This window comes from Solanum dulcamara, chromosome 8, assembly GCF_947179165.1.
Source record: "Solanum dulcamara chromosome 8, daSolDulc1.2, whole genome shotgun sequence".
Classification (NCBI taxonomy): domain Eukaryota; kingdom Viridiplantae; phylum Streptophyta; class Magnoliopsida; order Solanales; family Solanaceae; genus Solanum; species Solanum dulcamara.
This window is the reverse complement of record NC_077244.1, coordinates 75632739-75704169: the sequence shown is the minus strand read 5'-3', so window position 1 is coordinate 75704169 and position 71431 is coordinate 75632739. Positions and strand designations below refer to the sequence as shown.

Below are 71431 nucleotides of genomic sequence, written 5' to 3'. Positions count from 1 at the left end.
GATAAGGGCAATTAAAACTTGGTAAAATTTATTACAACAGCATGTTTTTTGGTCTACAAACCTGCGGTGAGAGGTTACCATTGTGATAAAAGTTGCTCAACTCAAAGGTCATGCACTAGGCGGAAACCAATACCTCGAGCAACCCCAGAAATGAATATTGCATCATCCACTTTCAAAAGAGCAAACTTGACATGCCTGAAAGGATAAAGAAATATTACTCTAGGCGGTTTATACGAGCCATACCTGCATACTACACAAAAAAATTTATCCCACTAAATGGTTTGATAAACTGTCCGTAATTTTCACTGTGAAAGTTGATTATCAAGTGCAGAAATGCAGAAAGTCAAAAATTTACTGAAAAGCTTCTAAGAGAGACCAATTCAACAGTTCTTAAACTTGTATTTCAGTTTAAGAACTGTTATAACTTCAACTTATGAATCTTACTAATTTCTGAGAAAATGGGCAAACCAATCTTACTTGAGCTATTGATCTTGGCCGTTTCAGATCCTTCAATTAATCAAGAATATTTTAAACTTGGGAGTAGAACATCAAAAATGCTGCTGGAATCAATGTGAAAACTCAATACCCACATAAAAAGCCCAAATTTTGGAAAAAAATAATATTAAAATGTAGTTCCTTTTTAGGAAGTAAAACAAGAGATCAAATACCAAATATAATGCCCTAAAATTCATCAACAATTTCTACCAAAGTAAGTGTGTTTTAATGCAAAACGCAGCATGAAAAAGATCATAATTCACGAGAAACTGGGTTTTGAGAATCTTACAGGTTTTCCCCGACGGTTTCACAGAGCGAAAATAGAGAGAGATTTGCTTCCTGAGAGATCGGTATCAAATTTCAATGTTTGGTTTTATTTGGGGACGAAATGTCAAATATTGAAAAATATGTTCCCCACAAAGAAGATTTGTATAATCACTCCGTACTATACTGTCCCTTCCCATACTTATAATTAAAATTTGAACATTGTTTGGATCGTTTTCATTATCTACTTATTTACTCTAATATTCTTATCTAACCTTGTTCTATACTTTTATTGAGCCGAGGGTCTTTCGGAAACAGCCGTCCTACATTGGTAGGAGTCAGGTCTGCGTACACTCTACCCTCCCCAGACCCCACGATGTGGGATTTCACTGCTTTGGAGAGCTACATCAGACTTAAACTCCCCACAAATGACAGAATAGTAGCATTTGGACATGCTCCTGCAGCATGCTCCTGTTGTTATAGAGCAGGTCTTGATGATATAGAGCATATCTTTGTATCAGGTTACTTTGCACAACACATATGGAAGCACTTCTCAGGGTACTCGGGTCTGCAACACAGCAACATTCATCTAAAAAACCTATTGATGAGGTGGTGGCTAATCAAAACTAACAATGAGCTACATAAGTTAGTAATGCAGGCCACTCCCATTTTTGTGTGTTGGAATCTATGGAAGAATAGATGTGCCTGCAAGTATGGGGGCAAGAAGTCTAATGCAACTAGAGTAATATTCTCAATATCCAAAGATCTATATATGCTTATCTCCACTGTGTATCCATATATTGATTTGCCAAGTAATTGGGCAGATTTGGTTACCATGGTTGAAAAAAGCCAACATGAATTGAGAATAACCAAAGTATGCTGGACTAAACCACAGCCTACAATGATCAAGCTAAACACAGATGGGAGTGCCCTTAACAATCCAGGGAAGATAGGGGCAGGGGGCATTCTAAGGGACCATAATGGAGTTTTAATATATGCCTTTGCATCTCCATTAGGCTGTGGTTCTAATAACCAAGCTGAAGTGCAGGCAGCAATTATTGGTATTCAGTGGTGCCTACAACATGGATACAGCAGGGTAGCCCTTGAAGTTGATTCTGAACTTCTAATCAAGTGGCTCAAACAAGAGGCTAAACCTCCATGGAACATTGTTGCTTATACTACTGAACTGCAGGTATTGGTTAGCAAACTGGAGACTTTCCAGTTCAGGCATATCTTTAGGGAAGCTAATTACACTGCAGATTCACTCTCAAAGGAAAGCCACATGAAAAGCTATACACAACACTACTACAGCTTTCAGCAGCTTCCAAGAGAGACCAAGGGACACTACAAAATGGACAAAGCTGGCATGGCTAGCTTCAGGAGAACCAAGATGAAGAAGATCAATCAACCACATTGAAGGAACTTCTTCATACCTTGAAATATTTACTGATATTAATAATGATAATCAGGTCCATTGAAAAAGGGAGAGTCTCCCTAATTTACTGCTTTAATAGGATAATCTCCTTACCAATAGATTTAGGATTTAGAGTACCTCTCTCCTCCTTTCTTTTCCACTTGCATATGCAGGTAGTTGCAGGTCTGGAAAATTTCAAGGTGAGCAGCAGCATGTGGATCCTTGGAGAAACAAACTTAGGTGCCCCATGGTGCAGCAGTAGCAGGATGAAACAAACTACAAGTGGAAGTTTGCCTAATCCAACTGCTGCAACTCATCTTTGGATGGCTGCTAAAGGATGCAATACCACAGGACCATGCATAAGAAGCCCTTTGTATTGCAATTCAGCCTGCCTCATAACTTACTCAGCAACAACATCCTGCAGCAACAAAGTCACAAAACTGCAACCTTCAGGGAACACATACAAGACAATAATAGTAGCTATTATAATCTGCAGAATTATTTGCCTTTGTGCTTTTCTATTTGTTGGTGCAGGGTGATTTGTACCAAGTGGACATGTCCAAACACCTCCAAACTTTGCAGGATTGCATCATATACTAATTTGGAAAGGTTCAACAAGTTTCAGCTCAAAAGGATAATTGGAGACGTTAGGCGAGCGACTTTGGAAAAATCAGAAGTCTTAAGCCTAAAGAGAGAGAAACTTGGTAATTGGAAGCTACAGCTTGGGAGTCAAGCCTTCAAAATTTGCAGGGATAAAGAAAAGGCCATATATGCAAACATCATGAAGTTTCAGGTCAAACGGATAATTGGAGACGTTAGTCGAGCGACTTGGAAAAAGTTAATAGTTTCCAAAGCCCTTAATGAGGTCCCCTCCTGTTTGCTAGTTTGTGCATGCCTTGTTTTGTTTGTTTTTGGTTGTTGTATTATTTCAGGATCCTGGAGTGATGTATCAACATTCATTAACCACAAATACATAGAGAAAATCAACAACACAAATTCCAATCACCCTGCAGCACTTAAGCTTCAGCAGGTCAGCATGTGCAGGGTGAGGTGCAGCTGGTGGACTTATCCAAAGGCCCCCAAATTTTGCAGGATTGCAGAATATATTATTTTGATAAGGCCCAAGAAATTTCAGCCCAAACGGATAATTGGAGGCATTAGGCGAGCGACATTGAAGATTTCAGCTGTCTTAAGCCTAAAAAGGAAGAATTTTGCTAATTGGAAGCTCCAACTTGGGAAACAAGCCTTCAAAATTTGCATGTCTAAAGTAAAGGATATATATGCAAACTCCAGAAAGTTTCAGCTCAAACGGATAAGTGGAGACATTAGTCGAGCGACATGGAAAATGCTAACAGGCTCCAAAATTCTCTGTGAGATCCATTCTTTTCTATTAACCTTTACAGGTCTTTGCTTGTCCTTGGTTATTTGTTGTGTATTTGCAGGTTGTTGGAGATATATACCAACATGCTTTAATAACAAATACATAGAGGACAACACCTGCAGCAGCTCAACACCTGCAGCAGCTCAACACATGCAACACCTGCAGCAGCTCAACACCTGTTTGCCTTGTTGCTTGTCTTTGGTTGACTGTTTTTGTTTAGAACCTCTTTGGCACTGCTATGAGGGCTGCAGTAACCTGGGGCTTCTATGGAGCAACACACTCAGCTGGCTAACCACACTCTCTATTATCAACACACCCCACCAACAACTATACCAACCTGCAGCAGACAAGGAACAAATACACTCCATCTATGCCATCTCTAATAGCTCAACACCTGCAGCAGTTCCTTTCTTGCTGGTTCTTGCTTGGTGTGTAGATGCAGATGTCAGGATGGACTCATCAACTTGTGCTCCCAACACCTACATAGAGCACAACACAGATACAACCAACAAAACAAATACCTTCACTAAGAGGCCTACAAAAGAATTGTGCAGCATGGCAATTAGCTTCTGGTTTTGGTGTTTGTTTGTTTGTTTGTATTTGCTTGATTGTCTTTGTTTAGACCCTCTTTGGAACTACTATGAGGGCTGCAAGGTCCTGGGGCTCTCATGGAGCAGCACACTCAGCTTTCCATCCACACTCTCTAACATAAACACACCACAGCAAACACTCCACCAACTGGCAGCACACAAGGAACATGGGTATAGCAGCCTGCAGATCTCCTTGGCAGTGAGGTTTGGTGGTTTTGTTTTATGCAGGTACCCCAGCTGCAGCTCACTCCCAGAATCTGCATTGATCCCCATCAGTCATCCTCAGCTTCATCAATGTAGCTGGCAGACCCCCTTTAGAAATGCTACAAAGGCTGCAGCAACCTGGGGCTACTATGAAGCAGAACAATCAGATTGCCAACCACATTCTCCATTATCAACACACCTCAGCAACAAGTCCATCAACCTGCATCAGACAAGAAACAAATACAAGTTTGTTGGTGTTGTTTTTCTGTGCAGGTACTCCAAGAAGGTTAACCATCTCAAAACAAAGACCAATAAGCAGCCTAACTACAATGGAAGCAACAAGGAGTTGCACAAAAACATGCATCAGCCTTTTCTCTTCCCACAATTGCTTGCCCCTCTGTTAATTGCTAATGCAGGTTCACTGATGCACACCTGCTACAACTTCAAAGTTGAGAATACTTGGCATCACAAGGATACTGCAGCCATCATCATCAACCACCATTTGTACCTACCATATGCAGCACAGCAGCAGAATACAGCATATGCAGCACACAATAGTTTGTTTGTGTGTTTTTCTGGTGTTGTTTGCCTGTGCAGGTACCAAAATAGGTATCTACTACTGAACCTAACCTGCAACAACAATCATGCTACCACTGCAACTATAGAGGCAGCAAGGAATTGGGTACAAGACTGCAACAACCATGTTTGTTTGCTTCCTTGGCTAATTCAGGCTATCAATTTTCTCCACAACAACTCCAAGGCTGTTGGAAACTATAGCTCCATATATTTCAACTCTTTTCAGCCCCCATAGTTGATAATCATGATACTGATGCAATGGCATATTTCATCTGGATTTACTTGGTACGACAAGACTAAAAAGAGCAAAGATGAAAAGAATTTTCCCATCCCATGCGAGATAGAAGTTTCGTATACTTGTTCTTCTTCAATGTAGCTATGTCTGGTACGTAGCATAGTTGGAATAGGACTAGTGTACTTTTCTTTTCTTTTTTCTCATGGAAGGGGAGAGTCTCCCTCATTTATGCTTTCATAGTTGAATTGTACCGGGAGGAGTCCTCTCACAGGTTTAATGCTTTCTAGTTATAGTTAGTATCTTCTCTGTATCGGGGATGAGTTAGCCGACCTTTAATAGGTTAGCCGACTTATGAACCACCATAGGATCGGAGGTAAGGTTTATGTCCCCCTCCTTGTATTTTTACTTTGATTATTTATGTTAAGGCTTGGGGGTGTTGCTTAACCCCTGACTGTGCACGAGAGGTGGGAGCCTCGTGTAGGGTCTGTTCCCATAAAAAAAAAAAAAAAAAAAAAGAAAAAAAAAAAAGAATAATGGATTAATTAAGTGCTCGACATGGATGAGAATCATAATTGTTTCATAAACTTTTAACTTTGTCTTCTTTGTAAAAATGATTTGTCTTACATTTGTTAGTAATATGTTCCCAATGTGAGGTGTCTTGATATAAACATAAGACTTAATATATAGATAGCTCTTTAAACATTTTAGTAATTTTTATTTAGATATTTAAATTATATTTTAATTTAGTTTAATTAAATAGTTAAATATATAATATAATATTTTTATTAGACATTTAATTTTTGAAAAAAGTTTTGTGTGCATGTATTCTCAAATGTTTATTAGAAAGTTAAGTTAACTACAATAAATTATACACATCAACCATGCGTGAAGTTTTACATCCTCTTTTTTTTTGGCAATTAAACTAACATTTTATTACCAAATAGCGAATCTGTATCTAGTTTTAAAAAGTTGTGATGATATGACTGAAGTTTTACATCTTAGGATAATTCGTATAATTAAAGAAAGTGACATATTTTAAGAGATTAACTTGTTTGCTTAACAGACACTTGAATATACACGCATAATTTTTTTCAAAATTTGAATCAAAAGTGTCTAATAGAAATATGACCTTGATGTCTTCGGCCTCAGCGCATGCCAGAAAATTAAACTCATTCCTCTCATGAATCTTACTTTATCATGTGTTCAATCGAAATAAGCTATATTTTGCTTGCCTAAATAATTTTTCTGATAAATTTAAGAAGTTGCTTTATGTATTAAGCCTAAACATAAAGTTCAAAGGTTAAGTAGATACGACTAGAAGTGTACAACAACTACCTGTCCAATCTTGTGAGCATAAATTGATTGAAATCAATATTTCAAGAACTCACGCAACATATATAGATTAAATAAATAAACTAAACCATGCCATTCTTGATCCTACAAAAATTACAGTAGTATTTCATAAATCAATATATAAATACTTAACATTCTATTAGTGTCACACGACCTGTTCATTGTCTAGCACTTGACTTATTATCCTTGCTTATTATTTTCATTTTAATATTAATGTAACAAGTCAAATAAAACAAGCTGTTTAGTTTGGTGGTCGGGGTCATTTGATTCAATTGGGGTGACAGTTGCATGAATTGATTCTTGGACTTGCAAAGTGAACAAATGTTTACTATGTTACTTTCTTTATTAAATAAAATTGAAATAATAATAAAAAAATCGAAATAATAACTATTAATAGAGTGATCATGAGAAATCAACTCAGATTTCGACCGTTATGATGTTTTTGTTACTAAGTTGAGAGTCTCATAAATTCTAGCATTGCTTTTGAAGTTGAATTTGAGGATTAAGGAAGAATGAAAACAAGAAGAGGAGGATAGGATACATACAAATAGCCACTTTTGGCTGCTACAATATTAACTATAAAAGTCCTAGTCCTTCCTTAAATGTGGAATAATAAGGGAGAAAAACTTATCAAACAAACCTTCTATCAATGAAAGAATTTTTTTTAGAATCTTGTACAATGTGAAGGTATTCCTGTCTCATGGTTAACAGTTACTATCTCTGTTTGGTTGCATTTAAGAATATCCTGTCCCAGTTTTGCACCAGCTGCCTTTAATCCCTTCAGAGAAACAGGCTGGTTGAAGAGGTTTAATGAAGGCAATCTTGAAGCTGCAGGCATTTTCCCATTAGGCAGAAAGTTTCTGAAGTCTTCTTTTAGCAATGGCACCTCAAAATCAGCTTTGTTATGTTTGATCACATTCTCTTTAGCAGCAATATGTGTTCCTGGTTCCATATGATTCGTCGAAAAGCTTGTTTGATTTGGGAAATTCGGATAAAGTGTAACGTATCCTCTTAAGTACATCATGTCTATCAAGAACTTCTTCCAAGATGCTTGCCAACCATTGGTTCTTGATCTTGGTATTTGAACGGGGTTTTGCTTCGCGTCTTCTATGAATCTCATGTTCATGTAAACGTAGAATTCCCTCCATTGCTTTGGGAAAAAAACTGCACCCCAACTGCAAGGTAATTGATGGAGATAAGGTGTGTTTGGATGGATGTGTTTGAAGAAATCTGTAGCATTCCATTTAGGCCTTTCTTTTACAACTTCCACTAACCGTGGAGTGTAAAGAGAGATAGAAGAGAGCTCAGGGAGAGATATTTCAGGGTCATAGTGATAGGACAAGAGAGCATATTTGATCCAAAGGTAATAGTATGGGGAGACTTCAATGTCATCTTCAAGTAAGAGACCAAAATCATCGTCTGATGAGGGGTACCAACTCTCACTAACTGCTCGAATTAGGCCTCCTTGGATGATTCTCCTTCGAAGAATTTTGGGTCCATGAGGCCAATTAAATGAGTTGACAAGCTTTAGAGTTGCCTCATCCACCTTGCTATCCATGTTGAAAGTTATAGGAACTTCTTCACCAATGTAGTATGCATCACTGAGTGATTTGAGAAGCCTTGCAAGTGAATTAGCTCTGGTCTGTGTGATGATATTCACATATATCTTCATACGGTTCCAATCTGAAGTAAAAAAAATGCACAGTTCAGATATTTTGACAAAACAGGAGGGAAATGTTTAGCTTAAATCACATTAAGTTTTTACTTGGCAACGCTGTTGAACGAATATCAGCCATCCAAAGAACCTTTGGCACTGATGACCTTGGTAGAAGAACAAGCGTTGAACTGTTTGTGTTAGCTTCAGTAGCCATCTTTAGAGCTTTCCTCACGTTAGAGTCTGCATCGGCTACTGTGATCACTAGGCTAGGATTGTGAATTTTGATTAGTCCTTTCATGCTAGCATACACTGCTTGAACAACAGGCACTTCTGAATTTGAATTCCCTGATAAAGCACCAACTCCTAGATCCATAATCTTGAATCTTTTTTCTTTGCATACTGCCTTAGGCCACTTCAAAGCTGCTGCAGCATCTTCACAAGGGCAAAAATTGCCTCCTGAGACAACGATATAGGCCTTCTTTCCAACAGTTGAACTGAACTTAAGCAAAAGAGGCGCAAGAACTTTAACTTCATCGACAGAGTGGGCATAGAAGAGTGCATCGACTTTTTGAGGATACATCTCTGCCCATTGTGTCACATAACCAGTAGAAAGCGCCCTCCACCATTGATCATCTCGTACTTGAACGATGCCCTTGAAAATTACAGTTGTTTCGGATACATAGGCAAACCTATGCTCACTGTCACCCCAAGTGTCTTTATCATTTGGATCAACTGGTAGGACAAATGAACCAGCATTTCTGTACTTTTGAAGCTGATAGCTGCAATTTTTTAAGAAAAATGTAAACATATTAGAGGTTATAAAGATGGTCTCTATTCATAAGTTTAAGGCCTTTGCATAACCATTAATCAGTTGATCCATTCTTACATTGGATTTTCTTCTCATGCACAAATATTTAATTTGGATTCCCAAGTGACTAATTGTAGTACCTTTTCAATATTAGAAATTGTTCTAAATTTCCTTTACTCTCATTAAGCATATTAAAAGCTAAAAAGAGGACTACTTAAGGTTCAAATAAGAGAGACACAGAATATGCAGGAGTCCAATAGTATAGTTCTTTTTGCAGAAAAGTTGATTATTAAGAAATCAAATATTGTTAGGTGAAGAATATTAGTTTCTAAAGTGCCTAGAAAAGAATAGACATTCTAATGATTAACTTGTAAAATGCTAATCTGAATCAGACAACAATCTAGTGGTACACTTATTATCAAGTGGAGCAGTCAGTCTCCTATAATATTGACTTCTTCTATATTCAGATAAACAAAGTTACATAACTTTATGTAATATACTCATTAACATATGACTAACTCACAAATTTTACTATTCTTTCTTAAATGAACAGATCGATGAACTTTCTGAAAGTTGTACATATGATTTACTGTATGAAATATTTTGGCACAAAAAAGTAGAATCTGTTAAAAATACATACCTTAAGTGCAAGTCTTCCCCTGTCATGAAAGTGAACGGTGTCTCGATAAAGAGTGTCTTGACAAGTTCAGCAGACATAAACCAAGAACTAGAGAGGAAATCCACCTGAACAATTTTGTTCACTGTGATGTTATAGGCAGGATCAGGCAAATAAAGCCCTGCTTCCTTGGATCGAAACTTCCTGTAGCTTGGAAAACTAGAATCCTTCTGTCTAAAAGGCAAAATCCTACCAATGCTGCCCAAAACAGAATTCTTGTACTTGTCTGTTCCTGCAACATGTGCTAACATTTGCAGCATCTTTTTCCCCGGGATCATGTCATCATCGACTATATATACAAGGTCAGCTTCTGTTTGTAAGGCCAATTGGAACCTTCCATAGTACTTGAAATCATAGCTTGAACTGATAAAGCTTATTCTTGAATCATTATATCTATGCACAATTCTTTTTAAGGAAAGCTCATTTGGACTTCCAAATGAGAGCACCCAAACATGATGAAATGGGAGGGTCTGGCCAAGCAAAGAGTCAAGCTGAGCACAAAGTGTTTTCCTCTTGAAATGATTCAAGATCACTGTGATTTTTGGCTTGTTTGGACCGCGCAAATCCCATTTGGACCTCATTGCCATTAGCTGAGAAAGAGTCTCAGCATCAAAGGACTTGCTTTGAAAATCTAGCACTTCTTGATAAAGCTCTGTCTTCAACCTGATCATGACAGCATCGTTCGACTTCTTCTGTACAAAATCAATCTTCTCATGCTCACAAACTTCAGAGGGACTAATTGGTTTACTTTTAGCTCTAACAACTGAATTAGCTTCCTGATTATAACGACTAACGACATGGGGAGGGATTATGAATTGCTTCCATTGCTGAGCAATTCTTGTAGTCCAACTGAAATCTGGTTTAGACCTTAAATCTATGGAGGGGCTCATGTAATACAGAAGAAATGTAGCATAAACAGCAAATATGAATTGTAGACAAGTTAACATAGTTACAAGCCTTGAAGAGCCACCCTTTTGTTGTCTCATCTTATTTTTGTCACTCAACAAGCCTTCTAAGGAATCTCCACTTCTCATATCAAGATTCCTAACTAACCCCATCCAAAGTCCAGCCAAATGAACTATCCACCTACAATATATGAAGTGAAAAACAATTCTTGGAAAAAAGAAAACTCACAATTCAATAAAATTGTTATGCTTACTACAAAACAGAATACAAGTAGTCTTAAATAAGTGAATAAATGAGCTTGTTCATTGAATCTTGGGCAAGAATAGCAGAGACAAGTGTGTGTTCTAAGAATAAAGAGGAGTTGAAGAATGCCATAGGAAATGAAGCAAAGGTCACATGGGATTAACTCATAAACAAATAATATATGGTTAGTGTTCTTATAATTTCCCACTAAGGACACTAATTAAAGGCCGGCTTAGCTGCCAGAAAAGAAGGCTTTCCCTGCATTTTTGGTATTCTAATCTTTGTGGTAAGACTAAACTAATTTACAGATCAATTATAGTACTTCACTATTAATATAGACATAATTTATTGTAACATAAATAGCATAATATTTTTTTAAAGATACATATATAAAATTTTGAATACCCTTAACTTAAAGATATGGTACTTTTTCGATTTTCTTGAATTCCTTTGTCAAAATTCCTGACATCACCTCTCGTAACCTAACAAAAGGAATACATACTATAGGACACAAATATGAAAAAGAGTACTAGGTAGAAATATGCATTTACCTTGAGAGTAAAGAAAAAAGAAAGAAAAATTAGAAATGAATGGGGACAAAGAAGATGGGTCTTTAATTTCTTCTTCAGCAAATTAAGATAAAGCAAAGCCTCAAATGTACAGTAAAAAAAGTTTTTAAGTATAAATGAAGAGATTTATATGGGGAAAATTAAAAAAGGGTTGGCAAGGATTGACTTTATTGGTTTAGTACATAAACATATTGCAGCACATATCTACATATTGCCTACTTGCCAAACTTTGCCAATGTTGAACACAAGAAACCTTTGGCCAAGGACTGAATTTTGCTTTCATGAGGGACAATTTCAGTAAATTCTTAATTTTTTATTTATTAAGAAATTCCTTTGAATAATAATCTTCTTTTATACGTTAGGTGCATGGAAAATTGGTAATAGATACTGGAGCCTTGAAGAATTTGATTTGGAGTACGTGATTAACGACATTCCTTGATTAGAGAAAAAAATACTTCAACTACCTTGTTTAATTCTTTAATTTAACTCACATAATTATATATTAATGTAAGAACAAAAAAGGGGGACATTTCATTCAGAGGATGATTCATCGAATGTGCAACTATTTAACACGGTATAATGGATGAGATGATCATTCCACCCTTGAATATATATTTCGGAATTCAAGATCATTCCAACACGTAGAAAGCGTTTTCCCTCTAATGGGTCCTAATAAGGGTCACAAATCTTGATTAGTCAGGCTAGTTGATACCAAATAACACATGAATCAGGAGCGAATCTAGGAAAAAGTTAGTGTGTTCACCCGATCGCGATAAAAAAATTATACTTTATATAAGATATTTTTATTTCAATTTTTTGTGTATACATGTATATATAGATTTCGATCCCTCGTGCATAAGATTAGAAATTAGTTTACTGATTTTGAAGTTCAAAAATTCACCCCTAAGGTGCTAAGTCCAAATCTGATATACTATTTGTATTTTAAAAATGATAAAGCACCTGAAGCAAACACTTTAGAACGTACGGTCGAAGAGAAGAGCTGACTTCAGCGCATGCGTAGCTTGATAAGTTGAAAGTCAACGTAGATAACTTAACTAACACTAAATAAGAAAAAAGCTTCCTTAGTTTAATTTGTCTAATTCAATAAAGTTATACTTATTTGGTCAACGCTCAATGTTTTCATGCTACAACAAAATCTATTAAAGGAATAAGGAATCCTTTGGTATTTAAGCATACAGAAAAAAATGCAATATGGTAATTAGTTCAATCTAATGACTTCCCTCAGAAATAATAAGTCAACCGCAATTAATTTTTTTTTCTATAAACATAATTTATAGTTTGTAATCGACCTAATGAAGTTTTTCCCGATATCAAATCTCACTCACGTGTGCTTCACAACCACCCATCATTAAGGAATTATGAAATCCTTTGATTATCAAAAGCTAAACTTTAATTAAATAACTGCTCATTCCATTTTATTTTACTTAATTCTTATACTATAAATATATATTTTTTGTTTTACTAGTCAATTTTAGAAAATCAAGATAGATTTATTATTTGTTTTCAATACTATATCCTTATCATTAAATAACTACATAAAATATTAGTAGTCAGATTTAGATTTTCAAAGTATAATTAATAAAATCAATTTAGTAAAATAAATCTCTAATAAATATTTTTTAAAGGAGAATGTCAAGTTAACTGTTAACATGGATCAAGTAAAATGAAATGGTCCATTTCAAAATAAACGAATTTTTAGGGTGTGACACCCCTTAAGAAAGTTAGTTGATTACATTAATTAAAAGGTGATTTATCAATATTATAGATCTTTTGTTTCTTTCCAAACTTTTCTTAAAACTAGAGATAATTGAAAAACTCATTAAAGATAAGGACAAATTAGAATTTTTTTTTAGCCAATACTACATTTTTGAATTACAAAAGAAAAATCATTCATTTTAGATCATAAAAAAAGTGCGAAACATTTATTTATTTTGGAATAGAGTATAACGTAACTTTCTTCTTCTTTTACCTCTTCTAAAAATGGTCAAAGTCAAATTTCTAAATCTGTTTGGATTGATTTATTTTAAGTATCTTAAAAGAATTTTATAATATTTAGATAAAATTTTAAAAAATGTTTTAAGGCTTAAATATTTATTTTAAATTAAAATAATAAAAAATAAACTAAAACTATAAATTAAAAATACGAACTTATAACTTTTAACTTATAAAGTATAAGTGATATGCCAATCCAAAAAAACACAACTTTTTCTAAAACTCATCCATCTGAATAAACATCAAACAAAAGCATTATTTTTAGGCAGAGTAGGAGAATGGAAAACTAATTAATTATATTTCATAGGCAACCCGAATTTGACCATGCCATTACATATAATGCACATTTGGTGTTGTCCACCTCATCAAAAAGGGGATTTTTTTTTTCCTTCAAAATTTCACTAGGAATTCTCTTGAGAGTCTGTAATTGACCAATGGGGTACGTGTGATTAAGATTTCGGATCAAATATATATATATATATATATATATATATATATATATATATATATATATATATATATATATATATATTTTAGTTGGTCAATATGGTAATGACTAATTCAAAATAAATAGTATATGACAAGTTTTTAAACAATGAAAATTATAGGTTCAGTTTGGAGAAGGATTCAATTAAATAGAAGTGATGATTAAACAAATTATTACTCAGTTTAATCGATCTCAGACAAGTGAAGTTTGGAGAGGGTGGTGTTATTTGGGGGCGAAGCTTGGTAGGGCCAATAGGGCTTATCTGAACCCCCTTCAGCGGAAAATTATACTATTTATATATGATTATAATTATTTTTTATGTATATTTAACAAATATTGAATCCTATTCAACTTTTTTTTGTGTTTGCTTCTTTATATATTAAACCCTTTAATAAAAATTCTGATTTTTTCTTTATGTATATTCAGTCTTACCCCTACCTTATGATGCTAAAGAAACTAATTCTTATAAATTCAAGGCTCATTAATGTACCTAATTTCTTTAATATATATGGTACAAATGTCACGATCCAAAATGGGTTGTGAGTGGCACCCGCACTTAACCTCCTGGGTGGAAGAACCAACGATACAAACCCCAACTAATAACAATAGCGCGGAAGCTCAAATAAATACGTTTTTCCCAAAATCTGAAAGTCATCACATGAAGGACATCTAAATTCTAAAACTAAGTCTCGAATTATCAAATACCAAATAAATAACATAACGTATCCGAAAACTAAGGACATCATGCCATGACAAGAGATCCCATCGCCAGCTAGAAGGATAGCTCACCCTAAAATCTTATGAACTGGAGACTGACTAGAGCTGAGGTCGAGTCAAAGTCGGTGGAACACTCGCTGCACCCCACAAAATAAAACAAGAAAAGATACAAGTAGGGGTCAGTACAGGACAACATGTACTGAGTAGGTATCATCGGCCGACTCAAAATAAGAATCAATATACAATAAGTAATAGCGGAAAATCAACTGTAACACTTAACAGGTGGCAACCAACAAGATCAAGATCAAGTGACAACACAATGAACAATTTCATAACCAATCAACAATATTAAGATCACACAGGAGGACTCAAGCCTCCATATCACACCCTTTTGGAAAATGAGTTATTGGAGGTTGGGTAGTATTAAGTCATTTTATTTTATTTTCCTTTAATATTACCATGCCGGAACATGACACCCGATCCAAATATACCGTGTCGGAGCGTGACACCCGATCTAAATATACCGTGTCGGAACGTGACACCCGATCCAAATATACGATGTCGGAACGTGACACCCGATCCAAATATAATTAATTTATCATTCTTCATGATTACATTCCACTTCATTAACAATATTTCATCAAGCCTTCTTTATTCAAGACACCTTTTTTTTGATAGGGCAAGTTCAAGATTATGGATTTCATGACCTCGGGATTTCAGACCAATCACAACAACATATCAACCATCCAAACCACAACAATTAAATGCGTAGTAAACTTCACGCATTACTCAATGAATATCAATCACTATTAAGAGTCTATCTATGATATAGAATAAAAATCATAACCTACCTCCACCGAAGAACCGAAGTAAAGCAAGCTAATCCACCAATGTCTTTCCTTTCTTCAATGTCTCAGACCAATTTCAATCTATCAAATATATAATATTTATAAGTAAACTAATCCGTAAACACCAATATTATATATATATTTAACCTAGACCCAATAACTCACTCAATTTTATAAATACGTTCCTAATCTTGATGCCATTTAACATGTCAACTCTCATATTTTTTGAATTTCAAAACTAGGGTTAAATCTCAATTAAATTAAATAATCACTTTAAAACTTGAGTTTTTCATAATTCTTCCGAACGATCAAAATCTGTTCAAATACATAATCTTCATAAAAATACGAATCCAATGACACCGATATAGCTATATTTATTTTCGGATTAAAAATTGGGTCAAAAAGTCATCCTGAGTCATTGAAGTCAAATCTGAAATTTTCTTTCCGATTATGTTCACTCATGATACAATAAACTCACATGTCAAATTTTAGCTTAAACGGATCGTTATTCGACCCCCAAATCAAGATTTTATGTGAAGAACCCTAGGGTCATATTTTCTTATTTCAACATTATTTCTCCACCAATATACTCTAAAATTATGTTCATAATCACATAAAAATTTAATGAAAAGGATGAAAATAATTACCTTGACGCTTTGGAATGAAAATTCCTATTTTTCTCTTCTCCTTTATTTTTCTTTTCCCCTTTCTTTTCTTTCTTCCTCCGTATTTTTTCCCCAACTTCTGCTCCTGTTCGTCGTCGCTGCTCTCTTCTTCTTTTTTCTTTTTCTTTTTTTTTTCTTTCTTTTTGCTCCAACTAATTAGGTATAAAAATTTTTATAAACCCTATCCTTTTCCTTTAATAATTGGTATAGAGTATTAATTAAATTAACACTTTAACCCACTAATTAAATTAGTTATTTAAATTTACCCCTCAACTAAATAAATATAGTTATCGAATAGTCTAAAGTACTTATAAAAATATACGGAATGCGTCTTTTATGAAATAAAAAGCTCTATTTCTCAAAACGACATAATGGGTCGTTACAACAAATGTATTAGAACAGGTCAATCACTTGGTCAAGCCATCAAGGTGAAGAACCTGGTCCTTAATGGGTTTTTAAGTGGAGTGATACCAACCTCGAGGCATTTCCACATGGTTGCGTACTTCTTTGCTCTCTGAATTTTGAAAGAAATATAATTGTACTATTACAATAACATATCCAATATGTTTTTATATATCTCAAACGAATGATGTGTATACAAATTTTACGAGGCAAAGAAGCTGACATACTCTTAGCTCAAGAAAAATATATTTCACAACAATTTGGAAAAAATGCCCGAGTAGAAAGCATTCCACCTGGTTTGCATATTTTTCTTTTGATTTCTATATATAATAGTAGTGTAACTTTTTAATTGAAGTGTATTTTTTAATTTAATCATCTGACACATATACTCAGGCACTATAACAAAAATAACTTTTAACGATAATAAATATATATCAATGAATATTAATAAAGAGTGTTAAAACCTTTACCGGCATAGTTAATTGTCATTGGATCTAATGTCGCTATAAACTTTAGAGACATTTACAAAAAATGTTAATTGCCTCTAAACATACTTAGCGATAATATTAAGCTATTATCGTTAATTAATTGCCACTAAAGATTAATTTTGGCCTAGTGAGGGGTGAAAAGAGATGAGAACATTTATATGAGGACTATAAAAAATCGGTGTTCTCCCTTATATATAGTAGTAAAAGTAAATTAACCAATTTTAGAATAACTTTAAGCTTTATTTTTTATATTTAATAAGATAATTAATTTATAATCATACAAATATTATGACTTATTTTAGATTAAAAATTTTAGTTTATTTTTGTTAATTATTTTTAAAATTTATGCTCAGCCAAATTTAACATAATAAGATAAAATACAAATATGCACCGAGAAAGTTGTAGTTAGTAGTTTCTAGATTAAAACAAATATAAAAACCATGATAATCATTATTAACATTTGGCGATAAAGCATTCCTCACTTTCTAAGATCGTGAGTTCGAGTCACCAAAGAAGTAAAACGATGGGAGCTCCTATAAAGGGTAAAAAAAAATAACACTTGGCCATAATGGAGAGAAATATAGCTCATTTCAATTTCCAACTTAGGACAAAACAAAAAGTAAGGAAAAATAACTGAAAGTAAGTTGCATTGGCCTGATTGTTCTACAATTAGTCTTCTGAGGTGACATGGAGAACCATCTTGGAGGAACTATCTTGATGATATCTGGCAATTGGAGGAATAGTCCAACTCCTCATTTTCCCAACTAAGTTTGGAGACAACACTTTCGTCACTAGGAAAATACTCCTGTATACAGTTAATTAAATCATACATTAAGTTCGTATTACCATGGCGGATTCAGAATTTCAAGAGCCCAAGTTGACTATATGCTATATCCTCTAGTGCTTCTATTGCTAGTTGACTATATGCTATATCCTCTAGTGCTTCTATTGCTAGTTGACTATATGCTATATCCTCTAGTGCTTCTATTGCTAGTTTAATAGACATTTGATTTAATTATATAAAATTTTACAGAAATAGGGATTTCAATATGTCAAATTTGGGGACTTTGAAAGAATCAAACCAAAAAAAAAAAGGAAAAAGAAATAATAAGTATCCCAAACTCAATTCTAGAAAAAGAAAGAAAAAAAATAACAAATTATACATGGAATTTGACTCGCTGATTTTATTTTTAAAGGTGCACCCAATAATCATTATATCATATAATAATTTAAGCTTAGCGTGCATGTTCTCAAACGTGTATTAAACATTTACCTCGAGTTTATTTAAAAGTTCCTTAGCATTAGGAGCTGATACAAAAGTTTGGGGGGCATTAGGGCAGATGAATCCTTCCTCCACTGCTTTGTCAATAAATGTCAAAAGGGAATTGTAATAACCATCCACATTCAATAATCCTACCTGTATAATTAATATCACTCCAATTTAATCAATGTTTACTGTTAATTAATCATGGAAAAGTTTCTAATTAAGATGATTAAAGAATTTAGAAGCTTCAGTATAATATGAATTTTTACCGGTTTATCATGGATTCCAAGATAAGCCCAAGCAATGACTTCAAGCAGCTCTTCTAGCGTCCCATAGCCACCTGTAATATTTATCCAATAAAAGATTATTTTATTAACCTAATCTTCTATTCTATGATTCCGATGTGGATTAAGAATTATTAATCAGTGAAAGCGAGCACAATATAATTTATACGTGTAAACAATTATTTTTTTGTTGTATGTCACTTTAATTTGATTGTGTAAAACAGTGATGAACTACCCATACATAGAATTTCTACTCATTATCTCCGAGAAAATTATCCTAAATCAATATATTAATGTTAGTTTATTTTGGTTCTTGATACATGCACCCTAACATATAGTCCTAACAAATATGGTCGTTAATGTACAAAATAATTGTTTCTTTTTTGTCAAGGACCATATCCGTTAAAGTGCATATATAGACCAATACCAATACATTAAGGACCATTTTGTACAGTAATTTTCCCTTCTTTTTTTAACATGATATACGGTCAATATGCTATACATATGAAGAATTTATAGGGGCCGCGCAAAAACAGGGGTGGAGTTAAGAGGGGCAAAAGGAGGTCATGTGAACTCGATTTCTTTGTCTGAAAATCATACACTATATATAAGATTTTTTAAAATTTCTTTCTGATATATATATATATATATATATATATATCGTAGATAGATGATGAACTTCTTGATGAAAATTTTATTTATACGATAAAGGTGGTTATTATATCTTGAATAATGGGGGGATCAAGAATGAGGAGAAACCAGGTAAAGCAATAAAGGCATCAGAATGTTTGGCCATCTCAGCTTTCCTCTGGTGCATATCTGCAACTGCCTTCACCTCTCCAATTGTTTCACCAGTTATCTGCATGTGGCACCACCACTACTATTATTATTATTACAGTAAAAGTATTGAAGTCAATGCAAAAATACCCACACAACAAGTCAACAACTGACACTCAACTTTGTTAGCCCCACACCAAGTGGATATATATACAATCACTGACTTAGACACATATTATCTCCTAGAAACTATTGGTGGGGGTCTTTCTTTGTGGATGCAGAAGAGGGGCTCATAATATAGTAAGTTGCAACAATATAAAACAAGAATAAAAAAAGGAGGAGTAGAGGGGAAAAGAACAAAAAGAAAACGATGAGGCTTGTAATGCATATTGCAGCCTTATGCAGGGTCGTTCTCTCTCCAGTCTACTATTGTACGTAACTGATCATGTTAGAAGTAGGCAACACGGCACGTTCAACTACATCCATTACTTTCTACTCGAACTATGTACTCAATATATACCTCCGAAAAAGATTAATATGTGCACTACATAATTGTCATGAATCTCTGTTTGTTTAGGATGATAACTACAAGAAGGCATACAATCAAGTTTCTCTATAACAATATTTCATTATAGCGGCTAAACTTTTTTAAAACTAATTTTTCATGTTATAATAATATGATATGTTCTCTATAATAGCTTTGCTATACCAACTAAAAAATATCCACACAAATGATGTTATTATAGAAAGTCATGTTGGATAACGAGGAGGATGGAGTGGCCTAGGTGATAGCTCCATGGACAAGGATGATACTATAGAAGTCCTAAGAAGACACTCATCAAGGTCTCAAGATAAGGAGTTGCAAGCTGATTCTTATCAAGTGGTATCAGAGCGATTCTATCAAGGTTCCATACTTGATAATCTTGGAAGTTTCAAATTTTTTTTTTAAAAAAACTCTTTATGGTAGTAGCTTAAAAGTCTTCTACATAGCCAAAAAAAGGAGCAACAAAAAAAAGAGGGAGAGAGAAGAATTAAGGTATTTTCAAGAATTTTTGGATTTGTTTGATTCTTAATTTTCTACATCAAAGAGGAAATCAAAAAAAAGGAAGATCTGAAAAAAAATTGTTATCCAAATTAGTCTTTTTCTTGTCTCATCAATCCCAATTTATCTGGATATTGGTAAATTTCTTTTTCTTTTTACATCTTCTAAAAGATTGTTACTAATAGGGTTTATATGTAAATCTTGATGGAACCATCCAAAGGTTGTAATTTGAGTGGAAAAAAGAGGCAAGAGAGGGTGAGATCAATAAAGAGAGAAAAAAGCCAAATGAGAGATACTTGTTTCATTGATAATTTTTTGAGATGTCTCAAACAGGTAAGGAAATTGCAGATGAAACTCAACACATCAACTGTGCTGATGTGTTGATCAACGATTGGAGGAGATGAATGTCACCGTAGGTAATTTAAGGAGAGAAAATATATTTCATACAAGGTGTAGGATAAATGATAATATTTGCCCTATGATTATCGATAGTGAAAGTGGTGTTAATGTGGTAAGTTCATTCGTGGTGGAGAAGTTGAAACTTACATGTATCAAACACACTACACCTTATAAGTGGCAATGATTAAATGATTTTGGTGAGCTTAAGGTGACTAAGTAATGCATGATTTCTTTTTCCATTGGAAGGTATTTTGATAATGTTTTTTGTGATGTAAATTTAATGCAAGATTGTCATATCATGCTTGGACGTCCCTGACAGTTTAGTAGGAATGCAATTCATCATAGGAGAAAGAATAACGTTTCTCTTGAGCTAAACAATAGAAAATATATACTTGCACCTTTAACTCCATCCCAAATTTATGAAGATCAGAAACGTGTGAGAGAAACAATGAAAAATTTTGAGAGAGAAAAGAATGAGAGAAGTAAGGGAGTGCATATTGATATCCCAAGAGAGAAAAAAGTAGAGGATGTGTTGTACGAAGAGAATGGGATGTCAAGTGAGGTAAAAGGTGAGATCGAGAGAAAAGCAAAGAGAGATAATCGTGAGATAATAAAGGAGAGGATGATTGTGAGGTAGAGAGAGAAAAACAAAAGAGTTTGAGTTAGGTTATTTCCTATTCTAACTATAACATTCCTACTTCTTCTTCTAGTTGTTTCGACTCTCTTATAAGTATCCATGGGAAAGTTTGTATTAAAAAAAATCATTGGATGAACTTAATCCTAAGGTCGTTGATACTACATGTCCCATTGAGCAAGTGCATGTTGATGAGCATGATAAAGATAAAGAGAATTATTTTGGGCATACCCAAGATAAAACTCATTCAAAAAGTTCAACAATGTAATTTTGGATCTAACACCAATAAGCAAGGTGAAACGAGGTGATGTTATTCCTTTGCTAACTAAGACCAAGTACGGTATGTATAGTTGGTTTGGTTACATTCTTTGTATTCCTAAAACACTTCAGGTCTTTTTGGAGGTAATGAACTATACTCTTTATTCTTATGTTGGTGACTACATTAACTTTGAGGATGATGATTTTTGCTATACAATAAGTCATTGACTGTAATTTCTAAGTTCAATAGGAGCAAGTTGAGTTTTTTAAAAATTGAGCATGACACAGTGAATTGTAGATTCTCACTTTCTAAAAGGAGGTGTGATGTTTGTGGGAGGAAGCTTGCAAATGAGTTTGATGATTCTTCCTCTCTTGTTCAAGTATTTTTGTGTGATAACTTGTTGGAATATGATTCTTTATATGTGATGAGTCATAATTCTTTAAGTATTGATAATTGTGAGTTTAAAAGGGTGTTTGCTACTAGTGATGATGAGGTACATGACTATGAGCCCTTTAATGCTTATTTGAATAGATCGTATATAGAAGAATGGCTGAATAGTTTTTACGTGAAAGAATCTTTGGGAGGTATAATTGAAGATGCTTGGCTATATCATAAAAGTGTTCAATTTGATAAGGATTTTGTATTGTCTTTGTCATATGCATTGGAGTGCTTTATTGATAGAACTAAATTGAAGTTGCATGTATCATTCGCAATGGCATCTAGACGAGAATTTTATTGTGCTTATATAAGTAGGAGAATTTTCTATTGGGATGATGATGTCCACATGCTTTATAAGGGTGTATTTATACATGCTAGGATTAATTGGGTTAAGTGGACACATGGTCACTATCTTGTTTTATTCCTACCATTGTTGCTTTCGATTAATAGGTGTTGTTTACTAATGCAAGTCTTCTTAATTTTGCGCGATTCAAATTCGAGGATGAATTCTTTTCAAGAAGAGGGGGATGATAGCTCCATGGACAAGGATGATGCTATAGAAGCCCTAAGAAGACACCCATCAAGGTCTCAAGATAAGGAGTTGCAAGCCAAGATTGTTGGGCTTCAATGGAAATTCAAAATGATGCTTATCATGGACGAAAAACTCAAGAACGAGTCCAAGAATTGTGGTGAAGAATAGACTAAGTGCTACAGATATTTTATGATTCAAGTCTAAGTCCAAATAGAAGAAGATTGGGCCCACATAGAGCTGAATTTCTGCCTGAAAAAGGAGCTTAAAATCCTCACCCAAAAAGGAGGAAAAGTCACATACAAGTTTTGGTCTAAGTTGGAAACTTTTCCTTATTGAAAACTTTTTCTTATTTGGAACTTTTCCTTATTTCCTCAGGGAAGGATTTTTGGCATTATTTTTACATGCTTTCCTAGTTTAAAAGTTTTCTAATTTAAGAGTTTCCATTTTAAAAAAGTTTCCTAGTTTAAAATTTGCTAGTTATTATTTCTATAAAAGTAGGATTTAAATCTCATTCTATTTGAGATAGTTTTTCTCCTATATATAGAGGTAGGGTTTATTATTTTGACAGACATTATTATTATTAATTGAGAGTTTCTCTTCTTTACACTTTGTGTTTGGCTACTTAGGATTTATCTTACAACCTTATAAGAAGGTAATTAGTCTTTTACTAATTATTGTCTCTATTTTCTTCAGAATAGGGGTCTAGATCACGTTTAATCTAAGTTCTTAAATTGGTTCTATTATTATCATAAATGAGCTTTAATTAGCTAATTTTTGAATACTAAGATCAATTAAGGTTCTTAGCACATCTTTTTGAATTTGGGGTTTTTCTTCTCCAATTTCGCATATTTTTCAATTCTTGTCTTTAATCTATTTATTTTCGCTTCCACAATATTTTTTTGTTTGGTGGGCTTAATTAAGAACTAAATTAAGTACTCTGCAAAGAGGACCAATTGTTGTGTTAGAACGAGGGGGACCAAAAGGGAAGGAAAGGGACAAAGAAAGCGATAGCTATCGAACAAGAAATTTCCTATGAAAACAAAAATATTAAAACCAAACATACTACAGAACTAAATACAATACTAGTAACAAAAATTCCATCTTGCTGTTTTTGGATCACATACCAACAACTAGAATAAACATCATGCAATAGATAACAAGAATGAGGTAGAAAATACAGCAAATATGAGAGGCTACCACAAATACTCCTTAATTTTATTTGTTTCCTTATTTTCATTCACTTCATTAAACTAATAAAATCGAGTATATAAGTCAAATCAAAAATCTTAATATTGTGATGAAAAGCATACCTCTCTCGGCATTAATGTCTTGGGAATCACTCTGGAGGCAAGAACATGTAAAAATTAGTTAAGGCCCCTAATTAGGGGTGAAATCTTTGATTAATCAAATAGTCCATTCGTCTCAAAATAAGTATTGCTTTAGCTCATTTCACATTCATTGAGAAAAATAATAAATATAATATATGAAGTAGAACTAACCCAAGGACATGGCGACCACCGTTGTGAACTTCTTGAGAGACCAAACCCATCAATCCAATGCCGCCTCCCCCATAAACCAGGTCTATTTTTCTTGATACCTTTGTTTTATACAAGCAAATATATATAATAACAACTTCAAAAAGCTGAACAAAAAATACTTGAAATACATTTTCAGTTTTCACTATTGGCCTGAAGCGAGCTTAAATAGCTCCATATGGATAATAATAATTCATATAGTCGATCCATAATATGCGCATAAGCTAACATGCAATTAGAGATGGAAAGACAATTAGAGAGTCTAGGAAATTGAACAGAGAAAGAAACAGAGTAATATTTCTAGTAGTATTTTTCTTACTAGTTCTCTTCCAAGCTCTATTGCAGCCTCCTTATAGATGCTTCTTTTCCCAGCACTACTCCCACAAAATACACAAATATTTTTGAATTTTGACTGTTTTATTTCCTTCTCCATCTCCTATTTCTCTCTCTATGTGTGTGTGGTCACTACTTGCTAGTATAAATAATGGAACAAGTTAACCTGCCTTTTATAGTAGTAAAACTTTAATTTATATGCAGGTACAGTTTAAAGAAATTTCCACATGAAGCCCCTAGTAAATGCACAATTTATAATTTTGAAAATAAAATAGATTATTTTATAATTTGATTAGTAAAAATTCTCCCCAAATTTGAGGTGGTGGGGGTGGGGGATGCAAATTTCCACATACTTAGAGAATAACTTCCATGCCCCCCTGGACAGGTAGCAATGAAGATTATTGTATGTCAAATTGCCACGTGCATAAACAATCTGTATTGCGTAACAGTATGGTAAAACCTAGCAAAGCACAACTACAAGACACTTGAAAGGAGCAGTCGAAAATTTATTCATATTTTTTCTTGGATAATACTCATTCAATTTTGTTTGTGTGCGATTGCTAATGCATAAGTCCGATTCATTCCTCTGACGGCGGATTCAGAATTTCAACTATGTGTTTATAAGGTGAATCAAACTCTCATCAGGAAGTATAGATAAGTTTTAAAATATAAATACAAAATTTGCAGAAAAGTTACTAGTCTTCGGAAAACCCCATCTCAACACCCTAAGATCTACCCTAAAATTATTCCCAAATTTGGGGCGGTGGGGGTGGGGGATGAAAATTTCAACATACTTAGACAAAAACTTCCATGCCCCTTGGACAAGTAGCAATGAAGATTATTGTATATCAAATTGCCACGTGCATAAACAATCTGTATTGCGTAATAGTATGGCAAAACGGCAAAACCTAGCCAAGCACAACTAACAGACACTTTAAAAGAAGCAGTCAAAAATTTATTCATATTTTTTCTTGGATAATACTCGTTCAATTTTGTTTGTGTGAGATTGCTAATGGCATAAGTCCGATCTATTCCTCCGGCGGCGAATTCAGAATTTTAATTATATATTCTTAAGGTGAATCAAATTCTCATTAGGATGTATAGATAAATTTTTTAATATAAATACAATATCTACGGAAAAGTTACTATGCTCCCGAAAACTCCATCTCAACACCCTAAGATTCACCAACTTACTACTTGAAATTATAACGTTATTACGTATATATCTATAGTTGTTGATCTTTAGCTCCTCTAGTGAATTGAATAACGAAGTGGATTATAGTATTTAGATGCCTCATTTGTTAACTAGATCGAGTAGTGTAATTGCCCCACGTGGACACTTGTCATTTCCATTAATGTAATCAGAAATTATTACAGTAGTAATAATAATATGTACTACTTGTCAATAATGAGCCGCACAAGTAGTAAAGTATCCATACATATGCGTATTACTCCGTGTAGGCCGTGGGGGTACTTCTTGAGACTATAAGTCAAATTTAATATAGGAGACAACGTGGAACTTTTGAAATGTCTAACAAGCTTAGCATTTTCTTTGTCCGAAAATTACTCCGTAGGTAGGAATAGATATTGAATCTCCTTTAATTTTTTATTTGTTCCATTCTTTATATTTTGAATTATCTTAATAAACGTTTTAGCTTTGTTACTATCTTCACTTTCAATCAGCAATTTTGATTTGAACCAAAGAATGAGAAATGTTTTATTGACCACACCTTTAGTAGATTTACTCGGTGACTTGGCATGGATTCAGATTAGCCGGACTAGTAAATTATAAATACGGAATGATTAACCCCACTCTCATCCCCACCCCCTCCAAAAAAGGAGGAAAAGACAGCGGTTGAATAGATGAGGTAAGAAAAAGAAGTGCATGGTTTTCAGGGACGGAGACTTTTTTCACCAGTAGTAATTAATTTGTCTATATATCACCTCCATGCAAGCATTCACTTTTCTTCCTCTAGCATCGCTGGATTATATGGGTTGTTTCTTGGCAAATGGGCGGGTAAGGCTGAATATGAAGGGTTCGAGTCCCGAAACAAATCACCGCTATTAAAAATGGGCTCTGTAATATGTGAATTAAGATTAGTCGGATTCCAATATGAGTATCGAACGATTGTACGAAAAACAAAAAATAAAAAACTATTATGATACGTTATTAGAAGAAAAAAACTCTTGCTGTTAAATGTAACGTTAACAGAACCATATGAAGATTAAGAGGGGGTGAATTAAAAATTAAGTAGTTAACTATCTCGATGTTGTAATCGACTCAACCTGCAGATAAGTATCTCAAACAAGGTAATATATAAAAGTGTAAAGTAAATGAAGCCAGAAAGATTAATTCTGGTTTGGAAAATTAATGTGGTGCCTACTTTCAGTCCCCTTGGATTACAAGGGTTTCCCTTAGAGCTTTTCGTAAATGGTGAGAGTATAGATGAGTTTCACTTTTGTCTCTAACCAATTGATCTTCTGATTGGCACAGTCTCTACCTGTATAACCTACACTTCTCTCTTTCTTTCTTTTTTTCTTTTACAATTGTATTCTTACAAAAGTACAGAGTATATATGAAAGATGAAAGAACTAATTGTTAGGACCGAAAATAATTAGGTGACATGCGAAAGGTAGCAAAACAAACCTCGAAAGACCATGAGTAAGAAGACAAACGAAAAATACACCAAAAGAGACACAAATATTTAATGTGGTTCGGTCAACCAACCTACCTCCACAAGAGGAGATAAGTAATCCACTATAAATATAAGAGTACAAAATATTGAGAGAAATAACCTCCCCAATTCACTCGGAATACAAAGAGGTTCACACAAGTGTTAACGTAACTCTTGTGTCTCACTGTTTCTCTCCCAACACAAAACTCTCAAAGCCCTTATAACTACATTGTGAATGCTACCATGTTTAGAAGGAATGATCATCTATTTATAGAATCATAAACATTTTCCTACAAGAAAAAAGACTAGCCAAATATAGAGACTTTGTGTTTTACTTTAGGAAAAGGAAAACCCAATTATACTAGGAAAGTCAGGGCAAACACCCAACAATTCTCCCCCTTGATTTGAATTTCCAACAATATAAATTTGCTCCACCTTCTTCACATAATCTTCAACAGGTTGCATCTCCATCTTCAAAAAATCCTCTACAAAATCTATGTCTCGACACAGAAAATATCTCTGAAAAACTTCTCCAACAAAACTCTTCATTACTATCAAAAAGATTGTGACTAGAACTGAACCCGCCAAGATGAACACCCGTTTAGGATCATGGAATCATTGAACTTCGCTCTGATACCACTTGTTAGGACCGAAATAATTAGGTGACATGCGAAAGCTAGCAAAGCAAACCTCGAAAAATCATGAGTAAGAAGACAAACGAGAAATACACCAAAAGAGACATAAACATTTAACGTGGTTCGGTCAACAGACCTACATCCACAAGAGGAGATGAGCAATCCACAAGAGAAGATGAGCAATCCACTATAAATATGAGAGTACAAAATATCGAGAGAAATAACCTCACACAATTCACTCGAAATACAAAGAGGTTCACACAAGTGTTAACGTAACACTTGTGTCTCACCGTTTCTCCCCCTACACAAAACTCTCAAAGCCCTTAGAACTACATTGTGAATCTACCATGTTTAGAAGGAATGAGCCTCTATTTTTTTTCATAAACATTTCCCTACAAGAAAAGAAATAAGACTAGCCAAATATGAAGACTTTGTATTTTCCTTTTAGGAAAAGGAAAACCCAATTATACTAGAAAAGTCAAGGCAAACACTCAACACTAATTGAGTACAAGTTCAAATGAAGTTGTGTAATTTTCTTTGATGAACTAGAGAGGCTTTTAATATCCGGCTTTGTTGAGGAATTAGCTGTTACCTCTGATTGGGAAAACCAAGGAACATTCAATCAAGGATTTGTAATTTTTCTTGATTAAGTGTACATGTCCATATCAGATATGTCCATATATTCCTTTGTAGGATCTTCAAGTTTTTCTGCCTTATACAGAAATCTTCTTTATGCTTGATGTTCTTCTTTCCTTGTCAACATTCTTCTTTCTTTGTCGGCATGATGTCAATGATTTCTGATTGCTCTTTGATAGTCTTCTTTCCTTGTCCGCCTGATGTCAATGATTTCTGATTTGCTCCTTGATAGTTGGGATCTAGTCCTCTTTCCTTGTTCTACGGGATCCTGATTGACTTAATCAACAGGGTTGTAATATCTTTTTTTTTATCTTCTTTCCTTTGATCAAATCATCTAATTGTGATTTGTATTGATTGATCTTCTTCCTTTCCTTACAGATACTCTTTTCTTTTTAATTTGTTGTACTAATTTCCTGCAACAGAAAATCAACTCATTATTCAAAATACTTTGATGCAAACAGTATACTCTTTTTATGGAAAAAAATAAAGGAAGTCGGTAATCCTACTAATTAATCACCGAGTTTACAGTATGCATTTAATTTAATATGGAGGGGAACACATAGTTTTCTTGTACTCAGTACTGATACACTTTTCTGGCCATTTGTTGGCTCCCAATTAGGGTAATCTTTTTTTTCTCTCTATATTTTCTGGTTTGCGATGCTTTTAATACTTTATTTGTATAATGACTATTCAAAATCATTACTACATTTTTCTATTTTCTCGTACTACATCTTGCCTAGGGGTTTAGTGATGAAACACTAGCTTTGTGTGGATGGATATCTTGATCATATAATTTAAAATATTGAATTTCAATTAATTACTAAAAACTCAAATGAAATACTACTCTATTTGTGAAATCATAATAATGCAATAGCGTCGGCAAGATTATTTCTCACTGGTACCAGAAATAGTGTACATATATATACTTCTTATGTTCCCATTTTACTTGCCACATTTCATAGTATTTCAAACGTTGTTCAACATTTTAAGATATATTTTTTTAATTATATTAATATAGAAAGAATTACAACTTGTTGTACTTTTTATATATTTTTTAAATATCTAAATTTTAAATTAAATTATTGTAATTCAATTTAGCTCTAAAAATTAGTTAAGTTAGTTCTCACGACGCTGTGACAAGTATAAAGGGAGGGAGGGAGTAGATGTCAACAGTAACAATAATAATAAAAAAAGAGAACCAAAGCCAGAAATGATAAAGTGGATTTTGTAGACAAAAGTGAAGGCAATGACAAAGAGGCAGATAAGCCCGAAAGTGCCTTGTTAAAATTTTCAAGTGGTCCTGTATAAGGAATAGCTCTGGCTATCTTTTTTTTTTCCACTTGCTAATAAGGTAATCGTGTTGATGTTCGATTAATTTAAATTATATTTAAGATTTGAATTCAAAATATCTAATTGAAAATGGAGGACTATTTACTACTTTACCATATATAATTCTTGATGGTACGTATTAACTATGTCTTTCTCTTTATATATATAAAAATTTAACTTATATAGAATGAGCATGTAATAATTACTATATTCTATATCATATAGTTATATTATTTATAAAGACAGGTCGCTTATAATCATACCAAGTCTAATCCAATACTAACCGGTTGAAGTACAGTGATAATGTAAAAAAATCTTTACAGTACTATCGATTAAATTCATAGTACTATATATGAATTGGATGGGTGTAAAGGATGTTGAATTTATCACTATAAAATCAAAGCCTTTAACAGGAACCACAGGAAAGGACTTGGCTTTGGTACATGGAAATGTCAGTCTCAAGTCTATCATATTTCTCTATCAGTTTAGACGAAAAAGGAGATGAAATTCAACAGAGAGTAGCCATCAACAAATGGAATATTTGAATTTACTCTTCTCAGCTGCGCTGCTTCCTCATTTCTTCCAAATTTTTTGGTTGGCAAGAAAGGGATGGCAATGCATATAATTGAAGTTATAATACCGCCCTATACTTGATTTACATATGAGAACATCATTGTTGAATGAGGCACTATATATAGAATGTGTGATGGACATAATAAGTGAATCAACAACAACATACCCAATAAAATCCCACAAGTGGGGTCTAGGGGACTAGAATGTACGCATACCTTATTACTACCTCGTGGAGATAAAGAGTTTGTTTCTGAAAGATCCTCGGCTCAAGTGTGGCAAATCCAGGTAGGGCTGTTCAAAACCGACCGCTACCGATAACCCAACCGCAAAATTGGCTTATTGGCTTATTGGTATTGGGTTATCGGATTAGCGGGTGGGGAATGAATTTAAATTTTATAATTAACGGCTTATCGGTGTGGGGGACGGATTACTCAATTTTGTTATTGGATAAACCGTTAATCCGTTAAGAATTTATTATATTTTAATATATTTTTATCCATAAACATATAAAATATGTATGATATTGATAATTATAATTTGTACTAAGCCCATTTAGTTAAAATATGTATGATATTGATAATTATAATTTGTACAAAGCCATTTGGCCATTTAGAGTACAAGCCCAGGCCCAACAACTACAAGTCAGCAACTATGTCTATATATCCTAAATCCCTAATTTTTATCTAAACCTAAATAAGAGAAGCAGGCAGCAGCCCTACTACTTGCAGTTGCCGACTTGCCGCCTTTGCATCAAAGTGCAGTCGAGAAAATACTTCATCGCTATGTAGAAGTATGTAAGTGATGAGCTTCTTAGTTTTCAGAAGTTCCTTTCATGCAGTACATCCACAAAATTTGCTTATTATCACAATGTTTGCTTTTGTCTTTTATATTCTATAGTTGCAAATAACATCTATTTTTGAGAAAAGGTTTATAATTTCAGTCTCATCATATTCAATTCAAAAACTAGCCAACCCCTATTTCCTTTTTCATCAATTCACTGGGGGATTCAAATGGGTTGGAGCCTCAAGTAATTAACTTTCACTAAATTTTGATAGGTTGACGATGTTTCAGCAAGCAATCAACCAATTCCAAAATTCAGAGTTACAAGCACAAGGGAGGAGTCTGATCATGTCCTCAAAAGGAGGAAAACAAGCTACTACTAATTTGAAACACTAGTGTTTTTATTTTATTTTTTCATATTGGCAATATTTAAATGTTTCTCTTTCCCTTCCCCTTCTCAACCAATATTGATGTCCACACCTGGTACAGAAATCTCCCAAATGAGAGATCACAATTCACAAACCACTGTATATGTAATGTACTAGTACTATTTTTTTGCCCCTCGTTATACCCTTTGAATTGTTGGGCTGCACAAATTTACCTGACTAGAGTATGATATTTTATTAATTATATTATTATTTGTAGCTATATATGAATATATTGTGAAAGTGTGAAGTTTAAGCGGCGGTTTGTTGTTAATCTGTTCACATATGACATATTGATTATTTACTTACCTAACTTACATTGTGTATGCCTGTTGAGAAGCCGAATTGAAATAAGTGGCGGAAATTTTACATATTATCATACCATCGATACACCGCCCGATAACCGTCCGATAATTGCTAATTCGATACCGAACCAACCGATATCTTATAGGTTGGATAGCGGATTAGTACTTTTAAAAACCGATAACCGTTAAGTCAAACCGTTAAGGATAAGCACCCCTAAATCCAGGTACAAAGAAGGAGAATGTGAAGAAAATATAGGAGGTAACAAGGAAACAGTGCAAAGTTACCAGAAGAGATCAAAAACAACAACAAAATAGTGTGATAATCGAAATATGATAAACAACATACTATGATAGATTATTGAAAACAATACTAATACTAAAAAATGATAAGTACAAAAAACTTGACTACAACTAGATAAAGTACAATGGCAAACACCAACGACCCTAAGCAAGTCAACACTGCACTATAACCTGCTATCCTAATATGATCCACTAAACTCGATCGTCCAAGTTTGGTAAGTTAATATTTATTAACTTGATCCGTTTTGATTCATCCAATTTGTTCCATCTAAAAGTTGAGCGACTTTTAACTAAATATATAGCACAAATTGATTCATGATAACCCTTGTCAAAATGTATATAAAAAGCATTATTTTTTTGTTAGTAAACTACATATATATCATAATAATAAATAGAAAAAAGGAGTTATTTTAGTTTAGTTGGGTAATTTAATATAAATAAAAATAATAATTAAAGCTTGGAAATGTTGGGCTGGTTGGAAAAATGACTCATTGTGTAGCTATTTTCGGACGTTTTAATTTATTGCCCATAACTTTTCTACAAGATACAGTTTTAAAGTATTTACAAGGGAGGGCCAACAAATTTTTGGACAAAGGCATATTGAAGGAATTATTAAGTAGAGTGTAGACACTAAATGAAGGCAGGTTATATCAAGCATCTTGATAGATTCAAAGGTCCCTTATCTAAACCAGAAGGTTTGATTTCAATCACTTAATTGCAGAATCACCCTAGAAAGTTGTGAGATCAAATGGGCTAATTGAGTTTTTCATGGTCGATTATGAGTTAAGGCCCTAAGTTATAAGCAAATTTAAACAAACTCTTAACACTAGAGCAAAAGAACCACTATATCGTAATTCGTAGAGCTTCCATTTTGATGATAGAAGGAATCAATTCTGACCTGCACTCCAATAGGGTTCATAAACAGCGTGTTGCATTTAAATTGAATATTTTAAAATAGATTGGGTTGAACTAAAATGAATTAAAAGTCGGATCAGTTTTAAGTGCCTAATATAACATTTTTCTTATATTATGACTGTATACAATATAAAAATATCATCTTAAAGTATTTAGATAAAGTTTCTTATAGGTCAAACACCTTCCTACTCACCCCCTACCGGCCTAACTCCACGCCCCCACCTTGTAGAAATCATATTTAATTAGCTATTGATCATGTTTTCTAGTTTATTGATTTGCCACACTTGCATATATAAATCTGACTTCATTATGAAAATGAACAGGAAGATCGTCACATTGAAATCGTACATGTTGAGTGAGTAGCACTATATTATTTCGCCCACTCCACATTCCATCTCTCCCCTACCCCCACTCCACCACATGCAACACTCTATCACCGTACTCCTATTCATCCTCCTCGTAATATTATTTTAGATATATACAAATATTTTTAAAATATATATTTCAAAGCTTAACATTTTCCTTCGGAAAAAAGAGGGAGAAAAAATAGTGTACACCGTGTGAGAAGAGTGAAAATTGTGGCTAACTATAATACAACGTGCCGCTGGACACACATGTCCACGTTTCATCATTTCAGAGACCAGCCTCATCGACTCACCAAAAATTGAATCTTCCTCTTTCAGAAAATAACACCAATGGTAGTTGAGCTCAAGCAATGATCTTTTTGCTTTCCTTCACAAATTCAGCTGCTACCCATCTCGTCTCCCTCTCCAAAATCCCAATTCTCAGAACCCCACCATTCTCCACCATGTCCACCAATTTCTTCAGGTCTCATGCCTTTGCAGGCAATCCCATTAAGCTAAGAACCCCTAAACCAACTGATCCATTTTCACCAGCCTCTGCTCTTAAGACCCTTAAAGACCTTCTTTTAGGAAATACCCATGAACCCCATTCTCCTAATTTCAAGATCTTGCCTTTCAGAAAGGGTAGGCCATTGGCCGGTTCAGTCAGGGGTTCGAATGAGCCGAATTGGCACCTGGCTTGGTTGAGTTTTGGCGATTGTAAGGCTTTCTTGGAGAATTCTGAGGTTAATTTGAGTGAAGATTCTTTGGTTTATCTGGGTTCTGATTCTGAAGGTGATAGGGTTTATGTTGTGTACTGGGGTATTGATGTGACAGAGGCTGGTAGTGGATTGGTAAAAGAATTGGGGGGTAAGCAGTTTTGTTTTGTTGAGCTCAGGACTCTGATGGTTGCCACTGATTGGGAAAATGCTTCAGCCATGGGTCAACTTGCTATTGCTGGTCATGTATATGCTTTTCACCTCTCATTTTTCAATTTCAAAAACTCCATTCTTGTATAACATTGATACAATTATCATTTCTTGTCGAATTGGATTGCTTATAGATGTTCTAATTGCCTGTGTTGTTATCACCAGCTATATGAATTAACTAGGCATATTAATGTAGTGAATCGTTTTCATAAACTATCCACTACCATTTGGTACTTTGAACCCATGTACTCCCTCCGTTTCAATTTATTTGTCTCATTTTGACTTGGTATGGAGTTTAAGAAAATAAAGAAACTTTTGAATCTTGCGGTCTTAAACTAAAGATAGAATGTATCAAAATGTACTTTAATCTTGTGAAAAGTTACAATTAAAGAGTTGCCAAATAAGGAAAGAGACATTATTTTTTAAACAGACTAAAAAGGAAAGTAAGGCAAATAAATTGAAACAGAGTGAGTATCTTTTTTTTAAGTTCTATCTTTAGTTATGTAGATTCTTACAGGCAAGAAAATGTTGTATGTTTAGAATACTACTTAAGTGATCTTACATAATCTTTATCCAGAACTGCTTAACAGAGGATCTCTTGTTATGCAATTGCAACCTGGTTATGCAGTTAACATTACATTGTAAATGTGCATTTCAAAATTTATTATCTTAAGCATACCTCGGTTATATTTAGAGTGTTTTAAGGGTTGCCTCAGAAAGTGTGGATGTGTCTAAGAGTCCTGATAATACCAGCATCAAGTTTTTTTCTAATACAAAGCAAATGAATTTGGGCTTTTGCCACATCATTGTCAATGCTGAACTGAGCATATCCATATATTAGTTGTTAGTACACTTTAATGCTAAAAGTGGCGACCACATTTGACTGAGTGTTTTACTTTTTGGCTTTGGAATTTTATCAGGCCAGATCATTACTAGAATGGCATACAGTATCACGTTTTTGTGGATTTTGTGGAGGTAAGAACATTTTGATTGATGCTGGGAGACGAAAACAGTGCTCTAATGAGTTATGCAAGAAGAAATACTATCCTCGAGTTGATCCAGTATGTCAATCAGATCGATTCTTTTGTTCACTCTGATTAATATTTTGCTTGTGGATGGACACTTTTTTGGTTTACTTGTTTTTCTTTGTTTCGTGGAAGAGTTTATGGCGCTTGCATACTAAAATGCTACATGAGATCCTGATGTTCTTTGGCGTATCTTTCCCTCACAACAGGTTGTGATTATGTTAGTTATTGACAAAGAGAATGACCGTGTGCTATTAAGTAGGCAGTCGAGATTTGTGCCTCGCATGTGGAGTTGTCTAGCTGGTTTCATGGAGGTATGTGGCGTACTTTTGATTTTGAGGAAGGCCTAGAGCAATAGAATTATGCATGCAATGCATTTCTGAGCTACTGCATGGCTTTTCTTACTCATTTATGCAATTGCCAAATTTAGTAAAAAAATAGCATTCAGATGTCTTGATCCCTATTGATGGTGTCCGTGGTGAAAAAGAGATTTTAGCCTCTAGAACCTCATTCCTGCATCAGTATATTAGTTATTTGACTTATTTCCTTTTAGCCAGTGGTCAATTTTTATTACTTCCTCAGTGTACGGATTTCAAGGGAAAAAGAGTTGAGTTTGCCACAAGCTGAATATGTATAACATAGCCCAAAATACCTTAGTATCTTCTGGTCTACAAATTGACTGTCTTATCATGAAAAATACTAATTTTTTTGAAACAAAAAATGGAAATAGTGTCATATGATATGGAACGGAGGGAGTATTTCAATTTCCTGCATAGTACTTCAGCTCTTTTTTGTTTTTTGGTTGGTTTGTTGTCCCCCTTTTCCTTTTTAATAGATGTATAGTTAGCGAGCATTGATTTTTGATCAATTTATTTATAAAACATGTTAATTAGTATCTAAATTTATAGTAGCCAGGGGAAAGTTTGGAGGAGGCTGTGAGAAGAGAAACATGGGAGGAGACCGGTATTGAAGTTGGACAAGTTGTTTACCATAGTTCTCAGCCATGGCCTGGTAATGTTCTTGGAAACAGATTTGTGGTATTTACTCCATTCCATTCTTTTGGTTCTTCTTATTTTATACACCTAGCTTATTTTTAATGATGTTAGGTAATTGTGTAAATTAGTGTTTTTAATAAGGAAAAGCGCCAAAAAGTGACAAGGTCTATGGAACTTGAAGCAGAAAGAGAGAAGTGAATCACACAATTTATGCAAAAAATTTAAATTACTAAACATACATGAACTCAGTACTAATGATAATTCAATATAAGAAAATTCTGTTATTAATCCAACTCCTCAAATTGAGATTCAAAGAACAAGTGAATCACACAATTTATGATAAGCATCCATTAGAAGAAAATGTCATTATTGAGATTCAAAGAACCGACCCAGATTTTCTTTTGGATAACTTTATGAATCAATCTTTGAAGCGCATGACTTCATCCATGAAGCAATAACCATTGCTTCGCATCGTAGCGACAAAGCAATGCCTTTTAATAACAATGCAGGGAATGAATACCAGAGTAGCTCCTAATTGTTACCACCAATCGTTAGAAAAAAACATTGTGATGCATATCAGCTTTCGTTTTTCTTTTGAACATTGTTGATCTAATTGTGCGCCAATCAGTTGCTTCATGAAGTGGTCTCCAGAGGTTTTCGTTTCCTCAGTGGTAGTTCTTACTGAATATTTCATATGTATTTCTTGCATGCCATATTTCTTTTACCTTATATGATTATCAGTTAACTGTATGATTCCTTTACAGTTGGACCTAGCAGCATGCCGTGCCAACTTATGGTAGGATTCTTTGGATATGCAAAATCACTGGATATTAATGTGGATAAGGAGGAATTAGAAGGTAACTTGAAGATCTTTAATTATGTTGATTTTTGATTGACGCCCTTTGACTTATAATGTTTGGATTCCACCTTTATATTTTGATTATGGGCGTTTTCTTTCTTTTTGTGATGGTGAATCAACTTGTGATCTAGATGCGAAATGGCACAGCAGAGAAGATGTGAAGAAGGCACTCACAATTGCGGAATACAAGAAGGCACAGAGGACTGCCGCTAGTAAAGTGGACCAAATGTGCAAGGGTGTAGAAAGAGGACAGAGCTTGTCTTCCGACTTCAATGTGGAAAGCGGGGAACTTGCTCCTATGTTTATCCCGGGGCCCTTTGCAATTGCTAATCATCTCATTTCCTCTTGGGTGAATGGGGTTGAAGCACAACTTGCAAGTTCTTTCTCAAATTTATAGGTTGGTGCTCACTAATAGAAGTGTTTTCTGCTGCATGTCATTTAATCTTGTTGTGTGTATCATCTTTCTATTACCAAATCTCTTGGTTGAAGTCGAGTTACTGAAATTGTTGCAATGTTATTACTGTAGTAAGTTCCTCTAATGTGTTGATGTGCTCAAATTAATAAGTTCACTTTTCACGAAGTTTTTCTACTTCGGAGGTAAGGTTAACATGGGGAATGTCTTTCTGCATGACAGGACTTTAGTAATTGACATCAACAATGTTATTCTCAAAGCCTCTTAGGTAAGTAAGATCTTCCATATCGTCAAATCTCGTTGTATTTTCGTATCTTCCTTTTCAAATGATTGATGCAACAAGTAGTAGTCTAATGTTTGATATTAATTTTCTTTGCTCTTCTTGGATTGTTCTGGTTCTGACAAGATGTAAGCATAAATTTAGGCTTCAAATCTAAGATAGAGGATAAAATGACCTTAGTCTACTCATGAAGAAAGATTTGGTTGGGGAATTCATATGGAATGTCATCAGTAGAATTTTATATCTTCGATTGAAATATGTAACAATCCTCAACTTAGAGAAAACATAGTTGACCTGTAAAAACAGAGGATTGATTCTACCTTCATTTCCATGTCATTGAATGCAACATGTATTTTTTTTCCTTTTGCAGGCCACTAGCCTCCGATGAGACGAACAATTAATCTTACAGGGAATGAACCTCCATTGCCATTGTAGATGAATGCTACTGGCAAGTGTGAAAAGGCATGTGTATGCGTACATGCATGTATACATAGCAGACGTTCAAGTATACATTTTAAGCAATTGTTCGTAGGACTACTTTATTTGTAATTTGAATTTTGTGTTATAGAGATATTTACGCTACATAGCCCTTATTTGAGTTTTTTTTTTAGCTTTTATTTGTGTATAAACAACACCTTTCATATAATATTAGACGTACTTATATCAGGTTGATGACCCTACTTGTTTCCAAGTTTTGCAACTCTGTGAAGTTTGTAATCATTTTAGTCACGATGAGAATATATGATTCATTCCATATCAACCAAATATATTACTGATAGTAAATTTTTTACCAAAACAGGATGTAATTTTCTTTTGTTGAAAGTAATTGCCAGCTGCAATGTGTTACTCCTGTATCAACAATGGAGAAAATTCATGGAGAAGAGTTGAAGAAAAGAGAAAAGAGTAAAAAGAGGAATCTGAAATGTAGAATGAACTGCCTTGCATATTGGTGTTAGTTTTGATATTTGTACAAGTCCCTAATCAATTATTGTTAATTACAATAACCAACTAACAAACTAGCTTAACTAACCTCTAACAAACTATTGTAACTAACTGATGTACAAGTCAAGCTTGACTAACTAACTATGTACAACCATGTGAAGTTGTTATTTCTACACTCCCCTCAAGTTGGATGCTGAAATATTCTCTACTAGCAATGTATGTTGTTGTGATCAGACCTTCCTGCAACCTCTCTCTAATGAAGTGACAGTCAATCTCTATGTGTTTTGTCCTCTCGTGATATATAGGATTTGAGGCTATCTGTAATGCTGCTTTATTATCACAATGCAGCTCCATTGGCAACTTCACACTTGCATCTAACTTTTTGAACAATCCTTGTAACCATTCCAATTTTGCCACTGTTGTTACCATGCTTCTTTACTCAGCTTCTGCTGAGCTCCTTGATACTGTACTTTGTTTCTTTGACTTCTATGAGATTAGAGAATCACCATACTTGATTTCAAAACCTGTTACTGACTTCCTAGACAAGAAGCAAGATGTCCAATCTACATCACAAAATGCAGTGACCTTTCTTGAACTCCTGCTGCTCATTAGAAGTCCAAGTGTAGGCTGCTTCTTGATATATTTAACCACATGTAGAGCTACTTCATAGTGTGATTTCTTAGGTGCATGTATAAATTGACTCAGATGCTGTACTACATAAGAAATATCTGGTTTTGTCGTTGCTAAATGTAATAATCTTCCTATAAGTCTTTGATATATTCTTCTATCTTCCAGTTCTGGATCATTGTCAATGGTTTCAAAAGTTTTGTCATACTCTAAGCTAGTCAGTTTCTAATTTTGTTCTAAAGGTGTAGCAGTAGGTTTTCCTCCCCCTAAACCACATTCTGAAATTAATTCCAATGCATATCTTCTTTAATTCATTAAAATTCCTTTTGATGACTTTGCAAATTCTATCCCAAGAAAATACCTTAGTTCACCTAGGTCGTTCATCTTGAAGTTGTGATTCAGAATCCCTTTGGCTTCCTGAATGAGATTTTTTTCACTTCCTATAATCAATAGGTCATCAACATACAAAAGTATAATAACAATTCCTCCTTTATTCCTTTTAGTGAATAATGAGTAATCCAGTTGCTTTGTGTAAAACCAAACTGAACAAGAACTGTAGTAAGCTTCAAATTTCATTGTCTGCTAGCTTATTTTAAACCATACAAGGATTTGAGTAGCCTACACACTTTGGTCTCCCCCTGGATAACAAACCCTAGTGGCAAAGATATATAAACCTCCTCCATAAGATCACCTTGGAGAAAGGCATTGTAAACATCCATTTGAAATAATGGCTAATAAGATTGAGCAACTATAGAAATCATTGTCCTGACAATGACCATTTTAACAACTTGAGAAAAGGTATCATGGTAATCCAAACCTTCCTATTGGGTGAAGCCTTTGGCAACTAGCCTTTCTTTGTACCTTTCAATGGAGCCATCAGCTTTATACTTCACTTTGTAAACTCATTTGCAACCAATAGGAGTTTTATCTGCAAGAAGATCCACAACCTCCCAAGTATGATTGTCTGTGAGAGCTGTAATCTCTTGGTCCATAGCTTGGATCCACTACTTATCTTGGGCAGCCTGAGAGTACGTAGTGGGTTCTGAGATAGAGGAAGAAAATGCTGTGATATAGGCTTTGTAGGAAGGAAAGATATGAAAGTAAGAAAGACAGTTGGATATAGAATGATGAGTAGTAAGTTTGGTGATGTAATCAGTATGCCATATAAGTGGCTTAGTGACTCTAGAGGATTTCCTCCAAGGAGAAGGAGTAGAGTGCTGAATAAGAGGAGAGGTAGATAGAGATGAGGAGGGAAGATGTGTAATAGTTGGAGAAGGACTGGTGTCTGAAATATGTGCAGGTGCATGAGTAATATCTGGTATAAGACTTATGTTTGAGATAGGTGGATGACCAGGTGGAGAAGAAGAGGATGGCAAAGACTCATTTAAAGGATGAGGAAATGCTGAATGAGATGGAAAAGTAGATGTATGAGAGGGTGCCAGAAATGTATGTTTGGGGTGTTTGAAAGGAAAAGTATGTTCTTTAAAAATGACATCCCTGCTCACAAAGAATGTGGCAGTAGATATATTGTAAAGTTTGTATCCCTTTTGGGTATCTGAATATCCCATAAAGATGGAAGGAATAGCTTTAGAAGAAAAAATTTCATGAAAGGCAGACTTAGTAGCATAGCATAAACAGCCAAAAACTTTAATATGTTCTAGATTAGGTTGATGACCATAGAAAAGTTCATAGGGTGATTTGTTGGACAAAGTGACAGAGGGTAGTCTATTAATGATAAAAGTTGTTGTAAGAACACATTCACCCCAAAATTTCAAAGGTACATGAGCCTGAAATCTAAGAGTTGTTGCCATCTCAAGAAGGTTTTCGTGTTTTCTCTCAGCAACCCCATTTTTCTTAGGAGTGTGGACATATGAACTTTGAAGTATAATGCCAAGAGAAGTAAAAAGACTATGATATTGAGCATTAAAAAACTTCAGACCATTGTCTGATCTAACAGTTTTAACATGCCCTGAGAATTGATTTTTAATGAGATTAAGAAAGAAAGTAATGCGTACAATAACATCACTCTTTAATCTCAGCAAGTAAATTCAAGTCATTCGTAAATGATCATCAACAATTGTTAGAAAATATCTATAGCCATTGTAAGTACATTGCTTATAAGGGCCCTAAACATCCATGTGAAGAAGTTCAAAAGGTAAAACAGATTTGATAGTACTAGTAGGAAAAGGAAATCTAATTTGTCTAGCAAGAGGACATGTGGGGCAGAAGCTAAACTCTTTATTCTGAATGAAAGATGTAATGGACTGAATCTTCTGAAGTATAGAAGTAGGGGCATGTCCAAGTCTGAGATGTCAAAGTGAAAAATCAGCCAGGGAGATGGTGAAATATTATTGTGTAGCTGGAGTAGAAGATGAGCAATATGAAGATTGACTGAGAGCTTTGGTAGGTGATGAAATTTTGGTAGTTGAAAGTAGATAGAGTCCTTCATTTTCTTTACCAATCCCCTTCCCCTTGCTAGTGTAAAGGTCCTGAAAGAGACAAAAATAAGGATAAAAAAACACAACATTGAAGTTCTTTGATAAGTTTAGAAATGGATAAAAGGTTATATTCAAAATGAGGCATATGAAGGACATTGTGGAGAACACAATTATCAAAAAGTGCTTCTGTCCCTATTTGCGTCACTTCAGTTGTTTGATCATTTGGTAGATAGACTTGATTTGAATGAGATGGTGCAGATGATGAATTAAGCAAAGATTCAAGATTATAAACCATGTGATTGGTAGCTCCAGTGTCGACCACCCAATGAGAATTGTTTCGACCTACAGAAAAATACTTTGGCTGAAGACAATCAGTAGATGTATAGTCTTGAAATATACCTGCCATGTTGGCTATGTTCTCATTTGGTGCAGTTTCATTGTCTATCATCTTCATGATGTGATTGTACTGATCAGGTGTGAAAAAAAGCATAAATATTGATGTGGAAGAGCTATTTTCAGTTTTCAAAATGGTGTGATTGTGGCTTTGTTGTCTTTTATTACAGTTTCAAAATCATCGGTGTATTGTGCATTGTGTGTCTGTTGTTTTCTGTTTTCATAAAACCTTTGTGATCTATCCCCTCTAGATTTCTGTCTGTCATCTCCATAATGTGGCCTTCTATCATTTCTATCTGTCTTATTCTTCTTTCCATACTTGTGATAAGATGGATACTCTACAAGTTTATAGCAGAACTTGGTTGTACGATTTCTCATGTGACAATGCTCACAATACAAAAATCATTTAATTTTTTGAACTTTTTATATTGTGTAGATACTAGTGCTCTCATCTTGCATGATCATATTATAGGCTTGGTTCAAATTAGGACTAGGAACTGTCATCAGAATATAACTTTTGGAATGTGCAAATGTCTCATTTAGTCACATCAAAAACTGTATAAGTTTTTGTTTTTCCATGTGATATGCATACTCTCTATACTTTTCACATTCACAAGCTGGCAAAGGAACCAGTGAGATATGTTCATCCCAAAGATTTCTCAACCTAGAATAATACTTAGAAACTGTGAGAGTTCCTTGACTCATAGTACATATTTCCCTATGTAACTGATAGATCCTAGTGAGATTTTTTTTATTAAAATGTTCTTTCAAATCCTTCCAAACATTATGAGCATTAGATGAAAACATAAGACCATTTGCTAACTTTTTTGAAATAAAATTGGTAATCTATGATAAGACGAAAGCATTACACCTTTTCTATTCATGCTCTAAAACCCCCTTATACTGATACTTTCGACAAGTACCATAAACGAAAGATATCTTATTCTTAGCTAACAGTGCAACTCTCATTGAATTACTCTAACCTGTGTAGTTTTCTATGCTAGTTAATTGTTGAGAAATCAGAATGCTAACTGGAGTATCTGATGGATGAAGATACAGAGGACTTCTAGGATGAATATCGATGAACTTCTAGAATTGTGTAGAACTCAAATTTGACGGAGACTGAGCTACGAAATATGATGGATCTGATGCATGTACCATCTTTCAAACTCCTTTTGGAAAATGAAAACTGGAAATGATTAAACAAAAAAATTGAAAGTGATAAATTCAAGACGAATTTCAATCTCGATTCATCAATTGGCAGTCGAATTTTCAGTCTTCTTCCGGTGTGATCGCTCCAATGTGTTAACTGGAAAGGTTAGGCTTCATATCGAATACCTTGCTCTGATACCATGTTGAAAGTAATTGCCCAGCTGCAATGTGTTACTCCTCTGTCAACAATGGAGAAAATTCATGAAGAAGAGTTAAAGAGAAGAGAAAAGAATAAAGAGATGAATCTGAAATGTAGAATGAACTGTCTTTCATTCATTGGTGTTAGTTTTGATATTTATACAAGTTCCTAACTAATTATTGCTAATTACAATAACCAATAACAAACTAGCTTAACTAACCTCTAACAAACTATTGTAACTAACTGATGTACAAGTCATGCTTAATAACTAACTATGTACAACCATGTGAAACTGTTATTTCTACATCTTTTTTTTTTCTAGAGACGCATGTGAAATTTGCAACTCTAATCCAAAAAAAACACAAGATTGGAGGCGTTAGTCCATAAAAAATATGAATATTTGAAAGTAATTTTTGTTTTTAAAGTCAAGAATGATATTTGAAAATGTTAGCTTTTAACAGAAATCGCATAGAGGAATTAAGGATTTTTGGCACATGGAACTAGGGAGAAAGTTGAACTTTAATCATCTATATATTTACTGTCTCTTTAGATTTTTTTTATGTCCTAAGAAAAATAATAAATACTCAAAAAGTATAATTTAAGCATAATACATAAATATGACCCTTAACTTGATTTCAGTTGACAATTATGACCTCTAACTTTACTAGTGCACAAGTAGGCACTTTAACTATCCAAAACTTGAACAAATAGACACATTTGTCCTGCGTGGCATCTTACATGCCAAATTTGTGTCCTACGTGACATCTTACACGTATTGTGTCACGTAGGGCACGTGTATCTACTTGTTCAATTTTATACAAGTTTAAGTGTCTACTTGTGTACATCCAAAGTTGAAGGACATAAATGTGAAATGAGGTCAAGTTAAAATGACATAATTATGTATTATGCCTATAATTTATTAAGATATTTGTATTTATTAATTGTAAATATTTTTTGAGAATTGAGCAGTATTAAAAAAATAGAAAACTATGTCTTAACAAATATAGATGAAAACAAATTATCAACTTTAGTAAATTCTAATGTGACAATTATTTTTGGAACAATTTATTCTGAGCTTAGGTAACAACTAAAATGGAACAAAGGGTGTATTAGGATATCGTTCCCTGATCATAAAAAAAAATGGGATGAAGTTTGAAATTGGAAAAATTACTTGGATGAGTACTTTTTAATAAATAATTATTGATTTTAGCAATATTTTTTATTTATTATCATTCATAGCAATATTATGATAAATCTGTATTTGTATTAAAAGTGAATTATGAATACAATTTAAATGTATTATAGGTGTTTTAAAATATACTATGCTTGTTTGGTAAGAAATTGATACAATATATTATAAGTGAGTTTAAGCGTGTGATAAATATATTATCCATCAATAAAACTTGTATTACATGTGTTTTATAATTTTTTTCTATAATATTTATTAAAATTATATTATAAATATATTATAAGTGTTCATCGAAAAAGAAAATATTATTATTATAAATAATATTTATGTAAGTTTTCCATTGAAATTTCCTCTTTGTGATTTCCAAGTTGTTGACCATGGATTTAGGCCTTTAGCATACTACTACTTAGGGGTGTACATGGACCGGGTTGGTTCAGATTTTTTATAAACCAAACCAAACCATTTGTGTCGGGTTATTAAATCTATAAACCAAACCAAACCAATAAAAGTCGGGTTTTTCGATATCAATTTTTCTCGAGTTTTTCGGGTTTTTTTGGATTTTTCGGGTTTCTTGGATTTTTTGGTTTTTTTCGGGTTTCTCATAGTATCTAATAAAAAGCACAGAGCAGTGCTTCTTAAAAAGAGTTCTAGTACAAAATATCAACATATAAGATGGAGGCACAACACTGTTTGAAGTTTTAATTTTATAATATAACTTTATAAGATAAGTTTTTTTTGTATATTATTTAGATGGGCTACTCAAGTCCAAATCTAAATGTAAGAAAGAAAACAAAAATTATGAAAAAAAATTTAAAAATATTTATAAATTACATTTTAATAAATATTTTTATGTATAACATAATTTAAAAATAGTATATCTATAATCGGGTCGGTTTGGGTTCGGTTTGACTTTTTTTAGTTAAAACCAAACCAACCCTATAATGGTCGGGTTTTTTTTCAAACACTAAACCAAGTCAAACCAAACCACTAGTCGGGTTTTTTTTCCGGTTTGGTTTGGTTTGATTTGTCGGTTTGGTGCGGTTTATCGGTTTGTCCTGTACAGCCCTACTACTACTGACACAACAACAAATTGTATTCTTCGTCACTAAAGTACTAAAACAAATTTTCCAGAAACTGGCATTTATTACTATAAAAAATATATATATGATGATACAATGAATTCAATAATACAATAACGAATGTATTAATACAATAATCTGACATAACTCAATTTATAACTGACCCTAGTTCTGAAGATAATTATTAATTAATATCCTGTACTATAGTAGAGTATTATATATAGTACATATGCAATTATAATGGAGAACTAAAGAATCAATTCATTTCTATTTCTTCTGGTTTGTATAATTTGATAGGACGTTTGTTTAGTGGCTGAGCTGGTCTAGCATTGCTTTCAGATTCCTGTCATTAACAAAACAAGACAAGATATAATTAGGTAAGAAAATTAATCTTAGTTACTAAAATTTTAATTTGGGGTATAGCAAGTAGGAACTCACATCATGAACAGCATCTTTGACCAATTTCATTTGTCTTTTGGTCACAGTTTTCACCTGGGAAATTCAATAAATAATTAAAACTAATTTCAAAATGGAAAAACTTAAATTTAATTTTCAAAATATTGAGTGGGTTAAATTTAATTACCTTTCTATCCATAGTCCAGACAACATCTTCAGTGCAAGGTGGTACTGTTAAGGAGCCAATATACCTATAATATTTTTTTCCATTCATTTTTATTTGATTTGGATTAATTCTTCCAATGCCTCTCTCTACACCTTTTGTATTAGCAAGCGCTTTTAAATCCTTCTCTATCTGTGATATGAAGTAATTGCAAATTAAATTACACTGATAATATAAAAGTTAATTTTATTATGTACTGTAGGTAGATATAACTTAAGTCGGTACGATATATATAAATAAATTCACGTTTAATTACCATAGATAAGAAGGGATCAGGCCGTCCAATCTTGTAGAAGATTCCAATAACAGCAGTCTTTCCATCATTGCTTTCATGTACCAAATGAGCCTCCAAATTAAACCTGCATTTAATTTGTAGATGCATATGAATTTTTTCATGCAAAGAATAAAGAAAAATAAAATAGATTGGCTCAACTATTTATATAATATATCATTTCAATTTATACAACGATGTTTAACAGAGGCAAAGGCAGCATGGTATGGTTGCAAAAATGGTGCATTCAGAACGGTTACAGTAACCTCAACATCGAACTGGACTCTTTGCTAATCATAGCAATGCTCAAAGATGGAAAAGCTAGCAGTTTCAAATTAAATAAGGTTATCGAAGACACTTTTATACTACTTAGACAAGCCACAGTCAGGTTCACTCATTGCTACACAGAAGTCAATAACTTGCAGATTGGCTGGCAAAAAAGGCAATGAACTCTCAGGCGAGCAACACATATCTATCGTTTCAACAAATGCCTAATGGTGCAAAGGGATATTTCCTCATTAATAAGAGACAGATCCCAAATATCAGATCGAAATTTGACAAAGCAAACTTTTATATTAGCTACGCTAATTGATTGAAAGTAGGAAATTGAGCAATAAGTTTTTCTTTGCTAATAGCTCAAGTTTTTGCCGGATAGACTATATCCTTTGTGTTGTACTCTGAACCTTTTATGGAATGAAATACAACACTCCCAGGAATACTGGGGAATTTTTTGTTTAACATGGAGAACATAATTTAAGGGAAAAAAGGAAATCTTTTGGTACATATCAGAAATATCTTTAGAACTCGTCGTATAAAATATTTGATAATATTTTTAGAGCTATAAGAACACGATATCATTAAACATACGTGTAAAATGAGAAGTTTTAAATTAATGAATTTTTAAATATGAAAAAAATGTCATTATTTTTTCTGAAACATATTAAAAGAAATTTATAATGTGTCATATAAAATGAAAATTGAGGACCAATTTATAGTGGCGGAATCAAAATTTTCACTAAAAGGGTTCAGATGATGCCTGCATGCGTCAGGGTATTAATTTTAATGGTATATATGTATGGCATGGAGTACCTTTTTCCATTGATGGTGTGTTCAGAAGGTGTATGCCAATGACATTGTTTGAGTTGATATTGAGTTCCATTTATCTTCAAGTATCCTGCACCACCTTCCCATCTCAACTGCATTTATTAAATTAATCTCATTAAAATTTTATGAGAATTAAGTAGTGATCCACAATATAAATTAAATTACCATCATATCATGGCCTCTGTTCAAGAGAGTAGCATTGGATGGTTTGTAGTATTTACGAAGTGTTCCCAAATGAGATACAACTTTAACCCTTTTGTTAAGAAGATCAATTGGTGACTGCAATTTCCCAGTGTTGCATGTCCTCCATTCTGGATGAATCTTACCCCAGTTAGCTGGTCCATTTTCGCTTTTTTTGTCGTAACTAAATTCACTCTCATCATCTGCAATTAATTAAAACATACGAGAAAATAAGAACTCTATACAATGACAGAATAAACGATTCATATGATCGAAGTCGAATTAATTAGATATTCATGTAACATGGAAAATAAAGCTGTAGGTTGTCACAACGGATTATATATGTATATATAACACGTTATTATATCGGGTAACATATATGTATATTGTCTGTGTATATAAGTTAAGTTTGAAACAAAAAGACCATAATACATACGCACGCACGCTAGAATCAAACATGCATGCAAGACACTGGAGCTTAATTGATCTATTTCATATACTCTTTTTAACTTACGTACCAACTTCTGCAGATCTTGCAAGAAATGCAGTTGAAAAGAAAAGAAAAGAAATGAAATACAAGATTTTGGTGGTTGTTGACATATTCAATAATAATAATAGTATATCTTTAACTGTGTTGATGAAATGTTCTTTTAAATATTGATGAGCAAACTAATGAAACCATTATATAGAGGAGGTTATGGTAATGTGAAGGTGAAGGTGACCAAAAAGAAGTTGCTTTTGACTAAACTTGTAGTCATGAGAATTTTCTGAATTTAATTCAGGTGGCTAATCAAAGCATCCTAGCTACGTACTTTCTGGATAGTATTAATTAATTGTATATACTGTATATAATAAATAAAAAAAGACCGACCGAGGACTTTTTTTGAATTTCTTATCTTGAGTTTTTGCTTGTTTAGATTAAAAGGGAAGCTTGATATACGTAAGCTTTCGCTATATTTAGGGTTTGAAAAAGGATCGGGTTATAAGAATTTCACTATATCAAAAATGATCTTGAACGATAATATTAATAGCTTAATTGCCGCTAAATATATTTTTTAGGGAAAATAATATTACATTTTAGCACTCTTTGTAAATGGCTCTAAAGCTTATAGAGATATTGGATCCAATGAGAATTTACTAATGCCGGTAAAAACGTTAGCACTTTTTGTTAATGTGTATATTTATTACCGCTAAAAGTTATTTTTGTTATAGTTTATATTGTATGCAACCTTATCGTGCAATTTTGCAAGAGGTTGTTCCCACATCTTGAACATGTTGTGACCTACTGGTTGAGATTCTATGCATTAATTAATTTAAATTAAAATTTTAATTGTAGCATCAATGCCAGCTTGTATGCACTTAGACTAACTCCATAAGTCACACGATATATATATATGTTATCTCGTATCAACAACATGTATCAAATAATTATATTCACCAAAATTAAAACACAGTAAGAGAACTAATATTTTTATGTCTGCCATGTAATTTCTTAGCTAGCTACCAATATAGACTAAATTAGACCTCAACAAATACTTTATGAGACGTAAATATATAACTTTTACAACTATGTCATTAGGTGCGTCAATGATTCTGAAGTTATACAAAATAGCATGGTCCGCTTATAATTTTTTTTTTTTTTTGTCATGACACTTTTTGGAAAAAAAAAGAAGAAAAAAATAGTAGAAGAAGAAGACATTTTGGCGTGGTGAGTTGAAGCTTCAATTTTAAAGGAAACGTTTTCATTTATTTTGCTTCTAATAGTAAGTAATTTTGGAGAAATATAAAATTCTTGTTTTTCTGTCCAAGAAAGAAAATATGATGTTCAACTTTTAACGGCTAAATTAGTCATCAGGTTCAATAATTTATTACTAAATTAATCAGTACGTAATTAATAAGAATTACATTAATCTGGAAGCGGAAGCTACTAATTATGTTCAAGAAATTACGGCTTAATTACTTTTCAACAATTCTATAGTTCTTTTAACTTTTTCCAATTTTCAAGTTAATTTCATGATGTAAAATTTTCAATTGTTTATTACATATATTCATTAAATATGAATTTTAGGTAGGGTGACCAACTAATTCCAGTAAATATTGTTCGTTCAATTCATTGGTATTTTTTAAAAAAAAAATTGCTTATTTTAGCTCAACTCGTTGCTGATATGTAATATAAATTGGCCAATGAAAAACCTTATCAATAAATTGGACACTTTTACAAAGCGGCTTAATTAATTAACAAAAACGTCTGATTTTTCTAATTGAAAATTTTGAAGAAGCTAAGGACTAGAAACACATGTATGGCTTTTACATTGATTATACACAAATATAGAATATATATTGCCTCGTGAAGTAGCAGCACTATTTTTTCAAATATTTATAATTTGTTGTTTAATTAGATAATATTTTGCTTCGAATAAAAAGTTGCTAAGAGTTAAAAAAAAAAGAAATTAAAAATTTATTATATAGAAAATTCTTTAAGAATTTATGCAGAAATAGCCTTATATTACTTCTAATGGCTGAATAAAGCACTCACACAGTATAAATTAGGGACGTATTCTATGTGCCTACACACGTAATGTTGTATTATTTTCCTTATCGGATGTTGGAACAATTGCAACACAAATTCAAGCCAACTAACCACCAACAAATTCGAAGTTTATGTAGCCAACCAACGAAACAATTAAAGTTTGTTGAATTTGATAGAACGTCCGTTTAATAGCTGAATTGGTCTAGCATTGAATTCAAATCCCTGAGATAAACATGAGAAGAAAAAATCAAAAAAAATATTTTCTATAATTCCTTCAGTTCAAAATAAGTGAATTTTGAAGGCGTGACATATTTTGTAAGAAATTTATTTAATTACATTAGTTAAAGGTTATTTAATAATGTTATCCTTTTATTTTGTAAATTTTTTCTTAAAAGTAGAACTAGTCAGCGTTGAGATTTAAAAAAAATAGTTGAAAACACTATTAAAGGGTAGGAAAACTTTGGGAAAAAAAATAATTGATGACCTCTTGGGTAAAAAGTTCATTTATTTTAAACTAAGAAAAAATGTTAAAAATTCACTTATTTTGAATTAGAAGAAGTTAATTATAAGTAGATTCTTCAATTTTTTTAATTGAAGTACCACCCTATTCTAGTCACACAAATTGAAAATAAAAGCTAAATAGAGTTTTCTTTCGGGTTTGAATGGTCTTTTATAAAATTTTGATAGGCGCTTGGACATAAATTGAATGATATATGTGATTAAAAAAATAGCATTTTGAAGCTAAATTGAAAAATAGTATCGAAAAAAATTAAAATTGTGTTTGGATATGCATTGAAAATATATATAACCAAACTGACTTTTTAAGAAGAAGAAAAAAAAGTTGAAAAAAAGCAAATAAATAATTTTGGGGTAGCAACTCACGAGAACAGCAGCATCTTGGAGCAGTTTTATTTGTCTTCCCGTTACACTATTAACCTAAGAAATTAAAAAAATATTAGAAAAATCACATAATTAAAATAAATTTTAAAATGGGAATACTTAATTACTTTTAATTTTCATCATAATAATGAATTTAGGCAAATTTGATTACCTTTCCATCAATAGTCCAAACAACACCTTCAGTGCAAGGTGGAGTAGTTAGGGAGCCAATATATCTGTAATATATATTGTCATCCAATTTTATGATATTTGGATCAATTATTCCAATGGCTCTTTCTGCGCCTTTTCTATCAGCAAGAGCTATTAAACCCCCTTCTAGCTGTGATTTGACAAGTAAACAATATCAAGAATCTGAAAAATTAATGAGATTGATCGATTAAACACTACAGCATAAATAAATTAATTTATGTTTACTATGGTTAGGAGATTATCAGGCAATAATCCAATTTTGTAGAGGATTCCAATGACAGCAATTTTTCCGTCACTGCTCATATGTACCAAATGAGCCTCCATATCAACTCTGCAAATTCATAATGCAAATATAAAGAATTGAAGCAAAAAAAGTTACAAAAGAAAATATTAACTAAAGACACCGATAGTACTGTATATTATATTATTATTGTGTATAACATATGGTTTATGTAATTATTAGTCTGAATAAGAGAGATTCAAAAAAATTACTAACATTTTTTTTACTTGGTTGAGATTGTACAAATGAGTTGACTAAAATAATGATAATTTTCGCTCTTTGCCCATGTTTATTTATTTTTAATACTGAAAAAGGTCAAAATGCAATTAAACTATGTGAAATTAAACAAAAATGACTTTAGTTAATAGTCTAGTATAAAAATATCCTTGCTATTAATACTTTGATTCAAAAATACCCTTGTTGTCAATATTTTAATCTAAAAATATCTTTGTTATTACTTTTGGGTCAAAATGCCCTTTTCATAATAAACATATTAGTTTTTTTTTTCATTTTTAACACATTTTTCCTAATAAAATGTTATTCTTAAAGAATTTTTTTCTTTTAAAATCACTATTACTAATATTAAATTAGAAAGTAATCTTTTTTCTTCTTAATCTTCTTTTATCAATTAAAATATAATTATCTCAACTGATAATATAGGTTTGATTCCCCAAATTGTTATCTTCTCCCCATTTTTCCTTCCCCCACCCTCCAATTTTTTAAAAAACAATTAATAAAAAAATATATATGATATCATAGTGACTCCCTCATTAATTTTCATTCAGATCATAGTTTCAAAAATTTCTAATAAAATAAATTAAGCTAGTATATATACACCTTTTTCCATCGATACTATGTTCGGAAGGTGTGTGCCAATGAACTTGTTGGAGTTGATATTGAGTTTCATTTATCTTCAAGTATCCTGCATCACCATCCCATCTCAACTGCATTTGTTAATATATTATATAATCATAACTTAAAAATTTATTTCAATATGAGTGATAATATATTATCCACAATATATATTACAACAACAACAACAACAACAACCCAGTGAAATCCCACAACATGAGGTCTGGGGAGGGTAGAATGTACGCAGACCTTACTCCTACCAAGGTAGGACGGCTGTTTTCTGGAGCCCCTCGGCTCAGTAAAAGCATAAATGCATAAAAAAAATGTTACATAAGAATAGGAAATTAAAAGCTTTATGAGAGAAACAACAAACAAATAACGAATAGATAACAAATAAATACAAATAAATAAATAACAAATAACAATATATATTACACTATACTATAATTATTTACGTACCACCATATTATGTCCTCTATTCAAGAGAGTGGCATTGGATGGTTTGTAGTATATTTGAAGAATTCCTAAATTTGATACAACTTCAACCCTTTTGTTAACAAGATCAATTGGAGACTGCAAATTTCCATTGCAGTTCCTCCAGATTTTCCCCCAGTTAGCTGGTCCGTTCTTCGCGTTTTCATCATAACTAAATTCATCACTCGCATCATCTACAATTACCCAGACATAATTAAGAAACTTAAAAGTGTGAACACGCTCTAAAAATGTGTCGAATTAATATATTTTATAACGTACCAACTTCTTGAGGTCTTGCAAGAAATGCACTTGAAAGGAAAAGAAAAGAAAAGAAAAAGATTTTGATTATTGTTGCCATATTCATATTATATCTTCAACTGTTGAAATATTTTGTGAGTTGATGAGCAAACTCAGTAAATTTATAGATCCTTCTATAGAGGAAGTAACGTAATATGAAGCTGACCAAAAATAAGTTGTAATTTTGACTGATTTTCTCATTGAGTTTAATTGATGGTTGAAAATTTGAAATTCTATTAAATTGATGATATTAAATTCTGTTTTTATTTCTCAAATGAATGCATATTTCCCATTTATGACATATGAGTGATGATATGTCATAAATATGCACATTAACAAAGTGTTAAACCTTTATCGATATTAGTTAACTGTCATTTGATTCATAGACTAAGGCAACTAAAAAGCAATGTTTTGGCCTTAATTGTTTTTAAAGATATATATATATATATATATATATATATATATATATATATATATATATATATTGTTTTAAGAAAATTCATGTACTGTTAAATTTGAAAAGAGAAATGATATAGATTTTAGGTAATTGTAGTATCCTTTCTCACTTGGCGGCTGTACCTTTATTGTTGCCTCATTTATATCTAGACGATTAATATGAACCCACATTAATACTTTTATAATTACCTTTTGCATTCCCTCTTCACTATTTTTAATCTCTTGTTATTGAATATTTTGAAGTCTCTCAAACGTCAAACCTTCTGCATTATGCAAATTCTATTATCTTTTATTTACAAAGATATCTATCTCCATGAGGTAGTGATAAGGTCTGCGTACACTCTACCCTCCTTAAACTCCACTAGTGGATTTCCCTAGGTATGTTGTTATCTATTTACAAAGATCAAATTTGTTGTCGGTGTCTCCTTTAAATTTCAAGCTCTACAACAAGTCAACACTATTTCAATATCATTAATTATATCAACTTACCAAATTTAGCGCAACGGTATTTTGATATCATTATATAAACTATTCAAATTCTTGAGTCAAATCTTATTATTCTTAACTTTATAGTATATTTTTCATCGAAAATTTGCATTGTTACACTGAGTATGTTATTATATTTATTGTGTGCTTGTCAATTAGAAAAAAAAGATCTCTATATAAAGTTTAACTGTAGGCCTCAAATTTTATTGAGACGATTATGTGTACGTATATGATTACTCCCCAATTTAAGATGATTTTTTCTTGTGTCAATTTTCCAATGAAAAAGTGGATTAATTAGAGGTTCTTACGAAATCTCTCCTTTATGTCAATTTCTCTATTGCTTATTCTGGATCTTAGCATTCTCCTTTATGGTTTACCTTATACCCATCCAATAAACTAAATCTGGTAGCAGAAATGACGTAAAGTCTCAAATAATGTATACTAATTAGGACTCATTTCTTTGTTTCACTTTAAGTTAGTTACTGCTATATATTGGTTGGTTAAAGCCTAGACCAAATGGTTCTGGTTTTTTGCATCCATTCCAATTTAGTTAAATTAAAGTCGATTATAGGAATTCTAATTACAAAAGAAAAATAACAAAATAAATAAATAATAATAACAGAATTGAAAAAAAACTTCTACTAATTAAATCAGGAATTACTTTTTCTTTGCACGTCCGATTTGCAAATCAGGAATTACTTTTCTATTTCTTATACAGTTCGACTCTACTATATATCTTGTTATTTATTACATTTTCATGCTTATTCTAATATACTTCTTCAATCCCAAATGAGTTGTCATGTTTCACTATTTGAGAATCAAATTGTGCTAATTTTGATCAATATTTATAAGTATATTTTTTTCATCAGTGTCACATCGAAAAATTGCAATTTGTAGACTTTTAGTATAGTTTTTGAATATGTAAATTTTAATTTTAATATATGTATTGATCTAATCCAATTTAGCTACAAAAATTAGTTAAATTAACTCTCAAAAAGTGAAACATGACAACTAATTTGGGATGAAGCTAGGGAGTACTACGTAAGTATATGAATATTAAAATTGAGAACCGTTAGAAAATTATTTATTTTCTCAATAGTTTTTATGATTTCTTTAAATTAAGCTTTTCATATGTTGGTCAATCTAGAAGTAGAGGCTTTCCCATTGTAAATCAATGGGGAAATTGTGTTAATAAAATAATTTTTTTTATCGAATCAGGTCATTGGAAAAATATATAGTGGAAAACAGATTCTTATTGAATACTAAGAAGCTTCTTAAATTTTCTATATGAAAATACTACTATTTTAATTCAATAATAATATTTATGGAAATAGCCCCAGAACATTTTTCCGTAAAAATTTCAATGAAAAAATAGTATTTTTAATAGTGTGATCAAATTATATAAAACGTTATCCTTCTTTTAGTATATTTTTTTTTTGTCTGATTTATCATGTTAGCTTTTGCATAACTCCATGTTATTATGATCATTAAAAGATCGGTAATTCATAAAATAAAATTTACTCCTATTGCAGTGTTTACATCAAACAAATTAATATAAAATAACTTCTACAATCAACGTCCATAATCAAATCATCGCAATTTATTTTTGGGATCTCACACTTGTTCACACCCAATTTTGATCCTTCACAACGTAAATTAGTTATCGAGTTTTTTTTAAGTTTCGAACATTTTAAAAATAATTAGCTTTTATAAAAAACAAAGATATTTTCATGTTATTCTTAACTATTTTTATCTTTTTATAAATTTTAGTATAATATACATATTTCTATATAACTATATCTTTGATTACTATTTATGTGGTTATTCGAAAATCATCTCAAAATATTTAATTTTTTACTAAATACAATGTTAGTAAGGTTAGTTTAATTAAAGTTTGTATTTTTGAAATTTTTAGTTTTTTCTAAATAAAAAAAATAATCTCATTCTCCACATCGAAAAATCATGAAGAATTTGGGGGTTTTCGAGCCTATATAAAGGCTCATATTCTCATTAAAAATGAGGAAAAAGTGGGAGGTTTTTTAACCACCCCAAAGTTAGAATTTTTTTTAACTTGACTAGGATTTTGGACTCCTGTCCCCAGTCTAAAAGTTGTGAATTTTTTTTAGCTTTCAATCTATATTTTTCTTCAAAGAAAATAAGAGATTGATGTCAAAATTTAGGGTAAGAACAGAGTTCTTATAACGTCAAACCCACGAAGGTTCGAGTCTAAATTTTCAGTTTTTTTTTTTTGTGGATTAGAGTTTCATCAAGCTCTTGGGTGGTAGTGAAGTCGTCTTCCACTCGCCGTCTTCAGTCTCGCTGCCCGAAAAGAGATAAAATCTTTTCTCAGCTTTATTTTATTTAATTCTTTCATGTTTCATATTTAGTTGATTCGTAGTTTTATTTTTAGCATGTATTAAAAATAATTAGATTAATGATAGAAATTTCTTATAGTTAGCATGTGTTAGGATTATTTAATGAAAGCACTTAGTTTTGTTCATTATTTTTCCAAGTAGTTTTCTTTGACAATATAGATTTTCATGTTTTCAATTTCTTCTTTTAACATGATTTAGATAATAAAAATAGCTTAAGTTATTATTTAGTTAAAACTTTCATGGCATAATTGATTTAATTCTTTCTTTAAAATTTGAGTTAGTATAGTGTATATATTAATTATGTGCTATTTAGTTACTTAAATATATTTCTTCTTTCCTTTTCTTTGTCTACATATAATATATGTTGTTACTCACCTCTAGGATGCCCATCAATTTGATACCTTAACATATAGTGATATATTCTTTGTTTTAGCTTAAAATGAGTAGATGCTTATGTAATTTTATTTTGATGCCTGTGATATCGATTCGAGTCCATCTTTGGACTCCATCCTTGCATATTGTTGAGTTTTGATTCTCCCATTATCGTGCTCAAATTGCTGAAAAGTTGATACATGAAAATGAAGCTAATATTCATGGTTTGAATATTGACATTGGACTGTATACATGAAATACAAGTGGAAAATAGTATGGTATACACTGATATACAATATTTATACAGTCTAATATGCAAGAAAACAATGTTGTATACATTAATATACAATGTATATACAGTCTAATATATAGTGATATACAACAGATATAGGAAAAAATAAGTGGTATACAGTTTGATATACAGAAATAATATTGTATCCACTGTATACAGTGTATATACAGTCCGATATACAATGTATATATAGTTGCGTTATACAATGGAATTGTGCTTAAGGCCCAAAACGCAGATGACCCAACAACTTAGTTCAGACATACAAAAACTAAGTGTCGGGCCATATTTTCATTTGTTATTTATTGTTTATTTATATTAATTCAGATTGTAATAATTTATTTACTTATGTTATTTATGCTTGCTTAGATATTAATTTTAATTTATTTTAACTTAATTAGATTCCCCTAAAGATAAACCAATTCATGTTAATTAGTCTTTAAATAATTTTCTACCTTTACTTAGTCATTTGGTAAACTTTTACTATTTTATATATGTATGTTATTTTTCAAATCGTTGGATAACCACGTGTTAGCGGCTACTTTGAATGCTTAACACCTTCTCAAAGTAGAAATAAGAACCTCGTACGTTTTTCTCTGAATTTTTAAGACTTAAATTTGTTAGGGTCTTTTAAATTAAGTTTTATTAATTTCTTGTTTGATTACCAAATAATTTTTTTCTGTGTTATGATATATAACAAATTAAACAAATAATAATAATTTTAAAAAAAAAATAATATTTTTTTCATAGATCAATTCGGATCACGTTTTAACCCAATTTTAGATGGGCTAAATTGGGTCGATTAAAGCAAACTATGTTAATAAATAGACCAGTTAACTTTAACAAATTGGTTGAATCACATTTTAATGAGCTAATTTTATGATTCTACGTAGAAAAAAAATTGGTAAAACCCAACATAACAAAACCGACGGATTCCATTTCTTATTCATTGTATTATTTTTTTTTAAGAAAAAGAAAATCTACGGACTTAGATATGGAAAGGCGTCCGTCGATTTTATATATATATATATATATATATATATATATATATATATATATATATATTTCGAGAAAGAGAAGAGTCAAATAATCCTCATGAACTTTCCCATATAGCTCACTTGATAATGGACACAATTTAATCAAACACTAACTTCCACATTTCTAGACTAGCATTATACAACATCATGCAAATTGACAAAAAAAAAGCAATTTAGAGATTTTATCCTCATCAAAATAAGCCAATATTACAGTAAAATAACTGCTAACTTGTTGACTTATGTGGTATATCATAAAATCTACTGTCAGTAATGTGAGATACTTTATATTATATTTCATTATTTCCTTCAGCTCCATCATTTGGATTGGCAAATATGGCATGCCCACTTAGTGTTGCCTCATTTGGTGGAGTATCTTAAAATTAATTTTTAAAAACAGTATTAACATGAAGCCTAGAATTATTTTCTATATAAACATCCTTAAATCTTTCTTTATACCTCACAAGTCACAACTAACCTTAAGCATCCTTAATTAGCTCTACTAATCTCAATCCGGGTAAGTTTTAAATTTCGCTATTTAGGTTTATACTTCTAACGTCGTTATTTACTTTCATAACCTAGAAAGTATATAACCTGCTAATCATAGTGTAGAAATTCTTTATATGGCGTTTGTATAGAAGTTAAATTCTTTAATTTTTAGTGATCAAATGATATGTCGTGCAGGAGGAGATCAAAAGAAGTGTGGAAAAATGAGAATAGTTGTTGTTGTTGTTTTAGTTATGTTGGTGATGATGAGTTCTTGCATGGCTACAAGTAGGAGTTTGAATAATTACGAGCAGCAGCAGCCTGGAGGAGGAGGAGGAGGAACAAGAACAATGGATAATCATCATTATATGAGTAGGGAAGAATTCAATAACAACTATGGTGGTGGAGGTGCTACTCCTAAAAATGATAATACAGATGCTGGAAAGTTCTAAAATATACATACAACCCTAGCTACTATATAAAATGCTCTTCAAATGATATAAAATATGGAATATGATATATGAATTAATGGTACATGTATCTATTAGTATTAGGGTAGGCTGTCTAATGTGTGATGCTGCACCATCCATATATATATATATATATATATATATATATATATATTAGTATTAGTAAATGGGAATAAGTTGTGGTCAAAGTTCATATGCAACTTGGCCTTATGTAAATATGCATGGTAGTAAAAGTGTATATATCATGAGTATGATCTTGCTTTGGGTATATATTGTAATTGAAGTTGTTATTGGAGTTTTAAGTTGAAGATTTGTATTATCCTTTATAGCAAAAGCTTCTTGTTCGTTCACCTTGTGTGTATATATGACCAGAGTTTAAGTTGTTCGATACGTTGTTGTATTCCTGTAGATATTTTTCTTTCTAATCAAACAATTACTAGTACACCTATTGTGATTGGACACTATTAGCTCGAAAATAAATAGTAGTAAAAAGAATTTGTTTTGAACAATAGATGTCTTTTGTATATGTGGTAAAAGATATTAACATGACAAGATCATAATAGGTAAGGTGATTCATTCAATTTTATTAATTTTTTTGAAATATTTGTTGATCTTAGGTAAGACTTGATTAATTTTTAATGTTAAAAACCTTCTTTCTATTGAGGAAATTGTTATCGGAAATGTTAAAAAAATAAAAATATAAGCAATGTAAACATTTAAAAGAAGTCAAGTCTTTTCATCTGATTGATCGAGCATATCAATTAGGTGAATATTATGATCTTCTACTATACAATTTCTCTTAGCATGCACTACTAATTCCAAAAATAAGTCTAAATCATTAATATGAAACTAGTTAACTTGATTAAGCGTGTACAAAGGACTTAGAAAGTAAAAAATCGTACAAAGCTAAAATTATATTGTAGGGATAATTTGTTCAAGTTAGTTGAGAGATTCCAGCAACATCTACGAGTTCCTACATCACATCTTCCATGAATGTAATTCTAAATGGACACCCTTTCATAATAAAAGGTTTTTACTTTTTTTCATTTTATAAAGATGCTCTTTTCATTAAACTAAGTGGTGTTCCACAAAATCAAGATAACATCAAATTTTTCTTCTAAGTTTACTTTTGCTTAAATAAAAGAAGTTTTACATAACCAAGACGTTAACTATTAAAGATTTACTTTTTTTTCAAGGCATTTGATTAAGCGTATATAAATTAATAAAAACACTTCTTAGTTTTTAGAACTAAGGGGCCGTTTGTTTACTGGTTAGAGTTATGCAGTATTAGTTATGTAGGATTTAGTTACTGGTTAGAGTTATGCAAGTATTAGTTATGTAGGGTTTAGTTATGTAGAGTTTAAAAAAAAATAGTGAGCTAATTCTTATTTCTTAATTTCAAAATGTTTAGTGAGCTAATATTTATTATACTCATTAAAATAAATAACTATCTAAATAATATATTAAAATTTAAATAAATACCAATAGCTAAAACAATAAAGTAAATAACAAATAACTAAAAGCAATTAAACAATTTGCATTGAATAGGATTAAGCAATCAAGACAAAAAAAGGGGTAAATGTGCAATTTATTATTTTAATACATATATAACTAATATCCACATAACTTATTCCACTTTCTATCCCGCATAACTTATACATATATTTCCTCATAAGTAATGTAAGTATTAATTATGTAGGATTACAAAAAACGCAATCAAACATTATATAAAAGTAATACATGAATATTTTTTGTCCTATTTGCAAATCAAACACGATATAAAATTAATTCATGAATAACTTTCTATTTATCTCATAACCAAACGTTTATTTAAGGAATATGTTCGGACTAAAAGCATCACTTAATATAAAAGAGAGGGAGTATCAATCATCCACGATTTGATGTTCCTCGTAGAAAATGAGATCTGTTAAATAATAAAATTTGGATCATGTCAGACGTTGGGCAAAGCCCAAAAGAGACGCAGATGTGATATGAGATAAAGTCCAACGTCCATCCGTAAAACCGTTTAATATGAAGTCTATCAGATTGCTCAATTGGAAGAGTAGTGGGCTTTTAACCTAGTGGTTAAAGGTTCAAATCTTGCTATACCTAAATCTACCTGACACTTTTTTTTTTTTTGTTAAATTGTGATATTTTATTGATGAAGTAATGAGTATAAGCACCATCTTATACCACCTCACGTAAAACTCATTCCCTACATGGCCCAATCGACTAGGAAAGAAATAAACAAACAATCAAAAATAAAACACTAACACGTTGAACTTTCATATCCCCTCTATCCCTTTGCTGGAGATGATCTTTCTTCCTGCTACTTCAAAACTGCTAAAATCTTGATAGTTGCACCCTCCTTTATCGATTGCAATTTTTGTCAAGTAGTCTGCTAGTTGATTTTTCTTCCCTAAAAATGTGCTGGAATGTATGTTGTTTGTCCTGTAAGGATGTTTTGATTTCTGTCACCTTCTCTGTGATTATCTAGGAATATGACCATTTTCCTTCTAGAATCTTGTACAATATTATAGAGTCTGTTTGAATGATTATATTATTGTGTTGTTTTTACCTGCTATGTTTACATGCTTCTAGAATTGCCTTCGCCTCTGCCACAATGTTAGTGATGTTTTCACTAGTAACTCTCTCTGCATACAATAAATTTCCTTTTTCATTCCTCAAACAAAAGACATAGGAGCTTATACCTGGATTTTCCTTCGAAGCCCCCTCTATATTGTATTTTAGCCAACCTACTGGTGGAAAATCCCACAATACTCTTGTTACCTTATTTGTAACCTTCCAATTCTTTAATCATATCCTTACACTCTACTATGAATAATTCTACTATAAATAATAATCACTTAATTTGTAATGAATCGGGTCGTATTAATATGGCTGAGGACTAGATGAGCTCCCTATTCAAATCATATCAATTGTATAATATAATTTAATCTCCTTCTTTCCTCTCCCGATATAATAATTATAAAAAATCTAATAAGATCGGAAAATTCAATAAAGAACTCACCATATTATTTACATGCTTAGATATTAAAGTTGTGTCAGGTTAATTGATTAGGTTCAAAACAAACAATTTTGCTTTTAGGGACACCTGAGAATGGCCATATAAGAGCCCGTTTGGATGGGCTTAAAAAAAGTAATTTTTATGTATGAAGTGCTTTTAGAACTTTGAAGTGCTGAAAGTTATTTTTATAAATAAGCAGTTGAGTGTTTGGATAAAAGTGCTTATGATGTGAATTTTAGGATTAAAAGAATAAAAAAAGGTAGTTTGGAAATTTAGTTAAAATATAAGGGATATAAAAGTAATTTTCATGGTCAAAGAAAATGACTTTAAGCACTTTGGGAAAAAAAGTTAGGAATCCTAACTTTTCATTTTTTACTGACTTTAAGAACTTTATGGCTTAAAGTCAGCATTAGATAAACACTTCCAAAAGCTAAAAAGGGGCTTTAAGTTGATTTTGACCAACTTAAAGCCAATCCAAACGGGCTCTAAACGATGTTCCACAAAGCACAGAAAATACCAAAACTCAAAGTCGCCTTCATCCATAGAGAATCATAACATAATTAACAACTCTTCTATCTTACACATAACATAAAGAATGTATTGCTATCCGTTTTATAGTACTAAAATAATATATTAACATTCACAATTATAGGTCAACTAAAGACATTACTATAAAATATTATTTGTTCTATGCTTCATTATCTGGAATCTACTTTTCTATTTTAGCATCTAGTAGTTGCGTCACAATCTTTAATTGAATAATGACAAAATTAATAGCCTAAAAACATATTCTCCTTGAAACTAATTGGTGGATTTTTGTCAAAGTATTCTCTGGAAAAGTACATTTCACAAAAATAATCAAAAAAAATAAAAAAAAATTGTCTCATCGAGGTGCTAATGACACGGATATCTCCGTGGGCATTTTGACCCGATCCGACCAAAATTTGGACTCTAAATACAGCTTCGATATCTTACCTGCCACCCGGCGCATGTCGGGCCTATAATCTGGTTTCACGTGTAAACAATCCAAAGCCAATCGAATTACCTTCTGAGCCACCTCGACCGGAAACGAGTCACTCAACCTCCGGTCCACCCAATTCCTCAACCGCCTCTCCACTCCTACGCCGCCGTCTTCCACCCCATCGCCACCGCACTTGACTACTTCCCTCGCGGTGTCTATAATGGATATTTTACTATAATTCCCGGTTGCCTTGTCGTACTTGAATCTCACAGGCTCTTCGCCGGAGAATAATTCCAACAGCACAACTCCAAATGCGTACACGTCGGACTTTTGTGTCGCCACTCCTGTCAGTTGAAACTCCGGCGATATGTAACCTCTCACGCCTTCAAACTCGCGAGTCCTAGACGCCGATCCCCTGCGCTCCGGCTTTGAATCTGCTAATGGTTCCTCGCAGATCTCACCGCCATTCGTCACGGCTTTGCTCTCACTTCCACTGCAGAGCTCCGCAGCTCCGAAATGGCAAATCTTTGCGTTGAAGGAAGGCTCCGTGACGATGATTCCACTGCTCTTTACATACTTGTGAACTGGATCGATCTCCAAACCGGTAGTGTTGTGTATATAATCCAGACCCTGAGCAACATCTGTAGCGATTTGCATTCGTGACATCCAAGTGGAGAGAACCGTATAGCTAAGATTTCTAGGGTTCCGGAGGCAGATAGAAAGGTTAGAACCGACGACAAAATCGTATACTAAGTAAATGTGATCGCCAGAAATTGATGCGCCAAGGAGTTTAATTATACTTTTGTAATGGCTTCTACAAATAACTGATAATTTCGCCCTCAATTCAGCTTTCTCCATGGATTTCTGGATTCTTCGTTGGAAGATAATTACATCTTTACCATGGAGCGCGCATCGCCACGATTGGGAGGAAGAGGTGGAGGAGTAGCGCTTGGCAAGGAAATTGTTGGTGGCGGCACGGATATCGGAGAAATCGTAGACTTGAGGATTATCCGGCAAGGATGCTCGGAAACTAGTGAGCGATGCCTGGCTGGAGACGGAGGTGGTTGCGACAGAGGTGTCAAGGCGGTATTCGGACCCTGACCCGGAACCGGAGTTGGATGTATAACTGACCCGATTGCTGCTGTTTGATGGGCCAGATTTAGAGAGCGTAGATTTTGGTATCTGTGTAGAAGATATTGAAGATTGAGATTGTGCTTGTTGAGTAGAAGAGATTTTAGGAGTTGTTGAAGAGCGGGATCTTCTTGCTGGGCTTGAAATGGGTTGTGCAGCATCAACTGCCATTTTCGTTTTACACATAAAGAAAGGGATGAAAAAACTGGTGATTTTTCAGAATTTGGGTTATGGCTTATCTACCAAATTCATAATTGGGGAAAATAAAGAATGAAACTTTACTTGACATAGATATCAAAGTCAAAAGCTTTTATTATCTATGATGAAAATCCGGGTCAAAGAATTGGGATTGAGTTTTGGTGATGAATGATGAAAGGGAAAAGGTAAAGATGTCGATATTCTTTTTCTTTTCTTTTTTAATTGAGAAGGAAAAAAAAAAGTCCAACATTGATTGGACTCCATATAAAACTTCATCAACTCTTTTAGCCCTCATGTAAAAGCTCAAATAACGAACAACGGCGAAGATATAATATTCGCACCTATTATTTAGTCTAATAAACTAAAGTAGGCGTAAGTAGAAGCGGCTGCTGTAAATTAGGAAGGTGGTTGGTTTGATTTAATTTTTTATTAAAAAATAACTAAATTAATTATTTTGATTTATTAAATTTATCAACTAAATTAAATTAATTTAATGTTGGTTTTTTTGGTTTTGATTTTAATGGATTCTTTCAGGTTTTTTGGGTTTTCAATTTTTTTTGGTTTTTCTTATAATTATACAGTAATTAAAAAATAAATCAAATTGAAAAGATTAGTCGCTTGATTGTGTAACTTAATGTCATACTTAAAATTTTCGAACATTATTTCTTTAATCATGTAATTATATTATTTAACGAATCTCAAGGAAAACAGGAAAAATCTTTTCTGGTTTAGGGGACTTTGTAAATTGTAATGGAAGGTTGAGGTTGAAAATGACTGGAGTCTACCTAATCAGAAAGGACCTTTTATTAGTTGACTCCTACTGGCTGTGCTTCCTGTTTGTTCATTATTACCCTCTGTTTCATTTTAATTGTTATAATAAAATTTTATATAAATTTTAAAAGAATATTAATTAAGAGCATTATTTGATTAATATAATTTGTATTTATTTTTTAATTTTTATTTATTTACATGTTTTTTAATTCTAAAATAGTTAATATTAAGGGTAAAGTTGAAAAAAGATAATTATTTTTTTTTTAATTATTTAAATTAATAATTATTTTAAGATAAGTATTTTTGATATACATGACAACTAATATAAGACGAAGAAAATATTTATTACCCTTTAAATATTGGTAAGCTACTACTCTGTGTGATACTATTTAACTAAATACAAAACTAAATTTATAACTGATCGAGACCATATAAAGAGGCCAAATGATTTTTCACAAACAAAAAACATATGACTCTTTTCTTTAAGCAATTCTTTAATTACAATTTTTCACATATCATATTTAAAATCATACGATTAAAGAATATTATGATACATTTGATATAAAGAGAATTATTGAAAACATTCCTAAACTCGATGTAAATTATTAGTTTTATCTTCGAAATATTGACAACCTTAAAAATACCCGTTTACTTGATTAACTAAACTTAAATACACATACGATCTTACAACATGAGTAAAATACACCCTTAAGTTATCTCCAAGCAAAGGTGTTTTCAATACTTCTTTAGGCTTTTTATGAAGAGTCGCATTCTCCTCCAAGAGTTTGAGATCATTTGCTATGTCATGTGGCAGATTGGGGGTGTATTTAAGTTTAATTGGTCAAGTCAATGAGTATTTTTAAGATTGTCAATAATTCGAGAACGAAACTGATAATTTGTACCCAATTCAAAAGTATTTTCAATATTTCTTTTTCTAATTTAAGATTCATTTTTTTAATTTTTTTTATGTTAAATTAAATATGTTAAATAAATTGAATCGGAGGAAGTAATATATAAGAGAAACAAGGGAGAAAATCCCTGTTTAGTGGACCTCAGTGTTATATTTAATGTCTTGAAACCAAAGTCTTAATTTTGGCATCACATACGCCAACAATACATTTCAAAATAGCATAATACATAAATTGGTTTCAAAATTTGACTTCAAATTTTAAATATGATCTTCAATTTTTATAGTGCATAAATAGGCACTTTAATTATTTATTTTTTATAAAAAAAAGCACGTGAATCCAACAACCAAAATGCATTATATATAAATGCTCCCACGTAGATTTTTGAGCCACTTAATGGCTGCCACATAATGAAAAAAATTATAATTATTTTATAATTTTGAGAAAAAAGAAATTAAAGAAAAAGGATTCATTAAGGGTAAAATTGTCATTTTTGCTTCGTTTTTTACTATTTTGGGCCTAAAAAATTACACCTGACGCACTTGAATTGCATTCCGATCATGTGTTTTGCCAGGTTGGATTCACGTGATTTTTTGCTTAAGAAATAAATAGTTAAAATGTCTATATGTATATTATAAAAGTTGAATGTCATACTTAAAATTTAAAGTCAAATTTAGAGGCATATTTTGCCTTTCAAAATTGTAGTTTGACTTATTAAAAACTTTGTGGTTTGTATTATATTTACGTGTAAGATATTGTCTTTAAATAAACTTTATTGGCATATGAAAAATCTCTCGAAATGATTAAAGATAACAATGGCAAGTAAGAAGTAACACTTGTTTTTTACTACTAGTTAACATAGAGGAATTAAGGAAGTAGTATTTTACATGAGTCTGAATTACGCCAAACTTACAATTTGTTACGCCAAACAGTTTTCTGGAACACTACAAATTAAGAGAGAGAGAGAGAAGCAATACTTTGACCACGGAAAACTATATGATGACAATTGGGCGGGATGGGTATGGAGCAGATTTAAATATAGGCGGGGCGGAGAGGATTTAGAGTTAGGTGAATGCAGGGCCTCATGCGGAGCGGATTGAAGTAATTATTATCAAAATTAATGCAGGGGCAGATTGCGGGTTTAAAGTATCAAATAGGAATTCGAAGAAAATTAAATTTTTGTAATTAGTAAAATCAAAGATATAAATTTTTTATATTAAACTTTGACTTTAATTTTAACTCTTTTTAAAAAAATTTAAACTAGATAAATGTTAATAGAGTTAATTAGTGATTAAGAAATAATTGTTGAAATATTAACTAGAAACAAGTAATTAGCTGTGGGGATGTTAATTAGCAAAAAATAATAAAAAATTATGAATTTTTTTATATCAAACTCAATTAAAAAAAACATAAAAATCTATGCGGGATGAATTGAAAACGAAAAAAAATTATTTTGCAGAAAGGGGCGAATTGAAAATAAAAAAAAATATTATACAAAACAAAATAAAATAATTTAAAAAATTTACGGATTAAACTCAATTCACTAAAAAAGTTGCAGTGAGATTTTAATTCCAATTTTGTCAACTATATCATGTTGACAAAATCGTTTAAAAGTGCTATATGTCATTAAATGATTTAAAAAGGACAAGAGGTTCTTCCTGCTAACCCTTTGACCAAAAAGAAATTAACAGCAAAAAAGTGGGCAATGGGTACCCAACAAATGCATTCTTTGAAAAGTTTGTCAAGAAGTGTCTAATCGAACTTTCAGTTCATCTTGAGAAAGAGTGTCTCTTAATCACTTTATCTTTAAAAGAATCCATTTGTAAATATTTTAAAAGTTTATAAGATTTTTAAGATGTCTGTTCAATAGACTATATATATCCCGTTTTTTAAATAGTTATAAGTTAAGGTTTAGATGAGAAATAGTCTCGAAAAATTATAATTCATAATGAACTTTCAAATTTAAAAATCATGAATTAAACTTATCTCATAGATTCCCATATCCAATAAATTGTTTATGTCTACGATAACCCACTTGATGATGTGTTTCATTTCTCCCTTCATTTTTACCTCCATCTAATAATGTCTTCTAAATCTTATGGGCCAAATAAAGAAAGTGGATGCACACTTGGACTTTTATAATTATGGCATAATGATAGATTTACAAAAGTTGCTGACCAAAGAAACTCACTAGTCAAAAAAAGAAATCAGTTAAATCAAAAAAAAAAAAAAAAAAAAAAAACTTTTCAAACCCCACGAGTGGTCTACATTTGACCTTGTAACACATGTAGGTAACGGGGATATAAATATAAAATATTCTTAAGTAGAGGAGTTCGAGTCACCTGATTCAAAGTTGTCTTTGATAGGGAGTATAATTTTTCAACGGGAATTCGAATTTAATCAAAATTTAATATAAGGTATAAAGGGTACCGACCGGATACCAAAATTTTTTTTGCAAAACCCCCAACTCTGACATTATTAACTATAGCATTTCAAGAATTCACAATTAACATTTTGGTACCTTTGTCCCTCTAATTTCTGAGCAGTAGTTTGAACAATGATCTCCTTGTCAACTTTCAAAGGATATGAAAAAAAAAATTAGTAGAGTAGTCAAGATGGCATTCTGCCATTTCTCTTGAAGGGTCATAGCTAATTACAGGATTCAGGAAGCAACGTAACACTTCCAGAGAAACTAAAATTAACACATATGTACATTTACATTTCTGCCAAAATTGTTGACATCAGTAGCCACCACAGACCATTTTTACTGCATTTACACTGTGGATTTAAGGAAGTTCTTGTAGAAATGGTTTTTGACAACATTTTGTTAGTTGAGTCTGCAAACCTGCATTTTACCATGATTGTGCTGGAATTCCAAGCAATGAAGCAAGAGAACAGCGATGACTTATTTTTTCTGGAACATCACCAAACAGAAGAATGCCACGCAACGGCTCAGAAAGCCCACAAGGATGAGCTTTACCAAGCAAGGATACCAGTCACCAAGATCATAGTGCCTTGTCTTTAGTAAACCACATCGTGAGATCAACCACACACCAGAGTACCTGGAAGCAAAATAAATAATAATAAAAAAGAATAGGAACTTGACGCATGAACAACTTCTTTAACATTGTCCAGACTCAGCTTTAAGAACATTTTTAATGCCAGAGACCAGATGCATTTGATTCTGAATGCCAGATGGTTGATGACAAGCTAAGTGTAAGCCTAGCAGGAATTTATCATGCCAGGCAAGACAACTCTAAAGCATTAAAGAAATAAACCATTTCGACATATTGGATACAAAGAGAGAGAGAATGCACCGAACCTTCTAGCTGTTGCAAGCAAAAATGCTTCCAAAGCCCACTTAGGATAGCAATAATTTCCTATCTGTACGATAAGTGGGTCACCGTCCTGGTTTGCAACGAGAGTCAAAACAACTGGTACCAACACCGACCACTGGACAGACAAAATTAATTTGTAAGTATAGAATCACAGTAAAGAGTTCACATTATATAACCATTTAAGTTCAAAAACCCACCAGTTGGGCTGGACCAGGTTCAAAGTAGATGGCCAAAGCATAAGCTATTCCCGTAACGCAGTATGTGAGACAAAGCAAGACGAGGTAATTATCCCAAATGGTGGATCTTGGATTATTGAAGAAATAGAACATTGATAGATAAACAGCAGGCTTTACAATTGTATTGAAATGGTCAAGCGTATCCTTGGCCATAAAGTAAGCCAAGCTGCTCATGCCGGATGCACTCTCTCTCCAATAGTATACTTTGTCTAGAGCAAATGACCTCAATGCTGCAATCTTGCCGAGGAGAGCTGGAAGTCAAGAATAAACATTATGTTAGATCAGAACAAGATTTTAGCACATAAGAAAATTGCTAGTTTCAGGATTGCCAGTTAAAAACTTTTCATAATGAATGGGGTAACATCAAGCGAAAGGAACTTATATACACAGCTGTTCCAAAGTTTTAACTTACAAACTGCAATGACTGTATAAAGGTAACCCTGTGCTCCAAAGCTTTCATCGCTCACTTTAGCAAGTGTTCCTAAACAGATCCCAGCAAGTAATAGTATAAGATAATCGACTGACTGTATCCTCGCTTCCCGCAGTCGCTGCTTGCCGAGTCTGACTAATATACAGTACTAAATTGTTAGTGGATGCCATTCATGGAATATCACAAACTTGAAATATTCATAAAGTAAAGAACATACTGTGCACATATTTTCCTCATAAACTATGACTAAATACCTCAAATCTGCTTGTCAGGCTCTTGGGCAAGTTAGCAACTATATAAATATATGTATAGTCATAACTATGGGAAAGCAAAATGGACAGATTCAAAATATTCTAACACAGGAACTGAAGAACGAACAAAACAAATAACTTGCTAGCACATATCAATGAATAAATAAAAAGTATAGTATTGGAAATGAAAGGAGCCAGTCGTACCTTCCAAGGAAATATCTATATTGGAGGAGGTAACCAGCTGTTTTTCGGTTCGACAAGTCCTTAGACGCCAAAAGTCTGTGCTGTATATGGTCCTTCTTCTGTTCAACATTGGATTTGACATCCGACCACAGCTCTCCTGCAAAAGATTGTTCAGGACCAACAGCTGCCAAGCTTCCTCCATGAGCTGAATTATCACCAGCCGAAGAAGCTGCTGATCCCGAGGAACCTAGCATGTCTGTTGGTACTTGGTAACCATTATGAAGCATCCATTTAAGAGGAAGATCTTTATAACTTACTCCTATACTTGCTGGAAGTTTATAAATTCCCTCTAAAATATCAATGAAGTGATCTGGAGGATTAACACGATCTGGGATGTTGATTCCAATTCCT

General features: G+C 32.5%; 8 protein-coding genes across 9 annotated transcripts in view; 1 reads left to right on the top strand and 7 right to left on the bottom strand.

Annotated features, from left to right (window-relative positions):
• The window catches only part of LOC129900523 (uncharacterized), a 6617-nt gene extending 5721 nt beyond the window's left edge, over positions 1-896 (bottom strand). Inside the window, exons 1-2 of the mRNA XM_055975518.1 lie at positions 785-896; positions 62-195 (exon numbers count right to left, since the gene is read on the bottom strand). Coding sequence (XP_055831493.1) covers positions 62-81 — 20 coding nt within the window. The 5' untranslated portion in view covers positions 82-195; positions 785-896. The remainder of the gene's footprint in view (positions 1-61; positions 196-784) is intronic.
• Positions 897-6914: 6018 nt separating this feature from the next.
• Positions 6915-10806, bottom strand: LOC129900304 (uncharacterized). Its single transcript, XM_055975252.1, has 3 exons — positions 9618-10806; positions 8278-8948; positions 6915-8195 (listed from the first exon to the last, which is right to left on the bottom strand). Exons 1-3 carry the CDS (start codon positions 10709-10711, stop codon positions 7177-7179), a joined length of 2784 nt encoding a protein of 927 aa, XP_055831227.1. The 5' UTR covers positions 10712-10806; the 3' UTR covers positions 6915-7176.
• A 6615-nt stretch (positions 10807-17421) lies between these two features.
• Positions 17422-24644, bottom strand: LOC129901365 (cytokinin riboside 5'-monophosphate phosphoribohydrolase LOG1-like). Its single transcript, XM_055976514.1, has 7 exons — positions 24475-24644; positions 24120-24217; positions 23931-23961; positions 19299-19398; positions 18525-18595; positions 18265-18408; positions 17422-17796 (listed from the first exon to the last, which is right to left on the bottom strand). Exons 1-7 carry the CDS (start codon positions 24586-24588, stop codon positions 17701-17703), a joined length of 654 nt encoding a protein of 217 aa, XP_055832489.1. The 5' UTR covers positions 24589-24644; the 3' UTR covers positions 17422-17700.
• A 9026-nt stretch (positions 24645-33670) lies between these two features.
• On the top strand, positions 33671-38568 carry LOC129899191 (nudix hydrolase 19, chloroplastic). Of its 2 annotated transcripts, XM_055974047.1 has the most exons (8): positions 33671-34367; positions 35252-35392; positions 35566-35670; positions 36268-36367; positions 37116-37208; positions 37342-37607; positions 37845-37890; positions 38273-38568. In XM_055974047.1, the coding sequence occupies exons 1-6, from the start codon at positions 33777-33779 to the stop codon at positions 37605-37607; spliced, it is 1296 nt and encodes a 431-aa protein (XP_055830022.1). In that variant the 5' UTR covers positions 33671-33776; the 3' UTR covers positions 37845-37890; positions 38273-38568. The 2 variants fall into 2 exon arrangements, with proteins under 2 accessions (XP_055830022.1, XP_055830023.1); XM_055974048.1 differs by lacking the exon at positions 37845-37890.
• Positions 38569-46177: 7609 nt separating this feature from the next.
• LOC129900193 (bifunctional monodehydroascorbate reductase and carbonic anhydrase nectarin-3-like) lies at positions 46178-49360 on the bottom strand. The gene is made up of 8 exons (XM_055975120.1): positions 49325-49360; positions 48614-48764; positions 48081-48298; positions 47901-48007; positions 46797-46899; positions 46505-46672; positions 46360-46413; positions 46178-46264 (listed from the first exon to the last, which is right to left on the bottom strand). Exons 1-8 carry the CDS (start codon positions 49358-49360, stop codon positions 46178-46180), a joined length of 924 nt encoding a protein of 307 aa, XP_055831095.1.
• Positions 49361-50778: 1418 nt separating this feature from the next.
• Positions 50779-53684, bottom strand: LOC129900192 (bifunctional monodehydroascorbate reductase and carbonic anhydrase nectarin-3-like). Its single transcript, XM_055975119.1, has 7 exons — positions 53600-53684; positions 53306-53514; positions 52830-52938; positions 51940-52043; positions 51677-51844; positions 51508-51561; positions 50779-50847 (listed from the first exon to the last, which is right to left on the bottom strand). The coding sequence occupies exons 1-7, from the start codon at positions 53682-53684 to the stop codon at positions 50779-50781; spliced, it is 798 nt and encodes a 265-aa protein (XP_055831094.1).
• A 9602-nt stretch (positions 53685-63286) lies between these two features.
• LOC129901398 (lysM domain receptor-like kinase 3) lies at positions 63287-65067 on the bottom strand. The gene has a single exon (XM_055976547.1). The coding sequence runs from the start codon at positions 64889-64891 to the stop codon at positions 63497-63499; it is 1395 nt and encodes a 464-aa protein (XP_055832522.1). The 5' UTR covers positions 64892-65067; the 3' UTR covers positions 63287-63496.
• A 3985-nt stretch (positions 65068-69052) lies between these two features.
• LOC129901741 (ABC transporter G family member 28-like) overlaps positions 69053-71431 on the bottom strand; it is a 9221-nt gene continuing 6842 nt past the window's right edge. The window contains exons 10-14 of the mRNA XM_055976997.1: positions 71042-71431; positions 70569-70717; positions 70118-70407; positions 69905-70035; positions 69053-69644 (exon numbers count right to left, since the gene is read on the bottom strand). The exon at positions 71042-71431 is cut by the window's right edge and continues 99 nt beyond it. Coding sequence (XP_055832972.1) covers positions 69488-69644; positions 69905-70035; positions 70118-70407; positions 70569-70717; positions 71042-71431 — 1117 coding nt within the window. The 3' untranslated portion in view covers positions 69053-69487. The remainder of the gene's footprint in view (positions 69645-69904; positions 70036-70117; positions 70408-70568; positions 70718-71041) is intronic.

What these genes read in the sequence shown, in the direction of transcription:
- LOC129900304 (XM_055975252.1), bottom strand. Translation starts at nt 10,711, where the DNA reads ATGGGGTTAGTTAGGAATCTTGATATGAGAAGTGGAGATTCCTTAGAA. An exon ending in GGGGAAGACTTGCACTTAAG is followed by an intron (nt 8,949 to 9,617) that starts GTATGTATTTTT and finishes AAAAAATTGCAG; the next exon opens with CTATCAGCTTCAAAAGTACA. An exon ending in TCGTTCAACAGCGTTGCCAA is followed by an intron (nt 8,196 to 8,277) that starts GTAAAAACTTAA and finishes TTTTTACTTCAG; the next exon opens with ATTGGAACCGTATGAAGATA.
- LOC129900192 (XM_055975119.1), bottom strand. Translation starts at nt 53,684, where the DNA reads ATGAATATGGCAACAATAATCAAAATCTTTTTCTTTTCTTTTCTTTTC. An exon ending in ATAGAGGACATAATATGGTG is followed by an intron (nt 52,939 to 53,305) that starts GTACGTAAATAA and finishes TAACAAATGCAG; the next exon opens with TTGAGATGGGATGGTGATGC. An exon ending in TTTGGACTATTGATGGAAAG is followed by an intron (nt 51,562 to 51,676) that starts GTAATCAAATTT and finishes TTAATTTCTTAG; the next exon opens with GTTAATAGTGTAACGGGAAG.
- LOC129900193 (XM_055975120.1), bottom strand. Translation starts at nt 49,360, where the DNA reads ATGTGGGAACAACCTCTTGCAAAATTGCACGATAAG. An exon ending in CACACCATCAATGGAAAAAG is followed by an intron (nt 46,900 to 47,900) that starts GTACTCCATGCC and finishes AATTAAATGCAG; the next exon opens with GTTTAATTTGGAGGCTCATT. An exon ending in TCTGGACTATGGATAGAAAG is followed by an intron (nt 46,414 to 46,504) that starts GTAATTAAATTT and finishes TGAATTTCCCAG; the next exon opens with GTGAAAACTGTGACCAAAAG.
- LOC129901365 (XM_055976514.1), bottom strand. Translation starts at nt 24,588, where the DNA reads ATGGAGAAGGAAATAAAACAGTCAAAATTCAAAAATATTTGTGTATTT. An exon ending in TAGAGCTTGGAAGAGAACTA is followed by an intron (nt 24,218 to 24,474) that starts GTAAGAAAAATA and finishes TATAAAACAAAG; the next exon opens with GTATCAAGAAAAATAGACCT. An exon ending in TGCCTTTATTGCTTTACCTG is followed by an intron (nt 18,596 to 19,298) that starts GTTTCTCCTCAT and finishes TAAATATTACAG; the next exon opens with GTGGCTATGGGACGCTAGAA.
- LOC129901398 (XM_055976547.1), bottom strand. Translation starts at nt 64,891, where the DNA reads ATGTGTAAAACGAAAATGGCAGTTGATGCTGCACAACCCATTTCAAGC.
- LOC129899191 (XM_055974048.1), top strand. Translation starts at nt 33,777, where the DNA reads ATGATCTTTTTGCTTTCCTTCACAAATTCAGCTGCTACCCATCTCGTC. An exon ending in GTCTAGCTGGTTTCATGGAG is followed by an intron (nt 35,671 to 36,267) that starts GTATGTGGCGTA and finishes AATTTATAGTAG; the next exon opens with CCAGGGGAAAGTTTGGAGGA. An exon ending in TAGTTCTCAGCCATGGCCTG is followed by an intron (nt 36,368 to 37,115) that starts GTAATGTTCTTG and finishes ATTCCTTTACAG; the next exon opens with TTGGACCTAGCAGCATGCCG.